Below are 68,401 nucleotides of genomic sequence, written 5' to 3'. Positions count from 1 at the left end.
AAACTAATTATTTACAAATACTGAAAATTGAAAGAAATAAAAATAAAAACTTGAGTACTAAATCATATTTCTAAAAATTTAAACAATTTAACATTAACTAACTTTGTTTTAATTCATCATGTCCTAATACTTGTTCGCAAACTAATTCATGTTATAACTGAAATTGACTACATGATTCGGATTAACTTATCGTTGACGAAAAACCTTATGAATAAGGAACTTAGTTAATTTTTGCCAAACTGATTCAATAACGCCATTTTTACGTTATTTCTTCTATTTTTTTTATTTAAACAGTTTTAATTAATAATCAGGCTTAAATATATTTCCTAATAATCTGGTAAAGGCGTTATTTAATATGTCGCTATAATATGCCTAGTTATGCCGATGACAGTGATTTACAGAATAATAATACATGAATAACCTAAATACAATACAAAAAATTAAATTAAACTAAATTAAAAATTTAACACTCCATTCTTCATTTCAGCTTACAAAATGCCAAAATTACAGTTGTGTACCTGATATTGTCAATATAAGAAGAAGAAAGTCAGCAACGTAATACGTAACACAGCAACAGCAACAATAACCAGCAATAACCAGTCAACGAAAATCCCAGTGACAGCTTTGAAAAATTCAAAATAAAATCCAGGAATGCCGAAAATAATGGACAGAAACCAAGGGAAATTTTCAGATTTTTGAAAGGCTAGTTAATCTTCAACCCTTAATTTCTACACCTGTATACCAGAATATTTATCAGGTGTGTACTACTTTCTCTTCTAATTTTCAACTTTTTTTTTTCTTTGTATGTTTTTCTTTTCTTGAGAGTTTCAATGTTTTTTTTTTCGGAATAAATGTTCAGCTTTTTTTTCAATCTCTCCTTTTTTTTCTATCTGTATTTCTTCTCCCCTTTTTATTCTCATTTCAAGACTTCTTATATATAATCCCCACACTTTAATCAATTAAAATCAATCCCTTTCTCTACCAAACCCATTATCTTCCCACTCATCCCCATTACATTAAATAAATATATCACACCACCCCATTTCATTTTGTCCCCCATGCTTCTTTTAAAATAATGCAAGATTCCCCTTTAAATTAAATCTTGTCCCCCCTTTATATTAAATAATAATATCACAACCCACCCCATTTCATTTTGTCCCCCATGCTTCAAATAAACAATTACAAATTGTACAATTCCTAAACTACCCCTTCCGACCTTACTGAAATTACCAAACTACCCCTAAACGTATTACAAATTTACCAAACTACCCATCAGCTATAACACATCAATTAATCAAACTTAACCAAAATATAGACAATATGATCAATTTTTAACAATGTTCAAACAACAATATGAACACGGATGAACATCATAACAACAATATCACATGAACATGATTTTAACAACATTTTAACAACAAATCACATGAACACAAATTGAACAACCAAGAACAACTAAAATTTGATTGAACAATATTTTAGCAACAAACAATCCTATTTTCGGATTCAACACCAACAACAAACAAAGTATGAAGATTTCTAAACTCAATCATATTGAACTTAAAATCAACTCTAACAACATTACAACAAACAATTCTTATATTAAACTTTAAACAAGATTATGAGAACAATTCAAGAAATAATCATAAATGGTAAACAAGAAATCAAACTATACAAAATTTGGATTCAAGATCATCCAAACAAAGTATGAACATGAATTAAATCTATATTAAACAACAAGCATGACGGATTCAAACGATTAAATCAATATATTTCCTTCAACACAACTAAAATTTTTTAGACAAATAACAAGATTTGTTGTTAGAAACTATTATGAACTTAAACTTGAACTTAACAATATTAACAATTTCTAAAAATACATAAACACATGAAACAAATTGAAGAAATAATCAATTAAATTTCAATTTGAATCTAACAAACATCAAACTAACAAATATTTATTCTAACAATAAAACAAACATGAAATAAACATGAAAAAAAACCACTAATTAACTTTTCATTTGAAATCTGAAAATTAATTCAATCAAAACATATGAACAAACTTGAAAATTATTTCAACGAAGAACAAACCAAACAAGAATTTAATCATTTATCGATTTTTGATCCGAAAAATACCAAACAAAATATGGACGATAAATGAGATTCAAAAAACCAACTAACCGGAAATGAAACGACGAACAACGACCAACCAACGACGAACTCGAACAATGATCGACGACATCGACCAAAACTCAATCAAGTATGCGGACTCGACTGGACTGAAGCAGCTGCAATGGGATTTGTTTGGATGACGAAGAAGAAAGCCGAAGAAGCTGGCCACGGCGAGCTGTAGCATCGCGGAGCAGCAGTGACAGCTGCCATGGTGTCGTCTGCAGGAAGAAGAAGCAGTGTCAAGTAGAAACGTGCAGCCATGGTGATGAGGCAGAAGCGGTCGCGGGCATGGCGAGTTTTCCGGCGACTTAGGGTGAGCTAGGACGAAGAAGAAACTGGCAGCAGCCATGGCGACATGAAGCTGGCAGCAGTGACGCAACCATGGTAGTAACAACAGTGGAGAAGAAGAATAAGAAGCGGTCGACGTAGTAGGGGAAGCCATGGATGAGCTTTGAGCTTGCCATGGATGACGAAGCTCGATGGAGGAAGGCAACTATGGAGTTGTTGGTGTGTGTGTGTGTGAGTGTGATGGGGTGGTCGTGGTGGAGGGTGGTCGACGTCGGTGAGGGAAGCCATTGATGGCTTGGGAGGGGAGCTTGAGGAAGAAGAAGGAGAAATGGGGGGGGCGGATGCTTAGGCATTTTTAGGGTTTTTTCTTTCTTTTTTTTTTGTTTTATTTTGTTTGTAAAATAATAGGGGTGTTGGGTTATGGACTGGGTCGACCCAGTTCGAAATGGACTGGGTCGTAGGGAAGGTTGGGCCATTTTTTGGGCCTGTGGCTTGAAATTGAAGAAGATGCCCAATTCCGACTTTCTTTATATTTTTGCTTTCTTTTCTTCTTTTATTTCTCTAAAACTAAATTATAAAAATACTTAAACTATTATTAAGAATTAAATTAAGTTATAAAAGCACAAATTAACTCCCAATAACAATTAATGCACAATTAAGTATTAATTAAGCATAAAATTGTATATTTGGACATTAAATGCTAAAAATGCAAACGATGCTTATTTTTGTAATTTTATAATTTTTGTAAAACAAATTTAATTACTAACAACTATAGAATTAAATCCTACATGCAAAATGCGACATATTTTTGTATTTTTTTATTAATTTATCAAATAAACACGCACAGACAAATACAAATAATTATTCAAAATATCACAAAATATCACAAAATTGCACACCAAAGAAAAATCATTTTATTTTTGGATTTTTTGGGAGTAATTCTCATATAGGGCAAAAATCACGTGCTTACAGCTGCCCCTCTTTGCCCGGATACACGAAGGGTTTTCGTGCAAAGATAAAGCGAGCGATTTTTGCCCATCCGAGTACTCCGTGTGAAGCATTTTTTGAAAAAGATTTGACCGAACCTTTGCTTCAAAGGTTTCCTACATATCCTGGGCTAAACAGGAATCAGGTCAATGTAGTTCGGGAAGTTTTTGGTAGCTGGGACTACCGTGAGACTGCGATGTTACTGCTGTTGCATGCTGTTATCACTGCTTACCGATCTCCTTGTTACACCGTGCTTAAAAGAAAACAAGAAGCTAGGCTAGACTAAAATTTGTTCTTGTTGCCTTGCTTTCTTGTCGGCTTGTGTTTCCTCCGGTGCTTTTCTTCCGATGCTTTTCTTCCTTTTGACACATGGACTTGAGTTTATGCTGGGACCTCTTGTTGCAACCTTCTGCTTCCCGGTGCTGGGGATTTTATTGTTTACTGCTGGGGATTCCTGTTGTAACCTTCCGCCTTCTGGTGGGGTTACTGATTCCAAACTCTGTAATACAAGACTAAAAAGTTGCTTCAATGCAAAATTATGAAATGTATGCCCGCATTATACTGGTGGGCGACCTAGAACAGAAAGTATTCCCGCATTTTACTGGTGGGCGACCTAGAACTGAATGTATTCCCGCATTTTACTGGTGGGCGACCTAGAACATAAAGTATTCCCGCATTTTACTGGTGGGCGACCTAGAACTGAAATGTATTCCCGCATTCTACTGGTGGGCGACCTAGAACTGAAATGTATTCCCGCATTTTACTGGTGGGCGACCTAGAACTGAAATGTATTCCCGCATTCTACTGGTGGGCGACCTAGAACTGAAATGTATTCCCGCATTCTACTGGTGGGCGACCTAGAACTGAAATGTATTCCCGCATTTTACTGGTGGGCGACCTAGAACTGAAATGTATTCCCGCATTTTACTGGTGGGCGACCTAGAACTGAAAGTAAAAGGACAGAAATGTATGCCTCTATTATATTCCCGCATTTTACTGGTGGGCGACCTAGAACAGAAAGTATTCCCGCATTCTACTGGTGGGCGACCTAGAACAGAAAGTATTCCCGCATTTTACTGGTGGGCGACCTAGAACTGAAATGTATTCCCGCATTTTACTGGTGGGCGACCTAGAACATGAAATGTATTCCCGCATTTTACTGGTGGGCGACCTAGAACTGAAATGTATTCCCGCATTTTACTGGTGGGCGACCTAGAACTGAAATGTATTCCCGCATTTTACTGGTGGGCGACCTAGAACAGAAAGTATTCCCGCATTTTACTGGTGGGCGACCTAGAACTGAAATGTATTCCCGCATTTTACTGGTGGGCGACCTAGAACATGAAATGTATTCCCGCATTTTACTGGTGGGCGACCTAGAACTGAAATGTATTCCCGCATTTTACTGGTGGGCGACCTAGAACTGAAATGTATTCCCGCATTTTACTGGTGGGCGACCTAGAACAGAAAGTATTCCCGCATTTTACTGGTGGGCGACCTAGAACTGAAAGTAAAAGGACAGAAATGTATGCCTCTGTTATATGGGCGGGCTCCCAACTTCAATGCTAACTTAGGAGGAAATGCGTCTCCTATGGGTAAAAGTAAACTTAGGAGGAAATGCGTCTCCTATGGGTAAACTAAACTTAGGAGGAAATGCGTCTCCTATGGGTAAAACTAAACTTAGGAGGAAATGCGTCTCCTATGGGTGAAACTAACTTAGGAAGTGCGTCTCCTATTGGCAGAACTAGACTTAGGAAGTGCGTCTCCTATTGGCAAAGGCGTGGAATGTATTCCCTTGTTATACAGGTGGGCGCCTAAAATATGCAATGGACAGACAAGAAAAGTATTCCTCTCGTTATTCAGGTGGGCGCCTGGCTTCAACAACAACTTTGAAAATAAAATCCTATTCGAGGGCGGATGAACCCAAAATATCCTATTCGAGGGCGGATGAACCCAAAATATCCTATTCGAGGGCGGATGAACCCAAAATATCCTATTCGAGGGCGGATGAACCCAAAATATCCTATTCGAGGGCGGATGAACCCACAATATCCTATTCGAGGGCGGATGAACCCACAATATCCTATTCGAGGGCGGATGAACCCAAAATATCCTATTCGAGGGCGGATGAACCCAAAATATCCTATTCGAGGGCGGATGAACCCAAAATATCCTATTCGAGGGCGGATGAACCCAAAATATCCTTAAGACTTGAAAATGTCTTACCTCGAATACTTGCTGGGGATAACACTGTTGGGGAATTATTTACTTACCTGTTGGGGGGTAAAATGTTATCAGCTGGGGATAACGCTGTCGAGGATAACACTGTTGGGGGATTCTGATTCTTTCAGAACTAGTGCTTCACTGAGCTCAAGTTTCATCCCTTTGCTGGGGAACAACTTCCTCCATAGAACTTATTATGTTGGGGGCAACACTGGTTCTAAGACCACTTCCCTTGAGACTGGCGTTATCTTTATTCTTTCCCGCATGGGTACCTGACTTCCAGAAAATTTTCTAAGCGGAAGGAAAATTTTCTGCCCCAGTTTGATAATATCCCTTGCGGCATGCATTTCTGGCATCAATGCCATTTCCTTTACCTGTTTCAAATCAAACAAAATTTGTTAGTTTAAAACATGGTGGTTGGTTGTGATACCCCTACTGGGATGGCTTTTCCCTTTCTCCTTCCTTGCTCTGCGTTCCACAGCTTGTTGGGGATGATATTATGTGCTGGGGATAATCCCTTCCTGCTGGGGATATCCGTCTTCTTTTGTGACATAACTCGGAAGCTGGCATTTCCCCGACCTTTTAGTCCTAGTATGAATTTCCCAAATCATGCTCATTGCTCTCCTTGATTTGCCCACTGGCTTTGGCCTTGAGGTTTATAACTTTGGTTTTGGCAAGGATATCCCTTTTGACACTCGTCAATCCTTTTGTCAATTCCCTTTTGCTGGGGATATTTTCTTGACACTGGCCTCGCGCTTGTTCCTCGCTGACTACACCATTTGGATGCACTAGTCAGATCTCATTTTGTATAATTGGGAAGCTGATGACATATTTTGAAGTCATTTCATACTTGTTCTGACCGGACAGACTCTATTGGGGAAAATTTTTTATGAAAGGAGAAAGATAAAAGATACAAAACAAAAGACAAAGGAAATGATGACTCTTTTACAAAAGAAACTATAAATAAAAACCTATCAAACGCAGATACCGACTCTAATGGCCATGACATGCGTATGTGGCCTATCCTCTACCGTCAATCATCTTTCAAGATCTTCAATTGGCGATTCCCCATTGGATTCTTAATCTTATTCGACTTGTAGTGCCCAAAGGGTTTTCACTATCAAGTCTCTCTCATTTTTTGTTCTTCTCTCAGCTTTCATCGCCTTATGGTGCCTGTGAAGGTTTTCACCGATATGACTCTCTCATTTGTATCACTTTCCAGCTGGGGATTTGGAGTGTTGCCGGTATGACTCTCTCTGCTGGAGATTAGAGTCCTTTCTGCTGTGGAACAGAATGTTATGTTCGCCGGTAAGACTCTCATTTGTCTGACTTGGCATCTTTTGAAGACTGGTCAGAAGGTCTTTCTTTGGACCGTAATGTGGGTTTTGGATAGGGCTAGAAAAAAAAGGTATTAAAGGCTCAAAAATGCATTAATTCTGGGTTATTAGTTACAACTTTCGGAACTAGATTTATTTACCACAAACGCAACTTTTGCCCCAGTTTCTTGCTTGGGGATATTTTACTTGATTGATTTATATTTTTTCAAAACTATGACCGAGCCGTGAAGCGCCTACGTATCCTCTTTGAGGAATCAGGTCAAACGTATACGTATCCTCTTTGAGGAATCAGGTCAAACGTAGTTCCCAATTCCTCTTTTTTCATTTGACTTTTTTTTTTTGTTACCATTTTTCTTTTCTTTTCTTTTTCGTTTTTTTTTTCATGTTTTCATGCCATGCTCGCGTTTTCTAGTCGTTTTTACTGATTCCGAACGAGGGGTATGAAAGAAAAATAAGTAAGGCTCAAAAAGGGGTAACGAAGGATAAAGTGTTTAGGTAGCAGAACAAAATGCCTTCGTCATTCCAGTCTTCAAAACATGCCAAATGCAAACAACACAACAAACAATAGATTTATAGTCTCTTCCGACGGTGCTGGGCTTGACAATTATGTTAAACATATGTTTGTTCATTTGTCACTTCTAAAGCACCGTTGGGCGACACTCTCATTCTCTTTTATTATGAACGACCCTCATGCCAATTTAGGCGAATCTTTATTTAACGGTTTTCTTTGTGTTTGCCCCAGTTCCACATGACTCGGGCTCCAAATAATCTCAAACCGTTCTTATTTCCTTTAAATGCTTTGATCACCTTCTCAGGGTTTTATGATTAACTTTTAAGACTAGGCCCAAACTGGGTGCGCATGTCATGTCCCTAGAATCGGCATTGAACAAAAATGATAAAAGGACTAAACAAAAAGATGACTGGAAATAATAAAAGACCGGATTTTGTATTAGACTACCGGTGAAATGGTTTAAATAACAAAACAAACAAAACAATCCAGAACAAAATCCTAAAACAAACTGGACAAGACAACATCCGACTTATAACCCTAATAATCCGAACAACAGAAATGACAACAAAATGAGCCACCACAAGCTTCTCTCTTGCTGACCAAGGAACAAAACGTCCTCCCACTTTATCAAAATTGGCATTTTAGCCACTGAGCTTTGCATCAATACTGCCGAGACCATTACCAGCTTCAATCTCATCAACCTCCGTCGGCAAGTTCTCGAGGGGGTTCGAGTGCTCCATGTCACTGTTATTAATCACAACCCGCCCTTCTCGGATCATTTTCTCTACTTCCCTTCTCCAACTATGACAGCTCTCAATGTTGTGCCCTATGACATTGGAGTGGTAGGCGCATCGCGCTGCCGGATCAAAGCTCCTTGCAAGTGGATTTGGAGTACATGCGGGGAGTGGTTCAATCGAGCCAGCATGCCTTAGCCTTTCAAACAGACTGGCATAAGATACCCCGATAGGGGTGAGAGCCTTTTCTCGTTTCAGCAACCTCTTCATTCTTGCATGTTGACAGGGCCGGAAACCTGATCCAGATGGCTTTTGGTAGGCTTGTATGGGTGGGTAAGCATTTCGTGGAGTCGGGTACCTGGGAAGTGAGGTATGGCTTTTGAGGTCACGGGGAAAGAAGTGGTGTTGGGGAGCGGAGAAACATTGAAGAGTGATGGAGCTACTCGGATAGCTGGGAAAGCTGCCATAAATGGGTTGGGATGGAGAGTATGGAGAATCTTCCATTATGGTGTTGGGTGCTTGGGAAATGACCGAGTTCAAGAGGCTTGGCGGTGGAGGGGGTGGTGCTTTTCCCGTTATCCATGCCTGATACATGTCTGCCACATGCTGTCTCAGCATTTTCACTTCTTCTACCAACCTGTTGTTCTGTTCGACCAATTGTTGTCGGTCATCAGTACCGATCCACTCGGTTCTGCGGTTCTGAGCCATTGTCCTTTGATTTTGCTTTGCAGGGAGGAGTTACCACAACCAACCACTTTCTATATATGGACACATCAAAGGGAAGCCATCACGTTAGTGTTAGGGCATTGGACAGACAATCATGTATCAGAGATACAATGTACCTAAGCAGTTAGACAATTGTGCCCCCCTGAAAATCTTCCACACTCTCTTTTATTTATTTATTATTATATTTTTTTATATTTTTTTTTATTTTGGTGGTGGTCGAATCTTATGGAGATTGCCTACGTATCATGACCCCGCATGAATCAGACCGAGCGTAGTTCGGACCCAATAAAAGATAAACAATGCTAAACATTTTTTTTTCAATTTTCATGTTAAAACAAACTGAGTTTCAAAGGTTTGAAGATGACCTACAAGCTGGAAAATCAAACAACCCACATATTCTAATTAAAAGATTTACAAATGGCCAATTTCTTTCCCCGTTTGACAAATGCAACCAAACGGTTATTTTTGCAAATGTGGCCCCTTCCAACTTTCACATGAATTTGAGGCCGGGGAGGATTATTTTATGACACTTTACACACTTGTCCATTCTTTTACGAAAATAACCTTTCGACAACTGACAGATACTCTAAGGTTATTTCGGCAAGAACGGTTCAAGACGCGGCCGAAGTTGGCTCGGGTTATTTTGACTAAAAAAAATCCAAACGGTATTCACCTGACCGCTGACTCTTTTTTTTTTTCAAATTATACTAAAAACCTGATGTTGCAAACACGACCCTTCAGCGCCTCGGGGACGAAGATTTATAGGGCTGTGTGGGTCAACTAGACCAAAATCCTAAACAGGACCCAAAAAAGTGGCTGTTTATGCAAAGTCAGCCTTCCGGCGTCCCTCTCGGGAACATTCGGCTATTTTTGACAAAACAGCATCACCCGACTTATTTATGACTCTTTTTATCATTTTTCGAATTAGAAAAGTCAATATTGCAAACACGGCCTTTCAACGCCTCGGGGACGAAGATTTTTAAGGCTGTGTGGGTCAACTGGTCAAAATCTTAAAAATGACCCAAAGGTGGCTGTTTATGCAAAGTCAGCCTCCCGGCGTCCCTTTCGGGAACATTCGGCTATGTCTTCATAAAACAGCGTCACCCGACTTCTCTATGACAAAATTAAAATTTTGACATGTTTTTTTTTTTTTTGGCTATTTTAGCAAAAGGGAAGGTTGGACACCACTAGACTTATTTATGACAAAATAAAAAATTTTGACACGTTTTTTATTTATTTTTTTGGTTTTTGACTATTTTAGCAAAAAGGGGGTTGGACCCGATGAGGGTTGCCTACGTATCTCACATCCGGTGAGAATCAAACCCGCGTAGTTCGGGCCTCGCGAATAAGTAAATGAACTAATATATTATTTTTTTTAATTGGAACTGTGAAAGAACTGCTTCAAAAGAAGAAAGGAAGTATATATATATATATATATATATTTTTTTTGATTGATTTCTTTTTGAAAGAAAGACTTGTAAAAATTCCTTTTCTTTTGATTTGAACTTTTAGAATTTCAAAAGTAAAAGGATTTTTTTTTTTTGAATTTTCATTTGTTTTTTTTCTTATTCTAAAGAAAAAAAATAAATATTTTTGGAATTTTACTTTTGATAAAAGAAATGCTTCTAAAAAATATTTTTTGAATTTTGAATTTTCTTTTCAATTTTGAAAGAAGTATCAAAATATTTTCGGATTTTTTTTTTAAAAAAAACATTTTTATTATTTTTGTTTTATCAACAATGGAAAATAAAGATATTTATATTATTTTTTGCAAGACATATCTTTTTTTGGAATTTTACTTTGAATTTTCTTGGCAAGACAAATACTCTTTGCAACAAATAAAGATATATATATTTTTTGGAAATAAAAAAAAACTTTTCAGATATATATATTTGCGAAAAATAATGAAAGATTTTTTTTTTTTTTTGCATTTTCATAAGCAAATAAATAATAAAAAAAACATTTTAAAAAGAAGACTCTTTTTCATTTTCATTTTCATGGCAAGACAAACTATATATTTTTTTTTATTTTTATTTTTTGAAAAACAAAACAGAACAACGACTCTTTTTTTTCTTTTCTTAACTTTTAATAAAACAAACTAATAAGACATTTTTTTTTTCATTTTCTCAAAAATTTCAGCAGAGTTTTGACAGTATTTGGGCATTTGTTTTCTTTTCAAAATAAACAATCAATTCTCTAACCGCTATTTCTTTTTTTTTCAAAATATTATTCCTGATATTCACAAGTCAGTCAACACACAAGTCCGTATCAAATTAATGCGCAAGTAGTAACAAGTAAGATGCATCAGGATGGTCATTTTCATTTTTGGTGCACCTGTCCTAGACAGACCCAACCCCTGTGTTGAGCCTCCAAAGTCAGATGCACGTGATGCAAACAAACGTTCCTACTAGGGATCCGGCATGTGGCTTTGTTATACTAGGTTCAGAACCTGGGTGTTTGTTCTAGACCTGGCTTACCCGAGCGGACAGCTCGAGCCGAGGGGGGTAGCGTACCGGGAATACAGAAGCTTCACCGGCTTAGCAACTTGTCCGAACCTCGTTCTAAATTGGGATTTGACACTATACAGAAAAGAAGTCGTACGAAGTACACCCTTCTTCATGATTTAGAAGACTGAGAGAGGAGATGGGTTTCGGCACAGTTTATACACAGTTCACGTAATATCAAAGCGGTAAAAGCAGCATTTAGCACATTAGGCTCAATCATGTAAAAATCAGATAAAACCAAATATAACAATTTATATGAGCTCGAATTTCTAACCCTGAACCACTGGTTCTGGGTTAAGTCCCCAGCAGAGTCGCCAGAGCTGTCACACCTCCTTTTTCCGGCACCGCGAGGTGCGTAGGGAGTTTTTTCCAATTAAAGGACAGTCGAAACGGGATTGGTTTAATTATTTCAGAGTCGCCACTTGGGAGATTTAGGGTGTCCCAAGTCACCAATTTTAATCCCGAATCGAGGAAAAGAATGACTCTATATTACAGTCTGCGTACCAGAAATCCGGATAAGGAATTCTGTTAACCCGGGAGAAGGTGTTAGGCATTCCCGAGTTCCGTGGTTCTAGCACGGTCGCTCAACTGTTATATTCGGCTTATTTATCTGATTTTTAATACAATTATGAACCATGTGCAAATTTTATCTTTTACCGCTTTATTATTATAATTATTATTTTTTAGGAATGTGAACATCGCTTAAAACATATCTTTGGATTGTGTCACATGAAATGCACCCACAATACGAAACATATTTTATTTGATGTTTTAGGATTTAGATTTGGGTCGCATGAAATGCGCATCCGAGTTTAAGAAGGTAAAATTAATTAAATCGCGCCTAAAGAGTCTAGCGCGTCATTATCTTTGGGGAAGGAAGTAAAATTCACTAAACAATCCATCCCAAATTCTAAGTAATTTTTTTTAAATAATTAAATAAATAAATGAGATTGGAGAATCCTGTAAATTTGTATTATTTACATCTATTTATTTTTAGCGAAATCCTTTAAGAATATCCTTTAATGACTACCTTTTTATTATTACTAAGTTTTTTTATAAATATAAAATCAATATCTACATTCTTGAAAATGACATATTAAATAGAAGAGAAAAACAAATATTAACAGAAAGTAATAAAATTATAATCATAAATACAACATGGAATTATCGAAAAGTAAAAAAAATAAAAAAAAACTAATTAATTATCCCATAGTTGGATTAAAATTCAAATTGTTAGTAAGACTATCTATTTATTTTTAGCGAAATCCTTTAAGAATATCCTTTAATGACTACCTTTTTATTATTACTAAGTTTTTTTATAAATATAAAATCAATATCTACATTCTTGAAAATGACATATTAAATAAAAGAGAAAAACAAATATTAACAGAAAGTAATAAAATTATAATCATAAATACAACATGGAATTATCGAAAAGTAAAAAAAAAAAAAAAAACTAATTATCCCATAGTTGGATTAAAATTCAAATTGTTAGTAAGACTTAAGCTTATTGAAACTAATTATTTACAAATACTGAAAATTGAAAGAAATAAAAATAAAAACTTGAGTACTAAATCATATTTCTAAAAATTTAAACAATTTAACATTAACTAACTTTGTTTTAATTCATCATGTCCTAATACTTGTTCGCAAACTAATTCATGTTATAACTGAAATTGACTACATGATTCGGATTAACTTATCGTTGACGAAAAACCTTATGAATAAGGAACTTAGTTAATTTTTGCCAAACTGATTCAATAACGCCATTTTTACGTTATTTCTTCTATTTTTTTATTTAAACAGTTTTAATTAATAATCAGGCTTAAATATATTTCCTAATAATCTGGTAAAGGCGTTATTTAATATGTCGCTATAATATGCCTAGTTATGCCGATGACAGTGATTTACAGAATAATAATACATGAATAACCTAAATACAATACAAAAAATTAAATTAAACTAAATTAAAAATTTAACACTCCATTCTTCATTTCAGCTTACAAAATGCCAAAATTACAGTTGTGTACCTGATATTGTCAATATAAGAAGAAGAAAGTCAGCAACGTAATACGTAACACAGCAACAGCAACAATAACCAGCAATAACCAGTCAACGAAAATCCCAGTGACAGCTTTGAAAAATTCAAAATAAAATCCAGGAATGCCGAAAATAATGGACAGAAACCAAGGGAAATTTTCAGATTTTTGAAAGGCTAGTTAATCTTCAACCCTTAATTTCTACACCTGTATACCAGAATATTTATCAGGTGTGTACTACTTTCTCTTCTAATTTTCAACTTTTTTTTTCTTTGTATGTTTTTCTTTTCTTGAGAGTTTCAATTTTTTTTTCGGAATAAATGTTCAGCTTTTTTTCAATCTCTCCTTTTTTTTCTGTCTGTATTTCTTCTCCCCTTTTTATTCTCATTTCAAGACTTCTTATATATAATCCCCACCCTTTAATCAATTAAAATCAATCCCTTTCTCTACCAAACCCATTATCTTCCCACTCATCCCCATTACATTAAATAAATATATCACACCACCCCATTATATTTTGTCCCCCATGCTTCTTTTAAAATAATGCAAGATTCCCCTTTAAATTAAATCTTGTCCCCCCTTTATATTAAATAGTAATATCACAACCCACCCCATTTCATTTTGTCCCCCATGCTTCAAAATAACAATTACAAATTGTACAATTCCTAAACTACCCCTTTCGACCTTACTGAAATTACCAAACTACCCCTAAACGTATTACAAATTTACCAAACTACCCATCAGCTATAACACATCAATTAATCAAACTTAACCAAAATATAGACAATATGATCAATTTTTAACAATGTTCAAACAACAATATGAACACGGATGAACATCATAACAACAATATCACATGAACATGATTTTAACAACATTTCAACAACAAATCACATGAACACAAATTGAACAACCAAGAACAACTAAAATTTGATTGAACAATATTTTAGCAACAAACAATCCTATTTTCGGATTCAACACCAACAACAAACAAAGTATGAAGATTTCTAAACTCAATCATATTGAACTTAAAATCAACTCTAACAACATTACAACAAACAATTCTTATATTAAACTTTAAACAAGATTATGAGAACAATTCAAGAAATAATCATAAATGGTAAACAAGAAATCAAACTATACAAAATTTGGATTCAAGATCATCCAAACAAAGTATGAACATGAATTAAATCTATATTAAACAACAAGCATGACGGATTCAAACGATTAAATCAATATATTTCCTTCAACACAACTAAAATTTTTTAGACAAATAACAAGATTTGTTGTTAGAAACTATTATGAACTTAAACTTGAACTTAACAATATTAACAATTTCTAAAAATACATAAACACATGAAACAAATTGAAGAAATAATCAATTAAATTTCAATTTGAATCTAACAAACATCAAACTAACAAATATTTATTCTAACAATAAAACAAACATGAAATAAACATGAAAAAAAAACCACTAATTAACTTTTCATTTGAAATCTGAAAATTAATTCAATCAAAACATATGAACAAACTTGAAAATTATTTCAACGAAGAACAAACCAAACAAGAATTTAATCATTTATCGATTTTTGATCCGAAAAATACCAAACAAAATATGGACGATAAATGAGATTCAAAAAACCAACTAACCGGAAATGAAACGACGAACAACGACCAACCAACGACAAACTCGAACAATGATCGACGACATCGACCAAAACTCAATCAAGTATGCGGACTCGACTGGACTGAAGCAGCTGCAATGGGATTTGTTTGGATGACGAAGAAGAAAGCCGAAGAAGCTGGCCACGGCGAGCTGTAGCATCGCGGAGCAGCAGTGACAGCTGCCATGGTGTCGTCTGCAGGAAGAAGAAGCAGTGTGAAGTAGAAACGTGCAGCCATGGTGATGAGGCAGAAGCGGTCGCGGGCATGGCGAGTTTTCCGGCGACTTAGGGTGAGCTAGGACGAAGAAGAAACTGGCAGCAGCCATGGCGACATGAAGCTGGCAGCAGTGACGCAACCATGGTAGTAACAACAGTGGAGAAGAAGAATAAGAAGCGGTCGACGTAGTAGGGGAAACCATGGATGAGCTTTGAGCTTGCCATGGATGACGAAGCTCGATGGAGGAAGGCAACTATGGAGTTGTTGGTGTGTGTGTGTGTGAGTGTGATGGGGTGGTCGTGGTGGAGGGTGGTCGACGTCGGTGAGGGAAGCCATTGATGGCTTGGGAGGGGAGCTTGAGGAAGAAGAAGGAGAAATGGGGGGGGGGATGCTTAGGCATTTTTAGGGTTTTTTCTTTCTTTTTTTTTGTTTTATTTTGTTTGTAAAATAATAGGGGTGTTGGGTTATGGACTGGGTCGACCCAGTTCGAAATGGACTGAGTCGTAGGGAAGGTTGAGCCATTTTTTGGGCCTGTGGCTTGAAATTGAAGAAGATGCCCAATTCCGACTTTCTTTATATTTTTGCTTTCTTTTCTTCTTTTATTTCTCTAAAACTAAATTATAAAAATACTTAAACTATTATTAAGAATTAAATTAAGTTATAAAAGCACAAATTAACTCCCAATAACAATTAATGCACAATTAAGTATTAATTAAGCATAAAATTGTATATTTGGACATTAAATGCTAAAAATGCAAACGATGCTTATTTTTGTAATTTTTTAATTTTTGTAAAACAAATTTAATTACTAACAACTATAGAATTAAATCCTACATGCAAAATGCGACATATTTTTGTATTTTTTTATTAATTTATCAAATAAACACGCACAGACAAATACAAATAATTATTCAAAATATCACAAAATATCACAAAATTGCACACCAAAGAAAAATCATTTTATTTTTGGATTTTTTGGGAGTAATTCTCATATAGGGCAAAAATCACGTGCTTACAAGTACGGCTCACTCGGATCGTACCCAAGGTTTTGTTATCTCTAATCCCACCTTTAAACCCTTCGTATTGATCGCCCATATACGTTAGGAGTGATGTTGTTCAACAACTACCTAAATATGCAATCTCTCCCGAGTAATACACACTAAATAGGCACAGTCGATTGAGAGCTCTTCAACCAACCACAATATAAACGTAGTTGAACAATTAGAGAAAAAGCTTCAGCAAATCTATATTAACGTAGCACGAAAATCATCCTCCAATACGTTCCATCAAAACCCTAGATAACAAATTAGCTATTCATAATAGTAGGCAAAACTACAAGACTATAATTCATAACCAATAATAGAAATACGAAGAAGGAAGTGAAAAACTCGTAGAAAAATATTCTGCCTTCGTCCTAGTGTGTTCTTGCCTCATTAGGTCGGATCTCAGGTCTTCCCGGCGGCTCCGTGCTCTCCCTAGGTCTAAAGTGTGTCAAAAGTCTATCCACCGTCCTTAAAATAACTTTTTACATGTATTTATACCAAGTAGGGTCGGACCAGACGAAAATACCTTCTCCCGTGCGAAATAAGACTCTGGCTCTGTAAAATTTACACAGGCACGCCGCATGGGGCGACGCGCCATGCAGTGTGTTTGTAGGGAAGTTCAAAGAGCTGATTCTGACAGGCTGCAGGAAATTTCCACAGGCGCGGTGCGCGCCGCGCTGCGCCACACCATGCGCTGGGGTAGTGGGAATTCGCAAAAATGCAAAACATGAAAGTTGTATCCCTCTCAAATAGCTTTCCAAAGACATATTATAGGGCCCAAACGGAGTTTTGAGCAAAACGTTATGTGAATTTTACTAGACAATGCGCCGTATGCCCCTCGATTCTCCGTTTCGTTCTTAACTATCATCCATTGATCCCCGAATACGATCCCGGCTTGATTCCTTGGGCTTTTACTCAGACTTCAAAGCTCCAAATCACTTGAATTCATTCCATAATATCTTCATAGCTTGGAATCACTCCTACAAAGCATAACATACACAATTAGTGCAAAACACTAGCGATTAAAGTTCAAACTCAATTAAAGTGCAGTACATTAGAGTGTAATAAGCGACTAAAATATGCAATTATAGTCTATCATCAGGTATCATGGTAAATTATACACTTCATTTATTATTTCTTAAGGGGCGTGAAAAGTCAAAAGGTACCAAGTAAAAGTGATCGGGGGGAGTAGTTGCTTTTCATTTTTAATGCTATCCTATATTTTGTAGCACTGCTTGGCAAAATTTTGAAGGGGAGCCTTGGCGTAACTGATAAAGTTGTTGTTATGTGGTCAGGATGTCACAGGTTCGAGCCGTGAAAATAGTCTTTTGTAGAAATGCGAGGTAATACAACGTACAATAGACCATTGTGATCCGGTTCTTCCCTGACGGGCATAGCGGGAGCTTAGAGCACCGAGCTGCTCTTTTTACTGCCCGACAAAATTTGAATTGAATCACCTCTTTTTTTTGGGGGGAGGGGGTGGGGGTGATGAGGGGTCAACAAAATAAAGCATACTTAAAAAATGTCCATTTTACTGGATAAGAGGCATAAATTTTACTGGATAGCTGGTAAAATGTGAAAAACAATAAAGAAAGAATAAGTGTAGGTGAGAATGGTCCATATTGTACTGCAGAAAAGTTTTGTATGGTCACCTCAACATGGAAATGGACCCCAAAAATATAACAAGTGGGTTCCTTTAGCACTGCTGCGCAGTGTAAAATTTAATAGGAAGAAGAAAGAAGGACAATGGAGGAGTAAATGTTAAACCATCTCTTTCTCTTAGGTGACTATTCACAAAGGTACATGAGGTAGGAGGAAAGACGTAAATATACAATATGTATAGCAGTATATTTATGTAGTATGAAGAATAAATCTTACATATATTCAGCTAAAACAATAAAATAAAATAAAAACAAGTAAAACAAAAATTATTTTTCAATATTATATGCGGGACAGGTGGAGGCAAGTCTATGCTAGATGAGTGCTAAAAACCTCATAGATCGAAACCATCAAATCAAAATTTTGGATCATCTATGATGGAGTAACCCCTATTGAATGAAAGAGGTACAGTGCATAGAAAAGTATGGAAAGGAATTAATGAATATCAACCAAATACTGGTAGTTGAAACCTTTAAATTGGAGTCCAATTATTGGACTAATAAAATGTACATCGCACATCGAATCAAACTACCACTTGTAGGTGCCAAAACGAGTAGCTTTGGTACAAGGCCGGCTTTACTTATTGGCGGGAGAAATTCAAAAATAGCCAGATTTACAACTGATCGTTCAAAAATAGTCCAGTTTCAAAAGTAATCAAAATTTAGTAAATTTTTATGTAAAGATAAATTTGAGCGAAAACACTGTTCAAAATCTGGAAAATACGCCAGTATATTATGCTGGAGTTCCAGCATAAGTATACTTGAACTCCAACATATTATACTGGAGAGGATAAGTATGCTGGAGTTCCAGCATAATATGATGGAGTTCAAACATAAGTACACTAGAACTCCAGCATAATATACTGGAGTTCCAACAAGTATATCGGTCCAGCATAATATACTGGAGTTTGGAGCACTGATGCTCCAGTCTCCAGTATATTATACTGGAGCCAGCAAAATATACCGGTCCAGCATAATATGCTGGAGTTCATACACACGTGCACCGAGCTCCAGTATATTATACTGAACCGATCTCTGTTGTAGCAAAATAATGGCTATTTTTCATTAACTTGGGAAACACTGTCTATTTTTGAATGATCAATCCGAAAATTGGCTATACCGTGCTATTTTTACCTTATCGGTAGTAGTAAGGCTTGGGTTATAGATATTTAACAAATAACATCTAGTGATTTTAATACAAAAGTAGAATTTTTCATATAAAAGAATTTTTTTTAGATATATAAATAAAGTAAGAATTTGACTTATTTATAAATGGGTAGATGAATAGTTTTTTCAATGTATCAATTTGAGTTGATTTGATAATTCCATTTTACCCTGCATTATAACGTGTAAAAAAAATTATTCTCTTTTCCTTAATTTGTCCAAGTTAATCTTTTTCTTCTCCAAAATCTTCTCATATTTTAGAAATTCCTATATATTTTTTATCTTTCAATCCATATATATTTTTTATCTTTCTCTTTGATATTCTTTCTCACCTCTTTTTCTAAAATTTACTTACTTCTATTGCTCTATAAAATCTTATTTAAGATCAACAATGTCTCAAGAAAAAAATTAAATGAATTGACTATATTATTAATTGAAAAGAAATAATTAGAGAAAATCGATTATAAAAAACATTTATTAACAACTTGTATCTCAAAAAGTTAGAAGATTAGAATTCAAATAATAATATGTATTATAACTTTACATTAAAAGTTTAGGCCTCAAATTAAATGTGGTTGAGCCGTCCCTGGTTTGGCAATACTAAATGCAAGCAAGTCTTGGACCTCTAGGTGTAGAATTATTAAGTCCAGTCTTCTCCAAACAAACATTATGAAGGATTTGTCGGATTTCAGAAAACTATCGGTTCGAGGCATATATTCTGCAACTTGGACCTTTCAAGTCTTAATTAGAAACCGTTGGTGAACACGATTTTTTTCCTTGTTTGGATGAGCGACCCGTTAAATTACTATTTTTTTCTGTTCATAATAAATGATCAATTTTTTATTTTTTATTTTAATCCAAAATAAGTGTTCATTTATATAATCAAGAAAAAGTTCAATTTATTTTTCTAAAATTACATTTATGTACGTATCCCTAAAAAGTCATTTTCTCCTCACATTTGAGAAGAGAAGTTAAGTACTACTATAACTATGGTGCAACATTTAATGAAGGGTAGTCTAGTCACACTAACTATTTTCGTGTAGAATTTAGTATTTACTTAATGGGGTTGTTTGGGCAAATAAATGTTAAACCAATTAATAACAAATTAATGGAGTTAATCTTAGTTGAGCTCAATAAATTCCAAACCAAAATAGGACGAGATTCTCGTATGGTGAGAAGAGCTTAGGAGTATTAATTAGTGGGTTCAATATACTAAGGTTGGCAGAATACGCAATATCATAAACGTGCAAAGAATGCAAGAAATGACAAATGACAATAATGTAAAGGAACTGTCACTCAATGATTGTGTGATTGAGTGTCTTTTCACGCTGACGACGTAAAAGGATATGCAGTTGATATGAACGTGGAACCTTTGAGATTTATGGATGAAGGTTGAATAACATATACTTGAGTAAAGTGAATAAGACAATCTTTCGTATATTCTTCTCTTAATTTTACAATGTGTTTCTCAGTTTTTAAAAAGGCAGATCTCCTAAGTGTTCACTATCTCCTCCTATTTATAAGGGACATTCCCCGAAAAATCTTAAAAAGTACAACGCAGAGAATATCCGAAGGAATATATTCTTTATGTCTCTCTCTAAGTTCAAGTTATCGTTATTACTTTATCTTAGCTGCCCGCTTTTGATCGTCGGCCTTTATCACAACGACCGTCGGTCGCTGTGTCGTGGTCGACACCGTCCTACGTCTTGTTTATCCTTTGCCAAATTTGGACCTATACAGGGATGCCTAAAGCAAATTCATCATTTATTGTGAACCGGAGTGAGTAATTTATTAGTAGTAAGTACTAAGGGGAAGCGTCCTCTACCTCGAACTCCGAGACATCCGTCCTGAAACTTCTAATTTTACCCTGAGTTTGTAGGGTAAGATTAGGCTGCCCATAAAGCACAACATTCACATTCGCCATGTATAAATCAAACAAGAAACAAGAAGAAGATAAAATAGGAGCCACAAACCGAAGCGTGACATTGTTTTGTGATCTGGTGGAGATACTAAAGTTGATTCCTTTTCCTATTCCTCAAACTACAAAACAAGCATATGAAAGCGAACAATTACCTAATTGTACTAAATTATTTTTCTTCTCTCTTTTTTTACTGAATCCCAAACAATAATAGGATAATGATGTGCACTAATATGATCGCAGCAGCGCCTTATTCTTTAATAAAAGCATCTAGCTAATCCCTCTATTTCTGCAGAAATCATTCTTCAATTCCTCCTTTTGCACTAGCCAATCCACCAAGATGTCTAATTCTAGTGTCAACCAATTTTGCTCAGACTCTCCAAATTTTTTGCGGCAACAGTGTCGGATCCTTACAAAATGCACAACTTTTGGAGAATTCAACACGCACCCTACATCAGTTTTGAAGAGTTCGAGCAACATAAGTGTTTACTCTGGGAAGCCAGTTCACATATTGTTTCTCCCTAGTGGTTTGGGAGTGGGTCAAATGGTTCCAATTTTTCAACTAGCTTCCATGTTAGCTTCACATAAATGTAAAATCACCTTCATCACAATGAAACTTGAAATCTCTACTACAAAATCGAGCATCGTCTCCAGCTTTTTCTCCGGTCACCCTGAAATCAAGCAACTAGATTTTCATATTTTTCCTCTGAAAACCTCAACTTCCAAGATTAATGATCCTTTCATCAAGCAAATTGATGCCATTAGTAACTCCCTTCACCAGCTCTGCCCTCTGATAGATTCTTTGAATGAACCAGTTTCTGCTATTGTCTCCGAGTTTATTATTGCATCTAGTCTTTCACAAGTTTCTTCTAATCTCAACATTCCCCTTTACATTATCTCAACTACATCAGCTAAATTTTACTCTACTGTAGCATACCTTCCAGTACTGTTGTCCAAAAATCCTACTGCATTTGAAAACGTTTCGAGCAATGTTGAGATCCCAGGTTTAGGATCAGTTCAAAAATCAAGCATCCCTCGTTCATGGCTGGATGATTCACCATCAAACTATGTCTTGAAAGCCTACTTGCTGCCAAATGCTCGAGCTCTCCCTCAAGTGACAGGTGTTTTTATGAACACCTTTGATTGGTTTGAACCAGAAACAATTGTTGCCCTCGATGAAGGAAGAGTCACAAGTTCTCTTCCACTTGTTTTTCCTGTTGGTCCTGTGAGAAATAACAAGCTAGGAGAAGACAATCAGTGTCCATGGTTAGATGAACAACCTGCTGAATCTGTTGTTTATGTTAATTTTGGAACTAGAGAGCCGATTTCTTCACAACAATTAAGAGAAATAAGAAAAGGACTAGAGATATGTGGATATAAGTTTCTCTGGGTGCTAAAAGAAGAGATTCTGGAGTTGTTTGGGAGTACAGTCCTGGAGGAGATGGAAAAGAAAGGGAAAATAGGGAAAGCAGGGGAGTATGAGGAAGCCATTATAGAACATCCAGCTGTTGGACTTTTCGTGAACCAGTGCGAATGGGATTCAGTGATGAATGCAGCTTGGTCAGGAGTACCAATGCTGGCATGGCCACAACATGGTGATCAAAAATTGAATGCAGAAGTTGTGGAGAAGTCGGGATTGGGGAGGTGGGTAAAAGAATGGGGTTGGGGCGAGGAAAATCTAGTAAACGGTGAGGAGATTGCAGAGATGGTGAAAAGCTTGATGGGAGATGTTGATATGAAGGTTAAGGCTATGAAAGTGAGGGATCAGGCCAGAAAGGCCAAGGAAATCGGAGGGAGCTCCGAGAAGAGGCTTAGGAAATTCATCGAAATGTTAAAAGCAGAAGAAAAATGATGCATCTGCACCATCAGAAGAAAAATGATGTATACCTTATGGTAAATGGAACTTGTATGTTGTTAAAGCCAAAATACTCATAGGATTTGACAGACCACAACAAATTGTCAAAACAAAATAAATCTTGTCCAGTTACCTCAAAACGTTAAAGAAGGAAAACGAAATATGGAGAGGGATTCTGGAGATAGTTTTGGAAGGAAAAATGGTGAGGAAACACCTTAGGGCATTCAGAGAGCATAATAAAACTACAGAAAATACAATTAGAAGAGCACACACAAAGAAAGCAAAAGATTTGTAGAATTATTCGCCCTTTGGCATAAATTCAAATGTTCCCATATGACTAAAACTGCACGGAACTACCATTTAGTTAGATAGTGTTCTTTGAAATGACATCAAAAGATATTCCATTCTGTTGAAGCCTGTCTTGGAGGTCTGTCGCGCCAAACACAATCCCAGGGGGGAAAACACCTCCCTTTGGAAGATTATCTCGTTCCTTGAGCAAAATGAGGGCACACTGGACAAGAATGATAGGAGTTGTCAAATAACCAATCTCAGGTCCCATTACTCTTGTAATTATCTCCGTATCAGGTTTCCTGTTTCCTTGTAATGCAAGACTGTCGTCACTAAACCCCTGTCCAACAAACCACATCTTAAAGGTAGCACTTGCCACTTCTTCTTCAGTTGGACCTTTTTTCCTGAACCATCCTAGACTGAACAATGAAGGGAATTTCAGGAGCAGCCATCTGCCGATACCAGTTTTACCAAAGAGACCAATGAAAACCCCAACTGTAATGAAACGAATAACTCCTAACAGAGATTTCGAAGCTATCTTCACACCAAAGTGAGCTGGCTTTATGGTTGACCAAAAAGCCTCCCTCCTCTCAATCTGTTCAGTGCTTTCATTAACACCAGGTAAACCACCAGGATTTTCAGCCAAACATGAAAGTGTTCTCCGCACTACAATTGCATCTGCTGATGGTAACTTTACAGCCCAAACACCAACTTCCTTTAGGTGGTCCAGCAATGGACCTTTAGGAGGACGAGGACCAGGAATCTGAGACAAACAGGAAAATAATGGAGAGTGAGAAAGATAAAATGTTTCGCAGATCTAATGTGTTATTTAATAGGGAAGGCATGAATGATGTTGTCCCCATAGCTGCGTGGTACATACGTATGTCCATGTGCAATGTAATATTTAGCAAATATTGCAGGTATCAAATATATAGAGTCCATTTAACAATGAATCTGTATTACATACTCAACATGTCATATACATCGATCATAGGTTTATGAATCCCCATCATCTACTCATTTATGCCACCAGAAATCAACCAAAAGGTTTATAAATCCCCATCATTCACATATTTATGCTATCCGTTGTTTATGAATCCTTACCATATACTCATCAACATCATCAAATATTAACTACAACATGCGTCCTACAGAAACAGTTAAATTGGGTTCTCAAAGTTCCAAATGTAAAATACATTTGTATAACATTCTGCAAATGAGGAAAACGACCTTAATATAATTGTCATTGGATTTTGACTAAAATTCACATGTTCGAACACATAATGGCCAATTGACTTCTAAACTGTAAAGGATCAATTGCTTCGTAACCTGCAGCATTTCTCTCTTAGAACAAAAGAATAGTGAAGATAAAAAGTTATGCAACGATTTGACATATGTTGTTGTTTCAAGCCTTCCCAGGGCAGAGAATATAATCGTTTCTAGGTCTCTGCATTATTTCCACTGCATTCAGATCTAATTCCACTAGTTTTTCTCATTATTCATGCAATCTTTTAAAAGACAAAATCATTTTTCAAATTAGCATCCTCTCTGCAGCCTATGTACCATCACTCCCAGCCACCTAATCGGCCCTCCACAAGACTAGATAGTAGTGCGGCATCAAATAGTTGTTGGCTGTGGCAAGTAGACTGATGGAACTACTTGTTGTAGATGTTTATCTGTGCGTGCCTCAATTAGAGGATAGAAAACAGAAAAGAAAACACGAAGCATGAAACTAGAGATTCTCATGGCAGTAGTCAAATTTTAATACCACTTACAGATTACAATCCAGCTGTTTTTCGGTCATAAGAACAGACAACAATCTACAATCCAACTTTATATTAATCCATCGTCCCATGATACAAGATTTAAGTGTCAACTGGTTAAAATCAAAGAGGGATTATTGCCTGCTAAAAGCACACTTCCGGTACAACTGTTTCCATTTCATTTGATTCATGCTATCTAGTCGACCATTTAAATTTACCTAAAATTTCCCCCTACAAAGAATGCAGTGGCGTACGCAAGATTTTTGTAAGCGGTGTCACAATTTAATCAATTTTATATAGGTGATGTCAATCGTTTGATACCATATAAATCATTCTTAATTAATTTCATGTCGAGAAAGAAGATGATAGAAGAAAGAACCAAAAAAAAAAAAAACACGAACAACTTAGAGCTAAGTCAAGTAATTTATTATTACTAAGATTATCCAAATAGGACTCTTGATCTATTGGATTAATGTTCTTTTAACATTGGATAAAAAAAGCTCTTTCAACGTCTTAGAGGACAATAGATCAAACCCCATCAACACATTTTTATTTGTAGACGAGGCAGAAAATTTTTGATATAAAGTGAAGCTGCTTAGTTTTGAACCCGTGACTTCTATCAAAAAAAGTGAATGGCTTGACCAGATGAGCTACCAAACTTCAGTGTCATGCGGTGTCACCTTACATTAATTTCATCATTTTTATTTTTCCATTTTAATTATATATACATATTTAGTAAAAAATTTCGATAAAGCGGTGTCACGTGACATCGCTTGGGCTAAGGTAATTCCGCCCCTGTGCAGAAGTTGCCAGAAACCCCTAAAGTATGGCAAGCCAGATCTAAATTTATGATTTAACACATAAATGTTGGTTATATTTTCTCACATGAGTACTGTAAGGTCTTTAAAAAGGGGTTCACACAAATCTTGAGCTACTCCACCCATAGCCTTAAGGTTTTGTGTTGGATGCTCAAATTCTTTCGCATGGTATCGAGTCAACATTTGATAAGTGCATTCACATGCTCGTAATCCCGCCTTCTAGTTCACAAAGAGGGTGTAAAGTTATATTTGTCCTACATGAGCAGTGCACTTTCAAAAAAGTTCATAAAAGTCTAGGACTACTGCACGCGTAGACTTAAAGCTTTTTGGGTTGGATGCATAAATTCTTTCCTATCAACTTCACTAACAATTTGTAAAGATCGTCATACACATCGGTTGACATTTGACTCGAGTGTATCAGTCATGTTATGTTGTTGACTAACAAGCCCTTCAATTTTCTATTACTATAATGCTTGGAAGTCCAAGGTGGTTAAATAAACTAAAATTTTACCTCTGTAACTAGATAACTAGCACAGATGACATCATTACATTGGATATTTTAGTAAGCAAATGAAATCATAAATCTTACCGCAGGACGAGGCCTCTTGGGCCTGGAGCGCCTGAGCTCCTGTAATTTGTCCGCGTTAGCCACACCAAGCACCGCTGACTCATACGTCGCGAAGTTTCCAACAATTCTCTTGTCCGATTCCAGACTAAGGTACGCCTCAACCTGATTAGGAACAGCCGGCGGCAGCCACTGTCTTGAATTGAACATCAAGCCCAACTCAGCAGGCACAGAATCAAACCCACAAGCCGAAACAATCAACGATCCCATATCCACAGCCTTATCATGGTACTTCACTTCCATCCTCTCCATAAACTCGGGCTCCCCACAAATATCCAAGTAATCGCAACCCGAATCAGCACAGGCCTCAACGACGGGCTCACCGTATAGACGAAATGGACCGACACAATTAAGAATGATCTTAGCCTGAGAAGCGAGGTGGCGGAGAGAAGATGGGTCGGTGGTGTCGGCGGTGAGGATAGGAATTTGGGGTGGTGGTTTTGGATGGGCTGCCCATTGGAGAGCCTGGAAAAGTTTGGAACTGTTACGGCCCGCTATAGCTAAGCTTTTTAAGGGGGAAGATGGAACGTTGAGGAATTTGAGAGCTTCTCTAATGACGTATTTGCCTGTAAAACCTGAAGCTCCTAAGATTATCACGTCGTAAGTCGGATTTGGACTGACATTTTGAGACATTTTCCGATCGGAAATCAACTAGTTGAATAGTCTGATTCGTTTTCGTCTTTGGGTTGCTAATCAGTGAAGAGATCACAGGGAAAGAGAGCGGACTTTTGAGATGAACAGAGGGGGACTAGAAACGCGTGCCTCTAACTGCCAAGATCCCGTGATTCTCTCTCCTGTGAATTGGCAGAATCTTCATTATGGTATCTATCTAAGTTTTAGCGACTTGTTTAAACATGGTTCTATGGTGTAGTGGTTAGCACTCTGGACTTTGAATCCAGCGACCTGGGTTCGACTCCCGGTAGGACCTTTTCTTTTTTTTTTTCTTTTTTTCTTTTTTCTTTCATTTTTCCCCTCCCTTTGTTCATTGTTTCTTTATCTTTTCCTGTTCATTTTACATCTTGTTTGGATAATTGTCACCTGTTGTATTGTATCATATTGTTACTTTAAATATAACATTTGTTTTGATTGTTACTTAAATTTTATTGTATCATATCATTAAATCTGTCGTTATGTAACGACGAAAAGTACCACTTTATGGAACGACCGATTTAGTGCGGTTGCATCGTTCTTTTTTTTTTTTTCTCATCTTGCTCTTTCATATTATTAAATAATTCTATTTTATTATTTACCTTACTTTTTCTTTATAATATTGCAAGTTTATTCTTCATATTATTGGTGCATGACATCATGAAATGACGGAAAATAATACAATTCATCCAAACATTGTATGCATCAAAACAATACTACAAAACGATACATAACAATTATCCAAACAAGCTGTTACTCTAAAAGCAGTGGCGTACGCAAGATTTTTCATAAGTGGTGTCACTATTTCTAGTAAAAGGGTTGTAACAGTCAAAAAATATTTTGTGGAGCCAAGGGAGTTCAAACCTAAGACCTCTTAGGTAATACTTGAAGCTAACAACCATTTAAACCGCTTGCCACCATGTAAATCCGCCACTGTCTAAAAGCGCACTCAAAGGTCCTGTTTTTAGAATTTGGTTACGTCCAATGTTAACCTATCTGATCAAACTTTTTAGAATTAATTAAATTCAACAATTTGCTATATGGATTGGATTCTTCTCAACCTACTACTTTGTTCTTTCTTCGATAATACATGAGAATTGATCATCATAACGCACTAATGAACTACATGAGGTAAAGCAAACGCGAACTAATCAAAGACCGTTTGAGCTCTTGCTTTTGCGAAAGATTCAAAAACCTCCAAAAAAAAAAAATTATCAGAAAACGAAAAGAAAGACGTTCGTTGCAATTTACCAAAGCCTGGAAGAAATTTGTAAAGGAAGAGGTAATTTTTTTTTTCTTCAATAAATGCATAGGTGGATTAGGCAAAAACACGGCGTCGGCCTAGCTTACTGTCTTTATAAAGAACTCAATGCAAATTTGCATTTAAAAGAGTAGAAGTCGTACAATATTAGAGAAAATTGTGATGACCCGCCATGTTATCATGCCATATAGGCGTCATTTGGCATATATTAATGTCATGTGGAAGCTTACATAAGAAGAAGGCTAGCATTTGTGAGAAGATTCTAGAGAAGTATGTACATTTCCTTAGGAAAAAACCTAAATCCTTATGGATTTGCTAGGAAAGTCCTTGGAATCTTTTAGGCTTGTAGAGAATTCTAGAGAAAACTCTTATCTTGTAAATATCAAGGACTTGTGTAATAATTAATATTTACACACTAGCCCCTAGGAGACTAGTATATAAAGAGGGCCATTCATTTGTAATTCACCAAGCAAACAATTAAAGTTCTCTCTAATACAAAGCTTCCTTTAACAATTCTCTTGTGTTCTTTCTTTCATTCTCTTGGCGATCTTGAGTGTAATAAGGCTGACTTGTCATAGCAAGAACGTGAGCAAGTTGTGCAAGATCGTGAGCGAGTTGTCAAGTGCCGCACGTGTACTTAGTTATCAACTAAGGATGTGACAACGTGGTATCAGAGCGAAAGTTTCAACTAAGGGAATAACGAACGATGGAGAAATTAACGCTGCCAATACCAAGCCATCGTCATCCAGGATGCTGCTGGCAAGAGCGGCCCGAGGACGTCTCGCTCGGTAAAGAGTGGGTGATGAAGATGAACGTGGGGATGGACGCCGTGGAGATCTTTGGCCAACGCTTGGGGAAGGTGGAAGGCACCCTTAACGTTCTTGAGGGCCATACTCTTAAAGAAATTGAGAGTATCCGAAATGACTTGGAGGGACGTACACAGACTGAGATGGAACTAAGGCAAACCATCACTGCCTTAGAGTGAAGACTCATGGAGGCTTCGAGTACTATCGATGCTATGAAGGCAAATATAGAGTCACTCGAGGAGCATGTCAATGTTGGTGTGACCGAGGCAGTCATCAATGTTGTAGTGACGAGGGAGGCCAAGATCGAGGCTCCCAAACCCCCGGTGTTCAAAGGTGTTCGTGATGCACAAGAAGTGAAAAACTTCTTTTGGCACTTGGAGAACTACTTCAGGCACGACAAAGTGAGGGGAGACCGTGGCAAAGGCAAGGAGATACAAGAACAATACTCCAAGACTCAAGATCCCAAAAGTCGAGTGGTCGTCAGGGCTACGCCGAGAAGAAGGCACATGCTGAGAAGAAGGGATGCTACATATGCGGAGGGCCGCATGGCTTCAGGAATTGTCCCGACCTCAAGAGCCTCAGTGCCATGGTCTGTGAATGGAAGGAGCAGCCACAAGGAGAGAGTTCGGGAACCACACAGTTGGGTATGATCAAATTATGTGGTGCTGTCACAAAGCAAGCTATCCAATCTACCGAGAATAGCAATCAGTACGTGGATCTCACCATCAACAACAAGCCCGCTCGTGCAATGGTGGATACTGGAGCAACTCATAATTTCATGACTGAGGTTGTCGCAAAGAGACTAGAATTGAAACTTTCTCCTACCAACTCTCGCGTCATGACCATGAATGCCGAGGTACAAAATGCTCGTGGGGTAGCTAATGAAGTTGGTGTCAAATTGGGAACTTGGAAAGGTATGACAAACTTTACCGTAACCACTATGGATATCTTTGACATTATACTGGGGCAATAGTTCTTTAGACATTGTCATACTTTGATCGACCCCTACCTCCAACGTCTCTTGGTTATGGAGCGAGAAGGAGCTTGCATGGTACCTACAGTGACTATGCCACACGGACAGATCCAAGCACATCTCTCAGCTATGCAAGTTTTCAAGGGGATCAAGAAGAGGGAGCCGACGTTCATGGCAACAATTGCAAGCCTAGAAGAAGACAAGAGTTTTCAAGAGACACTGTCGCCTTGCATAGAGAAGTTGCTTGAGGAAAACAAAGATGTCATGCCCGAGGAATTGCCTAAGCACTTGCCGCCTAGGGGAGAGGTGGATCACAAGATTGAGTTGGAGCCAGGGGCTAAGCCACCCGCATTTGCCCCATATCATATGGCATCGCCCGAGCTAGAGGAGCTCAAGAAACAATTGAAAGAATTGGTGGATACTAGTCACATTCGCCCATCAAAGGCACCTTTCGGCGCACCAGTATTGTTTCAGAAGAAGAAAGATGGATTCAACGACTCACATACATGGGTTAGCGGAAGGAAACTTCTCTTCGAAGTCTTTAGTTGTGACAAGACTTCTTGGGATGATGGAGCTCACCGTAGGAGGAGTAGCATCATGAGCTTTATCTTTGTTCTTTGAGGAATTAAGGTTTTTTAAAAAGAAGCCATTTTTATCAGAAAAGAAAGAAGAGTTTCTCTGAAGAAGAAGGTTGAAGAAATGTTGAAGACAAAGTACGAGTTGAATAAAGAGAGATTGAGAAAGTTTGGAGAAGTAGGAAGTGTAAATGAAGAAGTTTGATGCGTATAAGTAAAAGAATAGATGGCTAAAATCATGGCCATCATAACCGGGAAAAGTGATGTTAAATCGTGGGATGACGCGTGTTCGTGGCATTAAATGCGGAGAGACGCGCGTCTAATCAACCGTCAGAAACTTTTCAGATGGGGTCAGAGAATTTCCCGCCAAGAAAGGTATCTCTACCAACTTTCCGGTGACACAAAGTTACGCCACCGGAAAGCCGGGAGATTATCTGTATGGGGTAAATATGTTCATATTTAATGATCGCATGAGAAAGCAACACATGGAGTCGAAGACAGAATATAGTCGGACCCGAAGGCAATGATATCGCTTGTCATCGGAAAGAATGATATTCATAAATGTAAAATAAATGTCTGTCATCCGGTAGCATTCAATGGAAAATATTCTATAGCATTAAGTACATGATCCGTTACAAAGAATATGGCATTCAGTGTCCAACATTATATATTCTTCAATGGCTCTCATAATTGTCATTTAAGAGGAGCTTTATTCTAGGACCTTGTTCCCTAGATGTAACTATAAATAGTGAGCTCTATTATCATTGTAAGGGGACGAATTTTCAAACAAGCATACATCATATTCTATCAAAAGCTTAATAATATTTTACTTTCTTGCTTATTTATATTGTCTTTACTGCCTCCGGAAGCTCTGCGCCTCGGACTAAGATATCTGTCATTTTATTTCAATTTCAAGGCTAAGTCTTATATTTTTATCTTATTCATTTATTATTTTTGGATCAAATCGATTCACTTATCTATAAATTATGTATAAATTCAACCGTACCATTTTACCGGTAAACAATGCCTTTATCATTTTATGTGACACGGTTTAATGAGATAATAAATTTAGCATATTCATTTGACTTATTACTACCTCTTAATAAGAGGAAATACAAGCAACTCTTGGTCAATATGCCTGTTTTATCATGGGGTATTTTTGGTATTTTGCGTTTATCTATGTTTTACTGTTGTTGTACCTGTAGGATTTGTACGTACCTTTCCCTTCTGTCAAAATAGCATGGTCTAGCCAGTTTTCGGACTGGTAATTTAAAAATATCCAGCATTTGTAAAGTCAATGAAAAATAGCCATTACTTTGCTGCAACACAAAAAGTTCCAGCATAATATACTGGAGATTTGTGCACCTGTGTACGAACTTCTAGCATAATATGTTGCACCAGTACAGTATAATATGCTAGAAGTCCAGTATATTATACCAGTCCAGTATATTATACTAGAACTTTAGTACAATATACTGGAGTTCCAGTATATTATGCTGAAATAGTTTCCGGATTTTGAACATTATTTTTGTTCAAATTTATCTTTATATAAAAAATATCTAAATTTCGATTACGTTTAAAATTGTGGCTATTTTTCAACGACCAATTGTAAATCTAATTTCACCCTTCCCTTCTTGGTAGGGGTGTTCATGGTTCGGTTTGGATCGGTTTTTTCCTAAAATGAAACCAAACCAAGTAAGTCGGTTTTTCAAATATTAGAACCAAACCAAACCAATTATGTCGGTTTTTTCTCGATTCGGTTTATGTCGGTTTTTCGATTTTTTTGGTTATTTGTCGGTTTTTTCTTAAATATAAGACATACACTACCAAACACACATTTCGACGATCACATTTTCAACGTAACACTATCAAATCAATTGCCCTTTGAGAAATATATTATTTACCAAGATATATTGATGATAATTGAATCAAATAGTGATGAATAATTTAAGGACTCAATTAAAAATATTATTATTTTAAACATGAAATAGATTCTTACACTTAACAAAAGAAAACTACCAATTAAACTAGAATGTAAAGGTAAAGAACTATACTAAAAGTGCAAACGATTAATATTTACTATAAAAATTTTAAAACTTTGTATAAAAATATACGTATATATAGGTGTAATAATAAATTTAAAATAGCTACTCTTATATTCGGTTTGGTTCGATTTTTTTAATTAAAACCAAAACCAAACCAAATTTGATCGGTTTTTAAATTTTAAAATCAAAACCAAACCAAATCAAAAAGTATCGATTTTTTTTGTCGGTTTAATTTAGTTTTTCGTTTGGTTCGGGTTTTTGAATTTTTTTGAACACCCTTACTTCTTGGAAAAATGCACTGGACCACTAACGTTGATTTCCTTTCCGATTCCCAAGAAGTGCAACACAACCCCCTTTGGAAAAAGTGGGCTCAACTAAAATTCCATTGCACATATAGCCATTTGCAGCCTTTTGTTTTGCTAATTGGACTCACTGACACGTGGTTTTGGTATCTAAATGCACTATCTAACTTTGTATATCTAATTGTAGGTCTCGATTATTCATCCTGTCATTTAAATTAATAAATATGGAGTATAATAAAGTTTTCGGGCTCTATGTTGACTTCCTTGTGCGCTTTCTTCATGTTGATGTCATGTATTTTACTTCTTCCTCTCAAATAAAAGTTTACCTTTCTCTTTATTGTGGTAATTGTAAAAAAAAAAAATAAGTTCAAGATGGAAAATGAATTACTGAACTAAATATTGTTCAAAATTAGAAGCCACTATGTTTTTTATTCGAATTATTCTTTTTCTCCTGTTTGAGTCGTGTTAAAAGAACCTTTGAGAGGCACTTCCTTAAAACTAACTGTACAACATTATTGTTACAACCTAATATTGTACTCCAATAATTGAAAAAAATTGCCCTTGCAAAGTTTGCCAGAATTAGAAACTAGTAAAAAGTATCAATTTAAATGGAAAAAGATAAAGAAATTGTTTAATTTAACCAATGTCCTAGGTAAAACCCCCAATTATTGAATCAAGTCAATCTTAAAATAGAATTACTTGCATAGCTCTCCGACAAGAAACAAGAAATTTTATCGGGGTTTTTATTTTATTTTGCAAATTTAAGCTACCTATTTCGCCAAATTAAGAATACAAATTTTAATTTGAGATACCTCACACTCGCTATAATTCAATTCCAACAATATTACAGTGTGTGAAAATATATTAGTATCAAGTATTTGGCTTTTTAAAAAAATGGCAGTGTCAGATCATATGTCAACAAAAAAATGATGTGTTTAAATATGAGAACATATATGTAATAAAATTTCCGACCACTTAATTTATTTCATGTATGTTTTCAAAGTCAGTCATGGATTAAGTGAAAAAATAAATTAGGTTCATTTTACGAAATTATGGTGAAGAAGGAAAACTAAAGGAAAAAAAACAATAACCTTGCCAGTTTTATTCTCTGAGTGGAAGGAAATATTTTCTACTAAATATGTCAGAATCACTCTATACTTTTTTTTAAGGACCGTTCGGTTAATATAAGTTTAATGTTGCAAAAGTTGTATCATTATACTAAGGGGTCGTTTGGTAAGAGGTATAAGAAGGTATAGGGGTGGTATAAAAATGTAATACCATCTTAATACTTTGTTTGGTTAGCAAATTAGGTATAAGTTTTCCCAGTGTTAATTTTAACACCAGGATAACTTATACCTTATAGAGGGTGGGGTAATTAGCACCGATATAACTTATATCTTCTTCTTAGAAATTATGCAATTGTCATTCTTAATACAACATACCAAACAGTGAATAAACAACAATCTCATCATAACTAACCCCAGCATAACTTATACCGACATAAGCCGTATTCCAACCAAACGACCCCTAAGTTAGATATTATTTTATTTAATCTCAGATGAGATGTGAATTTATGTGAATAGGTCAACAATGAATGAATAAATATGCAAATGTATAAATGAAGAAAGTAAAAATTGCACGGGGCGCCCTATTTGGTCCCCCCAGTTAATCTATACCGATTTTTTTAAAAACTTTTAACTTGTACCCACTTTTTAAATAACTTCGGCTCATTTCTCCTCTCCCTTCTCCTCCTCAAAGTTATATCCGCCCTCAACCTCTTTTTGAAGTCCGTGACTAAAGGTCCTTGCTTGATTGAATGGTGGCAATAGATGATCTGTTAAATGACGAAGCAACAGATCCTATTTGATAATGCATGGCATTAGCAACAGCATATTGGTTTATGTAAATTGTTAAAAAGTTTCTTGCTTTATCAAATATCTATTAATAGTTCCTTTGGATGGTTTAGTTGTTGAACTAATCATCTAAATAATTGGTCCGATTAGAGAGTTATAAGATGAGGTATCCTTGCTATTGAATGCTTTATGTGACAGTAAAGCAGCTATTTTCATGTTTTCGTGACAGTATCATTATGAAGGGAAGAAGACTCTAGAGCTGAAGTTCGCCAGTTACAAAACAAAAACTTCAGCTCTAGAGCTGAAGTTCGTCAGTTACAAAACAAAAACTTCAGCTCTAGAGCTAAAGTTCGCCAGTTACAAAAACAAAAACTTCAGCACACTTGCTACTTCAGTCCCATCTACTAGAATGCTGAAGTTTTGCGTGATTGTCTTTGCTACTTCAGCCCCGTATGCTGAAGTTATGCGAAAAAGTGGGTACACTTACAATTTTTTTTGCAAAGCGGGCACAAGTTAAAATGTGACCCAAAAAACGAGTATAGATGCAAATGCCTCCCGCCAACGGGGGAAACTCTTTACTAGTATATTGTATAATTGGCGGGCAAAAAAAAAAATTAAGTAATAGATAGTATAAAGGAAAAAATTTTGTACCTGTATTAAAATTTGATTTTGTTGCAAATATTTGATTAATATAAAATTTTGCGAAAGTTATGTGACATTATACTATTACAATAATAGAGTCATACATTTTGGAACATCTCGAAATTAAGATAGTGTCATACATGTTGGGAGAGATGGAGTAATTTTTAAGTTAAATCAAAACAACACTATTAATTGGCAGGTATGCCAGAGTCATCGATGAAAAATGTGATTAATATTATTTAGAAAATGTTGGGGGTCGTTAGATCATTAATTGACAAAAGTGATGGTTTAAGATACAATTAGTGACATAGACAGAAAAAAGAAAATTGGTTCCTAATATATAAGTTTTTTCTAATTTTGGTTCTTGTGTTTTATGCTTGAGCATATCTATAATCAAGTTTGCATCTTTCGTGCAGACTGTGAACTAAGTTGTTATTGTCTATAAATTCGAGATCATTGAAGGAATCCATAAACTTTAAATTCTGAATTCGCCTATAAATTCAAGCATGTCTTTTGCTGACCTGTATTCGTGTTAATATATATAATAAACCCAATAAGCTGCTTTTTCTTGAATTCATAAATCATAAACTCAAAATCTTCGCTCCACCTCTTTGCTAGACCGGTTGAAATGTATCTTTTCATGTGACCATCTATAGAACGGAAAGTACGTTCAAAAAAGCATGAAGTTTCAATCTTTCATTTCAGGCAATCAGGAAAAATATAACATCTTCTAAACCTCACGTAACAAATAAAAAACATGAATTTAGGAAAAAGAAGAATATGAAAGGAGATTCCACCCAACATGGCCACCAACCTGCATTTCATTTCAAATTAGATTAATCACTTTAAGGGGAAAAAAAAGTAGCATTATTAATAAGCTCTTACAAGAGTGTAATGGAAGCAGGGAAAGTGACATTTAAGTTTTACACAGAAATGTACAAAAATAAGCTCTAATGGTGTCATGAGATCCCTTTAGGGAAGCTGCAAGAACCTTGGTGCTCATTCCACACCACAAACCCCCTCCTCAACATTATTTTGAGATAACTGAAAAATCCTCGAGGGCCGGTTAGAACAGAATTGAAACTCAAAACCCTTTTCTACTAAAATATCAGGCTCGCTCTTTGTCTGGGGTTTGAACCGTGATGTGCACTTAATCCACACATTAACATTGCTTCATAAGAAGAGCAAGATTACCGTTTAGATATCTCTGCCTTGGCAAGCGCCTCGTTCTTTTTCCCCAACCGGTTAGGCTTTTTTCCTCAAGCCCCAGCTCACCAGAACAAGGCTGGTTTACTGGAGGTGGGCAATCTGCAGGAATTGTTGGGGAGGGATCGGCATTTGCTAAACGCTTCCTTCCCCTACCACTCTTGCCAGTTTTCCTATGTGACATGGTCGACTGCCAAGAGGATCCACTTGCTTTAAACAGTTCTTCGAATTTCAAAATATCCTTGTTCACCTCATACCTAGATAGGGAAATAAGACCAGGAAGAACGTCCCTCTGAAAATCTTTCCGTTGCCTTCCCCTTTTTCCTTGCCCTCTTCGAGGCCGTTTTGGTAAGGTAATGGCAACTGTTTCTTCGTTGTTTTGGCTCTCCAATGTCGGCATTTTATAGGAATACTCTTCTTCCTTCATATCTTCCAGCTTCAGTGTCATAAACTCAAAGTAATCAAAGCCAATGGGAATGGATTCCTCATCAAACTCAGATGCTGTACCTGAGCAAATCTCTGTAGCAATGGATTCTTGTTGAACACAACAGTGAGAGGAGACCAACTCAGCAAACCATTTGAGGGAGTCGCTAGTTTCAGTTTGCAACGCATCATTCATTTCTCCATTTGCACCGGACATTGAGATGGAGATTATAGACTCAGCAGCAAGCCTCATGGCGGCTTCATTCGATTTATTAGATTCTTCTAATGTATGTTTAGATTCCCCACATTCCGCTTCATATTCAAGAATTGCTGGAGCCTCTAAATCTATCTCAGTGGTTGCAATCCTCACCACAGCCCGAGGAAGAGAAGGTGCAGATGGAGCCTCTTCTTCATCTAAAGACAAGTTCAAATCAATTTGATGCCTTAGACTAGAAATGCAACCATTTAGTCCCTTTTCTTGAAGAAAATCCTTGGCTTCCACCTGACTTCTAGAAACAATCTCGTCTCCTGAAATTTTCGTGGCAGTAACATTGTCAACATTAGGAAAAGCGGTGTTTGAGAGCCCACTTTCTGCATGCGAGTCCGTGGGGGCACTGAAAATTGGAACACCAAAAATTGTCCTTATTTTAGTGCTGTCACTAACTTCAAAAATAGATCTCGATGATATGGATCCCTGCCTCTGATCTATAATTTGAGAGGAATTGACAGCTGTGTCTTCTTGTCTGAAAAACAGCTGAGAATTATTCTGCAAGGAGTCCAGATTTAAGTGATAACAATTTTCCCTCCCTTTAGTGTGCTCTACGCCTTTTTGTGATTTCACCACTAACCAAGGCAATGTCTCTCGGGAATTTTCCTGCTTCCTTTGACAATCTCCAGATACCGGCGCTTTTCCAGACGCTTCAGTTCGAGACACACAGGAAGTTTCCCTGTCAATCCTCATATGCATGTTGTTTTGACAAGACGCAACGTTTCGCAGGAGTTTAGTATAACTCTGAGAAAGTGGTGGAGATTTATGAGTGGCATTCTGGACATTGGAACAGCTAGCAGATTGCATTTGATTTTCTTCATGAATTTCTACACCAAAAATTGTTTTCTTCCTCTGGTGTTCTGTCTTGGTTTCCTTAAAGAGAGAGTGCCTGAAAAGTTGATGACCTTGCGGTGACTGAAAAGCTTTAGGTAAAATTTCAGCAGTTTCAAGTCTTCCAGAAGATTCGTTATCACGTTGCTTTTTCTCTGAAACAAGAAGTAGCAATGAGATCAAAATATGTGGCAATAGAAAGATATTAACATCAAACACAGCAGTTCAAATAAAAACTAAAATTGCTGCATTCTCACTTATCAACAGAACTTTTCTGCCCTTTAAACGAGGCATACTCACTTATCAACAAATCTTTTCTGCCCTTTAAATCAGGTAGTCGACACACTGCATATAAGGCATATAATGGCGTTTGAGTGGGATAAGATGGATAACATTCTGAAGTACATGGAAGTAAGCAAAAAAATAGGTCTGGCAACTGTATATCACAGGATTGCCTAAACTACTACTCCATTTGTTCCAATTATTTAACACCTCTTCGGTATTTTGGGACCAAAAATGTTTTGACACCATTCCATTAGTAATGTTGCTCTATACAATTTTCACAACTTTTGCTAATTTGAACATCGATGTGAAGTTTTTTCTGCGAAGATAAATTCTCAACCATTATTGAATATTTTGTTCCACTACCACTCATGTAATGTATACGTCAAATTAATACTTAAAATTCCTTGTCTAGTCAAACTACTATATAAAATGAGAAATGGAAAGTAAAAACCAACCGTGACAATTAATACGTTTCACGGCTGCCTACTAATAAAGTTGAAAAGTGAAAAGAAGGGTTTACATCATGAAAGTAATCTTACCAGCATTTAGTTTAGAAGTTAACTGCTCTTCTCCATTTTTGTGAGGCGGGTGGTTGAGGAAAATTCCACCAATCCTTTCCTTGAGTGACTTCGGAGAGAATTTCCCCCCGTCATAGATGTCATCATCGAGGCAAGTAATGCTATTTATATTGATATCCGGCACCAACGGAGAAGCTTCTTCAAGTGGTAAAGGTTTATTCAAGTCAGCTAGTTCATCAGTTCCTTTTAAGGAACTAGCTCTGTTAAGATCAGCATCAGAATGAAATTCTAAAGCGCTGGCAATAGGTGTCTTTGCATCTCTACTTCGGGGCATCTTATTAGTTCCCTCAACAGGGTTCCCTTGAATGCAGGGCAATACCCATTCGTTATTTACGCTCCTATCAACTACAAATCTAGAGTCAAACATTTTCCTTTGGAACAAACTGCTACTAGGCTGGTGAGATTCACATTCCTTTGAACTTTTAGTGAGCTGGGAGGAGAAATGACTCGACCTACTATCGTTCTCCATAAAATCAAAAGAAGATTGATTCTTAGCAGTGTCTGTGGCCGATAGCTGACCAGCTATAGAATCCAATGAAGGAAAATGAGACGATGAAGGAATTGACTGGAATGTCTTCATTGGATGGTTAAGCATTTCTTTCCTTTGATGTTCATTCATTAGATCCCTTTGTCTTCTATAAAGCCGGTGGAGTTCTTGGAGCTGCATCAGTAAACCACATTACAGCATATAAAATGTTGAAAAAATGATCTCTTTATGTTAGCCCTTCATAGAAAATGAAACAATTTGAGCGAGAACATGATTAAGAGTCTGAATACCTGATGCCTGAAAACTATCTCATGCTTCAAAATTGTCTGCCTCACTTTTTCTTTGTCACATTCAAAATATCCATCAATAGGTTGCGGCGACAAAAACGAGTCAGTGCACTGATTTCTTTTCCTTGACTTGTTTTCATGATTTACGAGCCATGGGATGTTAGTTCCGTTGCTATTTAGATCACTCATGGAGCAAAATCCTGGCAAATATGTCTTGCATTGTATTTTAGTTCCCATTCCTGCACTCATACAAGGAGTGGAAAAAATATGATTCGAGTAATAAAATGATTAAACACCAAGAAAAACACTAAAGAACTCTAAATTAGACCATAAAAATCAAGAACATATTTTCCGGAGAGATTATGACAGTGACAAGCTCAATAAAGAAAGCAGACAATCCAATTTAGTTCAGTTCAATGAGCCAGTATACTTGCTTGAAAAAATTCCCAATTTTATCAGCACTTATCTGCATTATAAAAAAAGACATCTCGGTGCACGAAACATCCCGCATTGATGCAGGATCCACAGAAGGACGCCCCCCCCAAGGGGGTGTGATATAGACAGCTCACCCTAATGCAAGCATGATTCTACGGCTCAAACCTGTGATCTATATGTCACACAAGACAACTTTACCATTGTTGCAAGACAATTTTTTTGCATTGTATTGATAATATTTCTAGCTAATGTAACAAGGGTTCTATCACCGCAAAGTATATCAATAAGAAGTAAAAAATTGACAGGAAAAAGAGGGGTTAAAAAGGAAAGAGTTTTAACAGTGTACACATTTTTTACACCAGGTTGAGATGTCCTATAAGGTAACTGTCTATAGTAATTCTAATACGGTAACCTAAAAAATAGAGTAAATAACAATAAAATTACTAAATTTTCAAGTCAATTTCTGGAAATGAGGACAACGCAATCTATGGCCTATCTTGACTTTGGTCAAACAAATTAATTCCTTATATTTCATGAAAAAAAAAATTCCTTGTTCAATTTTACTCAACAAATGTATGAAATATTAGCAGAAAATTTCCACTCCAAATTTTCCAATTCTCTTATATTTTCTTCCTTTTTAGTAATCAAAACATATAGAACAAATCCAACTGGAAGCTCAAAACAGCAAAAAGAAAATAAAAAATTAAACAACATAGAAGAACTGACAGAAGTAAAGAATTACCTCAAAAATTTTCTGCTAATTCCTCCCAACAACCTTTGTGCTGTCACTGATCGAGAAACCTTAAAACAAAAACATCATATCCACAACCAAGAATTCAATTTAAAAAAAAAAAAACATATGAAAAAACAAGTACCCTTCGACTGATCAATAGAAGAAAGCTACATGTAAGAGAGATCCCAGATAAGATTAAGATCTCTCTATTCCTCTCTCTCTCTTTCTTTTTCTCTCTCTACAGAAAAATGAAGTCTTTGCAATGACTTAAAAAATGTCAACATGTGGTCTATTTGTTATTCTCATATACTTTTTCTTTCACCTTCAATCATTTCTTTACCCAATTGGCTGGCTATATTTGATAGTTATATAACAGCGTATCTAATCTGAAAGAATAATAATATTAAAAGATTTTCTGGGCTTTTGAGGAAGTGAATGAAAGACACATAGGTATTTGTAGCACATTTTCTAGATTCTCTGTGCCCCTCCCCCTTTACTCACTTCCGTGCTTGTTGGGGTACCTTTTTTTTTTTTCTCGCCCAGTGTCCCGCACCCCATTGGGGCTGACTAAATTTAGATTCGCGCCGAAAAGTTTTATATTTGGGGTAAAGCGCTCACATACAAAGGTAGACTTCATATCCAAGTCTCGAATCCAAGATATTTGGTTAAAGATAAAGGAATACTTACCACTACACCACAGACGTGGTTGGTTATCCCTCTCTATTATTTTACAAGTGAGTATTTCTTTATACTGACCCCTAATTCAGGTTAGTAATATTATTATTGGGATTTAACTCATGTACACTTAACAATATAATTTTTTCCTATTATTAGTGTATTTTAACCTGCAACAACATGCAACTTATCTTATATTTCACACTACTATAGTCTATACCCTTATTTTGATGGGAGCCTTAGAGCAATGTTAAAGTTGTCTTCGAGTGATCTATATATTGCGGGTTCGAATTGTGGAAACAGTTATTTATTCTTACATTAGGTTAGATTGTCTACATCATATAACCCTTGGGGTGTGGCCCTCTCCGAACCCTGCGTGAACGCGAGATGTCTTGCAACAGACTGCCCTTCAGCAGGGGCGGACGTAAGGTAAAATTATTGGGTTCAATTGAACCCAAAACTATTGACGTTGGGTATAAAATTATATGCAAAAATTCGTTAAAGTTGAAATAAATAGTAAATCTGAACTCATAGCTTTAAAAATATATTAAAAATCTTAAAGTTGAACTCATAGACTTTGAATCTTGGATATGCTCCTGCCCTTTAGACTACCTTAGTTCTATATTCACATTTAGGTTTTCTATGCTATGTAATCATTATTCTTTACTTTCAAAAATAACTAATACTAAGGACACAATAGAAAAATATAATTAATATTTTCTTTATTTTTTTAAAATAATAAATATTTTGAATCACTTATTTTTGGTACCATAACAACTAAAATGGAGTATAATTTTAGAAGGTGAGAAAGGACATCTTTAGGCCATCTCCAACCTTACCTCAATTCTCTGTAATGGGGGCAATTTTTGGAGTAATTTTGTCCCCAAAATAGGGGATGAATAGTGTTCCCTCAAATATGGGGTACACTATTCATTTCCCCCATTACTATTTATCACTTTTTTATTATTATTTTATTATTTAATCTTTTAATTTATCTCTTTATATATACCTAATTATGTTTATGTAATGTCTTTATAATATTAATTTTACATCTTAACTTTGGTGTATAATTTTGATAAATTAATTTTTGTGCATTTATTATTTTTATGTAAAATAGTAGGTTAATTTTCTTATAAGTTATAATTGTACAAAAAATATATAATTATCTCAAAAAATGAATGGTGCAAATATAAAATATTAGATGTTGCTAAAATTGAAAGGTGCGAATATAAAATATTAGATGTTGCAATGATTTCACTTTTATTTGAATTATTAGTTAATCTATAATAATTGCTTACAAATTATATTATTTAAAATTTTATAAAATTATTTTAATGGAAATTACAAATAATTAAAAATAAAAGATGAAATTTGTTTAATTGAAATTAAAAAATGAAATTAAAATGAAAGATAATAATATAATATATAAAAGATGAAAGAATATAAAAAAGTTTGGGAATAAAATAAGAGAATAACTGGAATAAGTTATTTTAAAAATGGGGAAATCATCATTTTAGGAACTAAAAACGAGGCAAATGTGGGAGATGCCCAACTTACGATAGAAAGGTCTTCAACTCTAAAAGCTTCTTTAACTGACCTCATCCATTATCTTGAAAGAAAAAATCTAAGTATCTGATTAATAATCACGCGCAGGAGCAGTGCATGGATAATGCGCTTTCTGTTTAAGACTGACGGAAAGTACAAAGCGTACGACACGACTCAGTTGAAACTTGAAACTATGGAGGCCGAGAGTTAGCTGACATGTGGAACTGTGGCGCGTGGCTGAAGATACTCTTTGTCGTGAATTGAGTTAAGTTTTGAACTCAACTTACTCCGTCCTTCGGAAATTTTAGTGGGCGTTTGGACATAGAAATTGTAAAATTCTAAAAAAAAAGTGAAAAAACAAAAAAATTAAGTGAAAATAATATTTAAAAATTAGAGTTGTATTTGGACGTGAATATAATTTTGGGTTATTTTTGAAGTTTTGTGTGCGATGTGAGTTAAAATTTTGAAAAATAACTTTTTGGAGTTATTCAAATTGTCGAAAAATTTCAAAATTCATCTTCAAGCGAAAATGGAAAATTTTATGGCCAAATACTGATTTCGAAAAAAAAATAAAAGTTTTTCAAAATGAAGTGAAAAAGTTCTTATGCCCAAACGGGCTCTAATAAATTGCTCGATCTTTTTTTTTTGGTAATAAAAAGGTATATATATCTTGAAATTATAAAATGGTAGGAAAAAACTGTATAGCTTTTCAAATAGCAAGACTGTCATATAACATGAATTTTTGGTCTATAACTCAAAACAATAAATCTCAAGTTTGAAAGACAATCCAAAATTTCAACTTAATAAATTCAAAGATCAATGTTTTTTTAAAAATATGAGTTTAAAACTTATACTCATATGGACGGTTAGTCGGTTACACAATATGGGCCTACGCGTCGTCTGTCTCCGCTCATTTTTGCTGATTATTCAACGTTTAAAAGATTTTAAAGCTATTCTAGTGTTCAAACTTTTTTAATTCCAACGTATCCTATAGTAAATATCTAATTTTGGGTATTTCCTACTTCCAAGCCACTATATACGCTATTTATTATCTTTTTCTCTCATTTTTCAGATTTTTCTCTCACATAATTACTGTATTTGATGTAAACTTCTCACTCCACATTCTATCTCTCTCTAATTTGATACACGTCATTCTCAGATCAAAATTCTCACCTATATTCATAAGTTTCTTCTCTGAAAGACCAAAATTCTCCACAATTCCTCCCACAATTTCTTCTTCACACTTCCCAGCAAATTCCTCCAACTCCCCATTTTTATTTTTGGCTGTAACTTTAATAGGAAAGGAAAAGAAAAAAGACAATCTTAGAAGACTTCTACAATAGCAAGACCCAGAAAAACCCACAAGTTCAACCAAATTAGTCTGACCACAAAAGGAGGGGCAGTCAAAGATAATGCAAAGCACAGAAGTTGAAGAACTAGTCCATCGCTGGTAGAGAGACGAATCCTCGAAAACAATACGCAACGTCTTGCCATGATTTTTGCTCGGCTACTGTACATGATACGTGGGAACAATGAAATTCAGGGTTTTTGCTCGACGGCGGATTCGCCGGAAATTAGGGTTAACAAAGACGACGGAGTTTAAGGCTGATCAACTTGAATTTCTGTTAATATATTTCAATATATTTTCAATGTATCACGTTGTATTGTCATATATTTCATTGTATTCATTGTCTTTTTATTCATTGTAATTCAATGTATCTCGTTGTATTCCATGTATTTCATTATATTTACTGTCTTTTTTTTAATTGTATTTCAATGTATCCTGATGTATTCTATGTATTTCATTGTATTCACTGTCTCGCTATATGCCATGAATGTATTCATATGTTTTTTTTTTAATTAATATAATTTATGTATTCAGAAGTATTATAGAATTTTTCTGAAGATTGCGATGTTTTTGGGGTATTTTTCGGTTGAGAATCTTTTTTATAATTGAAAATACAAATTTTGTTATAATTGAGTTTGTTGAGTTATATTAGGAGTCTATTATGTTAATTGATTCACTTTCCGTTTAAAAACAGTGTAATCTCATGTTTCACGCGCGTGAATACAGTCGAATACAATAATTTGTCCAGCTGTAATCCTACGTTTCACGCTATGAATATAGTCGAATACACTCGAATATAACAACTGAATAGCTGGACTTTCCTGATTCACGCCTATTTTTGCTACTGTATTCATGAATACAGTAGCTTAAATACATCTAATAGATCTCATAACAACAAAAAACGTATCTACGATTCGTAATATAGCAAATGGTATCTATAGGTAGTTAATTACCACTAAAAGATAGTACTTTATGAAAATTTCTCTCGTTTAAATGGCACAGTTACACTAAGAGAGGCGGCTTAACCCCCAAGCCAATAAAGTTGTCGCTTTAGGCCTCACAAAACTAGTGGCCCTAAATAATGCTCTTTTTATATGTAATTTAAATATTAATTGTATTTATTAAATAGTGATAAGAAATTTTTTCAACCATCTTTTGCTACCTTGTCACCAATCGTTGATAACATAGTTTTATATTTTATGTTGTCTTTTATCAGAGTTACTTGAGAAAATTCAAATGAAAGTGAAAGGCAATTAAATTTGCAGTTACTTTCTAGTTGTTCTTACTACAACTTGAATAAATTTTATTTATGATTCTAACTTTGTAAGATATTTTCTTTCAAGATCTCTGTTGGCACGCTTCAAGCTAATTACATCATAAAATATATATCACCTTTGTAAATACAAAAATCTACTTGATTGTTACTTTGGGAGGCAATGTTGTATAGTAAGTTATGTTGACGGTCATGGGAAAAGAATAAATTCAAAATTAAACTTAAGAAAATCTTATCAAAAATTAGTAATATTTCAACAAAGATTAAAGGAGTTGGTTACACCGTCAAGATGAAATTGCATCTCAAAAAGTAAAAATGAAAGAAAAAAACTTCAACAACAATATCTAAAATTATTAAATAAGTTTAAGGCCTCTTATAACGTCTTGGCTTTAGGCCTCCAATACTATTGAGCCGCCTCTACTATTAAGGTGTAGACATGTAAACTTTGAACTAGTTTTAATTCAAATCTCATCAACAGAAGGGCCTCATAGGAATTTGTTGAAATGCATTGTTCGTTATCCTAATTAATTCTGCTAAGCTTTCATCTATCTCCTATCAATTGTCATGTAATGTATATCCCACCAACAGATAAAACAAGTGAAATGAGAGCCAAAACTTTCCAAACTTCATCCATTTGTCTGCATGTTAACCTGATCCATGTCTGTTTGTTGACATGATTCTGCTTTGCCAAACAGAAAATTCCAAATTATTATGCTAAATCAAGTCCTTTTTCTTTTCCATCACTTTATTCCACATTCGTTTAAAACCATTAATTCAATCTTTTTTCAATACTAAATTCACATGAAATGAAAGTCGTAATTAATACTACCTCTTGCCCATTTTAATTGATTTTTTTGAACTTTTTTTTCTATGGTCCATAATATTTAATTTTTTATATATCAAGAAAGAATTATTTTCTTTTTTTTAAAATTGTCTTTGGATTAAAGATCTTAGAAATATTTATTATATTTTCAATGAACAAATTAAAATAATATGGTCAATTTTATTATTAATTAATACTAAAATATAAATTCCTTAACGTGTGTGAAACAATCAAAAAATCAATTAAAAATCAATTAAGGTGGATGGGAGGGAATAAGTTATTCTTGAAGATCACAAGACTCTTCCAAACTTATCACCAAAAAGGAAATAAGAAGTGTTAAACAAGGGTCCCGTCATTAAAAGTTGTTGTGGGAATTTACTCTATAATTTACATGACCAACTGTCATTTGATTTCCAAATTGACACAGAAAAAGTTGCAGTTTAACACTCCTATTCATTTTATGTTGCATTATTTCCTTTTTGTTATGCTCCAAATATCTATCTATTTATGTATATAAAATAATTTAACTTTAATTTTTCATTTTACTTTTACTATCTCTTCACATAAATACTGCTAACACATACTCCAATACTATCTACTCCAAGGGCAATACAAGAAAAAATAATTAATTCGTTTTTGAAATCTGAAAAAATTACTTATTTTGGACCACAAAAAAAAGGTCAAAAAATCACTTATTTTGGACCGGAGGAGTATGTATTTTTGTTTTATAAGGATGATAGAAGAAGATTCCTGAAGTCGTTTTTGGAGTGTGATATTAGAATTGATAGGCCAACAAACTGTAGAATCCTAAGAATGAATAATGAGGCAATTAAAAATTAATAGAGTGCTTTAACTCTTTCAATAAATTCACATCTACCTTTCGGCAATCAATAAGTAACATGCTCGCACACCCACCTATGGTTAGTCTCGTGTTGATATTTTTCCTTTTACACACGCTCTTCGTTATTCTTGCACCTTTATTTTAGACATCCATTTCATAATTAGTAATTTCCTAAAAAGGGAAAACTAGAACAAGATCTTTTGTTTTTTTTTTGTCCTTCAATAATTGAGGTTCAAAACCTCTATCCATGAGTAGACTCAGAAAAATACATATTGGGATAACGATCTCGCTGTTTATTTTTCCTTTTACTTATGGATGGAGTGGATGGGCATAAGGATATCGTGAACATGCTTTAGAGAATTTATAATATCCAAAATTTTAAATTTTAATCAAAATATCGTAAAAATAGTACGGGCTGGCCAGTTTTCGGACTGGTCACTCAAAAATAGCCAACGTTTGTCAAGTCATTGAAAAATAACCACTATTTTGCTGCAACAGAGACCAGTCTAGCACAATATACTGGAGTTCGGTGCACTTGCGTATGAACTTCCAACATATTATGCTGGAACTCCAACACACGGAAAGTTCCAGCATAATATACTGGAAATTCGAGCACTTGTGTATGAACTTCCAGCATATTATACTGGATCGGTATACTTTGCTGGAACTCTAGTATATTATGCTGGAGTTCTAGTGTACTTATGCTGGAGTTCAAGTATACTGCTAGAACTCCAGCATAATATACTGGTGTATTTTTCGGGTTTTGAACAATGTTTTCGCTCAGATTTATCTTTACATGAAAACTGGCTAAATTTTGATTACTTTTGAAAGCATGACTATTTTTGAATGACCACTTATAAATCTGGCTATTTTTGAATTTCTCCCCAAAATATCTCATGGTAGCTGGGCTTTGTCAATGGTTAAGCTATATATTTATGGGAAATTGCTCTCATTGGCACAAAGAAATAGCAAGTGCAGCAATACTTGGCACCCGCAGACTTAAAATTCTAAATTCACCTTCTTTATATACACACCCTACCCCAACTGCAGGCTGCTGCTTTCTAATAACCAGCTCTAATTCATCCCTATGTTGATCTCCCTCCCAGTCATGTTGCACAACAATACCCAGACCACTAACTTAAATCTTATGGTCCATGCAGCGCAGGAAATTTTTATGAAAATAGGTTCGCAATTACGAGCAATATGCACATGACTTTCCTGATAGTCAAGGAAAAAATCCAACAAGAAGTTGATTGGTACAAATTTACCTGCACCGGATGTTTATTAGTTTGGTGTTACCCCCCGATGCAAGTAAGTTTTTACCGACATTATTATTGTATTGGAAAAAAACTGAGTTTATATTAAAGATGATGTGGCATGACACATGGATTAGTTAAATGGTCAAAGCGCAGCAATTGACTAAGAGGCACGGATGGAGACAGCCACGGGAAGAAGAATTTAAATAGGCACGAGACGACGTATAGATACGAGTCTCGTACCAATTTAAATTATTTACAGCCAACGGATTAGAAGGCATTGAAGGCAAAGATCTGATGACAGAAAGGAGTCCAAATTCATTATTAAATACTTGATACGTTACAAAATTGGTATTTAATAGGAATGATTGTATAACGGCTTATTTAATGTCATTTATTACTCATGATTATATCATTAAAGCTGAGGCTTCATTCCTTTACCTAGAATTATCTATAAAAGGAAGAAGTATCATCATTTGTAAGGACACAGAATACTATTGAGAATTTATTGAAATACACATCTATTTGCTTTTTTACCATCGTTCTCAAAAGTATTTTATTTTTGTCTCCTGATTATCAGTAACCCGAATTTCTTTTTAGCTTTGACCAAAGACTCAGATTTTTGGTTAAACAAATTGGTTCCGTTACCGGGAATCTGATAATCTTTCCTTTTAAGCTATATCTTATCTATTGTCGTCACCATGTCAAACAACAACGCCGACAACAATAGTAATAACACATTGGGAAACCATGAGAATCAAATACATCAAAATCAAGATGACGTGGTTCCCTCTCCTCTAAATTCACCACGTCAATCTCGTGAAGGCACTCCTGTTACTGAATCCCGTGCTGATCAACAAGAGCAATCTGAACATTTTGAAGGAGTTACAACTGAAGCTTTGCAAAAGCTAATTGATGCACAGGTCGGCAAAGCTCTTCAGGCACTTGTTAGTCGATTGCCTGCTGCGCCACCTACACCAACTCCTAATAATAATACATTGGAGAACCCCCGTTCTGGTCTTGATAATTCTGGAAACGGAGCAACCCCCAGTGAACCACAAGAAGGGGGACCAGGTAATTTAAATAATTCGTATTTGCAAAATTTAGTACTAACCTTGCAGAAACAGCTTAAGGAACAAAATGAGCGTATTGAACAAATCCCTGGAGTTCCGCCTGTAATAAAAGGAGTAGACATGGACAAATACTCACAACAACCATGGAAGCCTAGTGCTGCTCCCCTTCCAATTCCGAAAAAGTTCAAAATGCCTGACATCCCGAAATATGATGGTACTACAGACCCACGTGACCACGTGACTGCATTTACAACCGGCGTAAAAGGCAATGACTTGACCAAACAAGAAATTGAATCAGTATTGGTCAAGAAATTTGGAGAAACACTCACCAAGGGTGCATTAACCTGGTATTCTCTTTTATCTGAAAATTCTATTAATTTTTTTGCTGAGCTTGCAGATTCTTTTATTAAAGCACATTCGGGAGCACAAAAGGTTGAGAAAAGGATGGAAGATATTTTCAAAATCAAACAAGGGGATTCGGAGTTGCTTAGAAACTTCGTTGATAGATTCCAGCGTGAAAGAATGACTCTACCTCGTGTGCCTGACAATTGGGCTGCTATAGCTTTTGCAAGTAATTTAAATGACAAAAGTTCTGAAGCCACGAGACGACTCAAAGAAAGTCTTCGAGAATTTCCTGCAACCACATGGAATGATGTTTACAACAGGTATAGCACGAAGCTGCGAATCGAAGAAGATACCGTACCTAAGCTTCATCATGAAGAAAGGGGCGGTACCCGAAGGTCAGAAACCGAAAAAAGATCAGGTAAAAACAGGTACGATCCATATATGGGACCTGCAGGAAAAGACCCACGGTCGAAACAAGATAGCCAACAATATGATCAAAAATCGAGGAACCGGGATTCTGGCTCTTCTTCAAAGTTCAGGAATGATCGGAACAGACAAGAATCACGAGATGATGACAGAAGTTTAAAGGCACAATTCGGTGGATATAATTTTAATGTCTCTACCTCCGAGCTCGTAGCTGTTTTAAGAAGCATGGGAGATAAGGTACGGTGGCCAAAAGAGATGAGGTCAAATCCAAGTAAACGCAATCCGGATCATTGGTGCGAATTTCACAACGTTTACGGGCACAAAACTTCAGAATGTAGATTCTTGCAGAGTGAAGTGGATCATTTATTGAAGCAAGGGTACCTCACTGAGTTATTTAGTGAGAAAGAAAAACAAGCTTATATGAAAAACAGACAAGAGCCACCACAACCTCCTTCACCCAAGAGGACAGTGAATGTCATAAGCGGGGGAGAAGATATTCACGGCGTAACCTACACAGCCTCCAACAAGGTTTCTAAGGTAACGATTACACACGGGAAACGGGTGCGGCAGGTCCTTGAAAATGAAAGTATTTCGTTCGATGACGCAGATACCGAAGGAGTGACAACTCCACATAATGACGCACTGGTAATATCTTTACTTGTACATGATACTAATGTAAAACGAGTTTTGATTGATCCAGGGAGTTCTGTAAATATTATATTACTAAGGGTACTACGAGAAATGCAAGCTGAAGACAAAATGATACCCAAGGCGCACACCTTGTCAGGCTTCGACAATTCAAGTGTAGTAACAAAAGGTGAGGTATTTCTAACAACTTTTGCTATGGGTGTTGTGAAGGAAACTAAATTTCAGGTAGTTGATATGGAAATGGCCTACAATATGATCATGGGGAGACCATGGATACACGATATGGACGCTGTCCCATCAACTCTACATCAGGTTATTAAATTCCCATCACCATGGGGAATTTGCCAAATTCGTGGGGATCAGCAGATGGCTAAAAGTGTCAACGCTGTAACAAGTACGAGCGCCGAAAATAAAGAAAAGTTGCAATTACAGGAAACAGTTGAAGGTAAAAAAGATCAAACTTCAACTGAACAGGAAAAGACGGATTTGGACTCAAGACCTGACACAATACAAGAACCTGAAGAAAATGAAAGCATCAAAACTTCTTTCATCACAGACAGGGGGACTTATTGTTATAAAGTAATGCCCTTTGGTCTCAAAAATGCTGGGGCAACCTATCAAAGGTTGGTCACCAAAATGTTCCAAGAACATTTAGGGAAAACAATGGAGGTATATATAGACGATATGCTCGTCAAAACCCAGCAATCTCATGATCATATTTCTCATCTATCTATTACTTTTGAAATTTTGCGAAAATTTAATATGAAACTCAACCCAGAAAAATGTGCATTTGGAGTTGCATCAGGTAAGTTTTTGGGTTTTCTTGTTTCTAACCGTGGTATTGAAGTGAATCCTTCTCAGATCAAAGCAATAGAAGAAATCCCTGATATCCTTACTAATAAAAAGGAAGTACAAAGATTAACGGGAAGAATTGCAGCTTTGGGGAGATTTATTTCCAAATCCTCAGAAAGGTGTTTTAAGTTTTTCTCTGCACTTAAAAAGCAAGATCATTTTGAATGGAATGAAGATTGTCAACAAGCCCTTAGAAATTTGAAAGCTTATTTGTCAAAACCACCGTTGTTGGCAAAACCGAAGGTGGGGGAAAAACTTCTCATTTATCTGGCCGTATCTGAAGTCGCAGTAAGTGCTGTTTTAGTCCGCGAGGACCAAGGTAAACAATCTCCTATTTATTATGTAAGTAAGTCCTTATTGGAAGCTGAGACACGATACCCACAGCTAGAAAAATTAGCATTAGCTTTGATCATGGCATCTAGAAAGTTAAGACCTTATTTTCAATGTCATCCCATTGTTGTAGTTACTGCTTTTCCGCTTCGAAATATTTTGCATAAACACGAACTTTCAGGAAGATTAGCAAAATGGGCTATAGAACTAAGTGAGTATGAAGTTATTTATCAACCCAGGACCGCTATAAAGTCTCAAGTACTAGCTGATTTCGTGGCTGATTTTAGCCAGGGGATGCATTTAGAAGCAGAAAAAGAATTACTAGTTTTTAATGGTGCGAACCCGGGGACTTGGGTTTTATACACTGACGGTTCATCTAATGTAAAAGGGGCAGGCCTAGGAATAGTCCTCATACCACCTGCGGGTGAGACCATTAGACAGGCTATAAAATGTCATTCTATAACTAACAATGAAGCAGAGTATGAGGCTGTAATTGCAGGTTTAGAATTGGCACGAGAACTCGGCATAACACAGATTATAATCAAGAGTGATTCTCAACTCGTGGTTAATCAGATGTTGGGGACTTATACAGCCAGAGAGTCACGAATGCAAGAATACCTCGCAAAGGTACGGGAGTTAATAAAGCAATTCCAAACTTGGAAAGTAGTGCAGATCCCAAGAGATGAGAATGTAGAGGCAGATGCTTTAGCAAACCTTGCATCCGCAGCAGACGTGGCAAACAATACAGATGCTTCAGTCATACATCTATTTCATTCCGTTCTTGAATCTGATAAAAACGAGGTAAATTTTAATCATCTAACATGGGATTGGAGAAATGAAATTGTTGCCTTTTTACAGCACGGAACCGTGCCTAATGACAAAGGAAAGGCTTACGCGCTTCGCAAAAAAGCTGCACGATATTGTTTATATCAAGGAAATCTTTATCGAAAGATGTTCGGCGGACCACTAGCAAGGTGTCTCGGACCCTCTCAAACCGAATATGTCATGAGAGAAGTACATGAAGGACATTGTGGGAATCACGCAGGAGGACGGTCACTGGTAAGAACGTTAATTCGCACAGGATATTATTGGCCTAAGATGGAAGAAGAGGCAACCAGTTTCGTGTCCAAATGTGATAAATGTCAAAGGTACGACAATAATATGCACAGACCAGCTGAGTTACTACATCCTGTTTTAGCCCCATGGCCCTTTATGAAATGAGGAATGGATATCGTAGGTCCACTTCCACAAGCAAAAGGTCAGGTAAAATTTCTACTTGTACTTACAGATTATTTCACTAAATGGGTAGAAGCAGGGGCATTTAAATAGGTACGAGAAAAAGAAGTTAAAGACTTCATATGGCGAAATATAATATGCCGCTTTGGAGTACCAAAGGAGATCGTGTGTGACAATGGACCACAATTCATTGGAGCTCAAGTTACAGAATTTCTTCGAAGTTGGCAGATCAAAAGAATAACGTCTACGCCATATCATCCAGTGGGGAATGGACAAGCAGAATCAACTAACAAAGTTATTATCAATAACTTGAAAAAGAGGTTACAAGATTCAAAAGGTAATTGGCCTGAGGTGTTACCTGGAGTATTATGGGCTTATCGTACAACGACCAAAACAGGCACTGGAGAAACACCATTTTCAATGGTTTATGGTACGGAAGCCTTAATTCCAGTTGAAATAGGTGAGCCAAGCACACGATACGATCAGGCAACGGAGGAATCTAATAATGAAGAGATGCGGGTTAGCCTAGATTTACTTGAAGGAAGAAGAGAAGCTGCTTTGATAAGGATGGCAGCACAAAAGCAAGTAATAGAACGATATTACAATAGGAAAGCACGCCTCAGATTTTTCAAAATTGGGGACTTCGTGCTTAAAAAGGTGTTCCAATCTGCAAAAGCTGCTAACTCAGGAAAGCTAAGTCCAACATGGGAAGGACCATACAAAGTCCGTGGCATTGCGGGAAAAGGAGCATACCAGTTGGAAACAATGGATGGTAAAGTTTTACCCTCACATTGGAATGCTGTCCACTTAAAAAGATACTACTTTTGAGAAAGTACTTACGGTCAGGTATCATCATGTTAAAATTTCTCTCTTGGTTTATTAATATTTTACTAACGATTTTAGATGCTAGGCAAAATATCCTAACTCGTGCCAAATGATGAGTCACAACCTGCAAGGCAAAATGGAGTATTCTTAAATTCCTAGCCCAGGGTTACAATTAATCTGATGGAAATACACACGAGTTAGGCGGTCTTCATCTATAATCGCACCTTCGGGTCCCGCATATCTTTCTGTTTCAGGAAAAAGGGCTAAAGTAAAAGAAATAAACAAGTGTTCGAGGCTTCATACTTCACCGCTCAAACACTTGGGGGACAACAATATTGTACACAATACGTGTAGAAATGCAGATACGAATATCGAACGATAGAAGTCAAGTGTTGATAAAACTTCAGCATTCATGAGAATAACAGAGTCATCTCTCAAACTCATAAACAAAGTCACCTCTCAAACCCTTCTTAATATGTAAAGATAGGGTCATGACTATGTACTGAAACAGGTTATGAAGAAAAACCTTGTTTATTTTATGTTATTTACAAATCTGTTACAAGAAAAACAGTTACGAGAAAGTTGTAGATGTATTGTAATACATGTAACAGTCAAACACTTGTTAAAAGTTTATGAATAAAAACTTGCCAAAGTTGTTTCATACAAAACGTGTGTTTTCCTATTTCTTTCATCGTATTATAACACCATTATGAAGTTGAGACGTCTTCTTCATTAAGTGTCGATAAAATAAAAGGGCCCTCTTTTATAAGCCTCATGTTAATAAGTCATGAGAAGAATCATAAAGCATTTTCAAAGGATAAAAATGCTAAACTACTCTATAAGTCCTAAATAAGTAAGGAAAAGGCAAGAATAGAACACATTGAAGTACTAACGAAACTTCTTAATATAATTAAAAAGACTAAGTAGAAACTTAGTCAATAAAGGTTTATACAAGTGCCCCATTATGATAACTGGGGACTTTCACCAAAAAATCCCTTAAAAACTAAGGGATAAAACCATCATCCAATTGAAGGGGTTAGCACATCCGAAGTTGCAATATTAATTTCACTTTCAGCCACAGGCACGGTGGCAACTTCTGAAGAAGCAGCAACATGAACGGTTTCAGCTGAAGCAGGAATTGTAATCCCAATTGCTGCAGTAGTCACTTCTTCATTTAAAAGTTCTTCTGTTCCAGGAACTTCAAGTGCAGGAGAAGGAGTATCAGTAGACTGTTGGCTTTTCTCGATGGTATCTACGACTTTGGCCAGTTCAGACTGCAAGTCAAAACCTTCTTGAGCAGCTTCCGTCAAAGCATCACGACGAGATTTCAGGAAAGCCCAACTCACCTCTATGTTAAAATTTTCCTCTAGAAGTCCATATTCCTTTTCCCACATAGCAAGATCGTTTTTTAAGATTTGATATTCAGCTAAATGGGAATCAAGGGAAGCTTCAAGAGAAGCATGAGAACTCTTCAAGGCATGAATCTCGTCAGAAGAAGTCTGTAAGTCAGCCTGAGCTTGAGTCAAGCTTTGCACTAACTCTCCTGCATATTCTTCCTTCCTAGCCAAAAGTGCCTTCAGCTCCCTAACTTCTTCACTAGCCCTGGATAATTGTTCTGACAAAGAGCATTCCAAAAGCTCTTTGTCTCTTTTCAATTGGCTTGAAGAGGCTTTGACAGTTGCCAGTTCAGAAGTTAAACCACGGTTTTGCTGCTCCAGGAGATTTTTATCTTCTTGCAACTCCTCTATGGTCCCTTGAGCATTCTCGAACTGCTCCTTCCAATTGGTTGCTTCAAGCTGGGCTCCCCTAGCTATTTCTTCGGCCTCGTGGACAGTCTTTTCAGACTCACGGGCTTTTCTTTCCAGTAGGGAAATTCTTCCCATTAATTCCGTGCCAATAAGGTTAGCCTACAGAGATAACTCATAGAAATGAGAGATTGAAGATAATTAAAAAAAAACTTGTTGGTAAAAATACCTTCAAAGTAGAACGAACTACGTCATTCATCAGAGTTAAGCATCTATGGCTCTCCATCTTCTTCTTTTCGATATCTCCAATTAGAGGTTCGAGCCAAACATCGGCTCTACCGGTCTTCCTCAAGAGGCTATGATTGGCAGGAACCTCCAAAGTAACACTTCTCATAGTCATACTTCCACTGCTAGAACCTATCTCTGTATGATGAACAGAGGGAAGAGGAGAAATGGAAGGAATGGAAGGAAAAAATGTAGAAACCAACGCAGGAGCGGAAGCAGGTGCGGTAGAAACAGCCAAGGGAACGGATATAAGAGCGGTAGAAACTGGCAAAAGAACGGAAGTCGTCAAAACTAGTAAAGAAATACTTACAGTTGGCAGAGGAATGGAGGAAATAGGAACAAATGAGGAAAGAGGAGCTTCATCAAAAACAGGGCCGAGCTCGCCACTCCCGAAACCACTGTAAAAAAGATGCTGAATTGACTCATTATTATCTCTTGGTTCGGCGTCCTCGTCAGAATGAATCAAAACAGGCTCGGTGGTGGAGGTTCGAGCAGGAGTGTTTTCAATTTCATCATCAATGATTATTCTTCTTCAGAACTTTCCTTTGTAGCTTTCCTTTTAGGCAGCAAGGCTCGAGCCTTATCCAAATCAAGAGCAGCATTCGCAGACATGCGAATGGCCATAGCTACTTCAGCCGTCATTCCTCTAATGCCAAATCCTGATTAAAGGATGGATATACATGATTAAAGTTGAGGAAAAAGTGCTTAACATGTAAAAAAAATTCATATAAAAAGGGGGATACCATGTGTTTTGACCTTCCAGCCATGTAAGGAAGAAATTGATTTCCAAGTTCTCTGCTCCCTAGAAGCAATCTTCAAAAGTGAGTCTACCCAACCACGGAAGTTGGGAATAGGTTCCACATCTCCCATGGTTGCTACAAAAAACCAAGAAGGGACGAGGTTAAAAACAAACTTTCTTTTGAAATTCTCAAAAGTAGGTACGGTAAATAAAAGAAAACCTTCGTTCAAAATTCCACTTCTCAGGGAAGGGAATATTTGTTTCGCCAATCAAGTCCACCGTACGAATAGCAACATAACGGATATACCATCCACGATCTTTGTCATCCTCAGGATTTACCAAAACTTTTTTGCTCCTTGCAGTTAAGGTAAAAACCCTATGGCGTATTAAGTTAGGATGGTATAGATGAATGAGGTGAGAAAAGGTGAAATTGACATTGGCCTTGGAGGATAAATATCTCAAACAAGCCACTGTTCTCCACACTAATGGACCGATTTGGGCCAAACAAATTGTAAAGAAACGACAAAAATCGAGAATAACTGGGTCAATCGGAGGATTAAAACCTAAAGTGAAGGGGTAAGTGTAAACAGAAGAATACCCACTTCTAAAAGAGGAAATTCTTTGATTTGGGGAAGGAATTGACATTCGGAGACTATCCTTCCAGTTACAATCTCTTCTTATGGTGGGGATTGTAAGCTCGGTTACTATTGTTGGGTAAGTATCGGCTCTTTCTAAATTTTTAATTTGTTTTTGAAGAGACGTTTTGTCACTTTCAAAAGACAAATCGCTGGGAACTATATCATCAACTGAGGGTTCTTGAGAAGAATCAAGAATTTCCCTACTTTTAGAAGAAGGGGCTTTTGGGATAGAACTCCTTGAAGAAGAACCAGAGGAGCCGCCTCGCGTAGATTCTAACCCTGTTCGAAGCCTACCTCCTCCGCCTCTTCTGTGTCTAACAGGGGCGTTGGGGAATTGATCTAGAATTGGAACTTTTTTACGGTTAGGGTTTGAAGAAGACATTGTTAAGAAGGAAGTATGTGCTGAAGATTTGTGAAGAAGACAAAGGAAGAAAAAGTTATGTGTAAAATGGGAACCGTCAACTTTAGAAGTGTAATGATGAAAAGCCTATAATAAAGGCAGCTATCACTTCGTAAATAGTGAGAATGAAGAAGTCTCGAAAAAGGGTATGAATAGCGGAATCAATTAGAAAATGACACATGGGCAGAACATTAAATGGAAAAGACTGCTGAGGCGTTAATATTGTCATGAGCATTAATTGTGGCAAAAATTCCTTTTACATGAAGATCCACTTCCCAATTATTTAATTGATAAAAAAAAGGAAAGTGGGGGGACTATCTGTATTGGGAAAACACTAAGTTTATATTAAAGATGATGTGGCATGACACATGGATTAGTTAAATGGTCAAAGCGCAGCAATTGACTAAGAGGCACGGATGGAGACAACCACGGGAAAAAGAATTTAAATAGGCACGAGACGACGTATAGATACGAGTCTCGTACCAATTTAAATTATTTACAACCAACGGATTAGAAGGCATTGAAGGCAAAGATCTGATGACAGAAAGGAGTCCAAATTCATTATTAAATACTTGATACGTTACAAAATTGGTATTTAATAGGAATGATTGTATAACGGCTTATTTAATGTCATTTATTACTCATGATTATATCATTAAAGCTGAGGCTTCATTCCTTTACCTAGAATTATCTATAAAAGGAAGAAGTATCATCATTTGTAAGGACACGGAATACTATTGAGAATTTATTGAAATACACATCTATTTGCTTTTTTACCATCGTTCTCAAAAGTATTTTATTTTTGTCTCCTGATTATCAGTAACCCGAATTTCTTTTTAGCTTTGACCAAAGACTCAGATTTTTGGTTAAACAATTATGCATGATGGGAGGCAATATTGTATCATTGAAGAAGAACAGCAATTTGTATGTAAACGGGGGTACCTTATCATGGGATCACAAATCCTGCTGAAATGGCTTGTCTAGTTATTTCGCCCCTCAAACCAAGCAAACCACAGATAATAGATAGCACAGAAGTTTGCCAAATTGAAAAAAAAAAAACATTTCCTAGTGTGCAAATATTATAGACTGAAAAGCTGGAAGCTTTTGAAGGCCGGGCTAAGAACTGCGAAGGCAAGAACATTAGTTGCAAGAGATTCCAACACTATGTGAGCTTATCTTCAGCTGCTTTTTGAAGCTAGTACCTTTTTTATCAGCTAGACGATTTTCTACAATGATATCATATTACAGCTGTTGCACCTGCTCTTCCAGGTTTTCCCAAAGAGCTCCTGTCTTTTTAATCTTAATGAGGTTGCCACAGGACATTGGTATATATACACCACGAAGGCTTAAGCTCGAGCCTAACCAGTTGCATTCCTTAGCTGATTGAATGATTTGAAAGACTGATATTTTCAGATTGATTTGCCTTTGCCAGAAGAGGAAAGCAGCTCTTTCTTGCCATATCACCTTAATTGCATATACAAAAGGACTTCCCCATGGGATGGACAATCTTCTCTTGATGATCATTTGCCAAATATTGAAGTAGCATAATTCCCCAATATCATCTCAAAGATGAAGCTCCAATCTCCATTTGGTAGGCGCCGTTCCCTAACTCTATTTTAAGCAGGTGCTAATTACAGATGGACATTTATCACTCTTTCCATGAGACATCAGTGAAAGGAGAGAATTAAGCAGCAACATGGTCCAAATAACTTAGATCAAGATCAACCATAATTGTCTCTGTTTTTGGAGCATCTTCCTGCTTCAACGGAAATTTGATCCGTTTTAACTACAGTAAATTTTCCCTGGCATTGCACATCTAGCACAGGGATAAGACAGTAACAGATTAACTATTAAGAAGTTGAGGACTAAATAACTTGCTGAACTTTTTCCTGAAATATTGGAGATATCCAAAGACTAAATCTGTATTTGAAGTACAGCTTCATTATAACAGACTACAGAACTATGCTTGTTCTCAACTCATCATTATCTAAAACGTATTTTCCACTAAGCTAGGTATATTATGCACAACATTGACAATGAGAAGTGTTCTTCAGTATCATGTACTAACTTGTTGATTTGGGCAGGATATTGGAGAGAAGAACGTACAACAAATCTCACCTTTATTTCAAGTGCCGTTGCTGCTTTGTGAGAGATTGATCTCAGAACTCATACTCATCATGGCAGTTTGTGCCATTACATAATAGTTTTCTGGGGAAAATATTTACAAGTGTTGATTTACTGCATCAATCTCAGATATCTGGTCCGATATAAGATGACTCATCTCTGTTCATGAAACTAATCATTCATCACAAAAACCCACTGGAACAGGACGGAGTAATTTAAGATGCTGACTTAATCCGTCTATCATATGATAAATCTTGTCTGATTTGACATGAGATTTGTCCATCACTGTGAACTCATGGTATTCATCATTCAATGCTAATAAGCTAGCACCAGATTGCTTTGGCCTGCCAATGCTCTTCATCATCAACCTTATGTTAGCAACATTATTCCAGTCTCCTGCCACAGCATAAATATTTGACAGTGCAGACAGTTTTCCAGCATTTGCCGGCTCTAATTTAACTAGGAGGTTAAGCACGTCATCTGCAAGTTCAACAGCTTTATGCATCCTGCAAGCCCCTAAAAGGGAACCCCAAATTTTAATGTTCGGTTCAAGTGGCATTTTTCGTGCAAGATCAAAAGCTTCTTTAATATAGCCACCACGACCTAAAAGATCAATAAGACAACCATAATGTTCTATTTCAGGTATTACCCCATAATCTTTCTCCATAGAATAGAAATAAATTATTCCCTCATCCACCAAACCAGTATGATTGCACGCACACAAGATACCAACTAATGTCACTTTATCAGGCACAAATCCTTCTTGCTTCATCCTAAAGAAAAGCTCAAGTGCCTTCTTTCCACGTCCATGCATAGCCAACCCATGTATCATCGCATTCCAAGAAACCAAATCTCTCTTTTTCAGCCCATTAAAGACATTATAAGCCTTATGCAAGCAACCGCACTTGGCATACATATCAATCAAGGCATTACAAACCAGAGTACTAAACTTGTACGTACTCCTCTCGACGGAATCATGCACTCTTTTACCCAAACTAAGCATGCCCGATTCTGCACAGGCAGCTAGAATGCTAACAATAGCCGCAACATCAAGCTTCAAACCTGCCTCCTCCATTCGCATATACAACCCAATTGCCTCCTTTACAAGGCCTTTTTCAGCATATCCTGATACCATTATTGTCCACGAGACAAGATTTTTGGAAGGCATCTTATCAAACAACATCCGAGCCATCTCCAAATCCCCCACTTTACAATAACCCGAGACCATCGTGGACCAAGAGACAACATCCCTCAACGGCATCTTTTTAAACAATTCAAACGCCACAATCATTTCCCCAGCCTTAGTATATCCATCTAACATAGTATTCCAACTAACCCTGTCTCTTTGAGGCATTTCATCGAACAGCTTTCGCGCTTCGCTCAAATCACCCACTTTCAACAACGCACTAATCATAGAATTCCAAGAAACAACATCTCTCTCCTTCATACCTCGAAACAACTGACCTGCAGTTCGTACACCAACTATCCCACACTTAGAATATGCATCAATCAAAGAGTTAGGCACATAAATATCATCCTCAAACCCCCATTTCACAACATGAGCATGAATCATACTCACAACACTCAACCAACACTTCCCCGAACAGCCCTTTAACAGAAACGAAAAGGTAAAATTATCAGGAAAAATACCAGCACACTGCATATCAACGAAAGTAGCAAAAGCTTGAGATGAGTTAAAGTTGTGAATATGAGCTCTGATTAAAGCATTGTACAAATGCACATTAGGGTAAGGTACTTGACTAAAGACTTTTAAAGCAGAACCCATTTGGCGACAAAGAGAAAAAGCTGTAATTAGTTTGGGAGCAATGAAAGGGTCTTGTTGAAGATTGGATTTGTATACAATTGCTTGCATTTGCTTCAGTTGGTTAATGTCTCTGCATTTGTCTAAATCCCATAATTTCTGCTCGAAATGTCTTCGCCTTGAGACCCAAGTAGGAGCTCGGATTGGTGTTGGCATCTGCATCTTACAAATGGGAAAAAGTGTTTGAAATACGAGTTTGGATCTTTAGCTCTTTGATGGAGAGTTTGTAGAATTTTTGCCGACCTTTAAAGCCTCATTCATCCAAAGACCTGCGCCAGTCGGATAAGGTTTTATTATCCGTTAATACTAATCATTCGCTGTGTCTGCTTCCGGTAAAAATAGCACGCTAGCCAGTTTTTGGACTGGTCATTAAAAAATAATCAGCTTTTATAAAGTCATTGAAAAATAGTCAATATTTTACTGCAACACAGAAAGTTCCAGCATAATATACTGGAGATCGGTGCACTTGTATATGTACTTCCAACATATTATGCTAGAATTCCAACATGCGGATAGTTCCAATATAATCGGTACTTCAATCTCCAGTATATTATGTTGGACCGATATATTATACTAGAACTCTAGTACTGGAGTATTTTTACGAATTTTGAACAATGTTTTCGTTCAAATTTATCTTTACATGAAAAGTGACTAAATTTCGATTACTTTTGAAACTGTGGCTATTTTCGAATGACCACTTATAAAGGGATCTTTACATAAATAGCCGGCCATATTCATTATTTACTTTTTATAATCATATACATAGATTGTACAATAAATATACACATTATATACATACAATATACAAATTATACATATATTATACATCCACCAACTATTTTTAATTTAAGCGGTTGGGTGGGAGACTATTTGGGTTAGCACGGGCCCAACGTAGTGCTTGTGATGTAATAGCTTATAAGGAAATTCAAATTAATGCGAACTAAAGCTAACTCAAATGGACCTACAGAGATTAGTGTTCCCCTTTTTTATTTTATTATTTTTATTAAAGGTGAGCATTTTCAAGTCTGTAGTTAAGTTTTGAATAGAGATAGTACATCTATATTTTACAAGATAAGGTTTAGTACCTATAAATTGAGCATTGGAGTAAACATAATAAACAATATCGTATCCAAGCGATTAGTTCGCATAAACAATGTTCTTTAAAAAAACAAATTCCTTTCAGATGCCTTTTCACCTTCTAGGCTCTATCGGGCAAAGGACATTCCTACGACCATCGGGTATGACAGGTTTTGAGACAACACTATCAAGATGGACTAATTTTCCTTTCAGCTCTATTTGCATGGAGCCAACTCATCTTGCACATCCAACTAAAAGATATATGCTCTGATGTATATATATATATATATGCTCTGATGGCGCCTGCAAACATGGATGTTTTAAATTATCAATCATTAGATCAGTACAACAATGAGTTAAAACTTTCATCATACAAAGAAACATCTTACTTATGAAGCGTGATAAGTTTCTCCACAAAGTACACAAATGAAACAACTTTTACAATCAGGCGCCTACCTGGAGAACAAGTGAATACAGTTCAAGTTTTTACAATCAGGCGCCCACATAGAGAACAAGGGAATACAGTTCAAGTTTTGGCAATCAGGCGCCCACCTGGAGAACAAAGGAATACAATTCAAGTTTGGAAATCAGGCGCCCACCTGGAGAACGAGGGAATACAATTCATGTTTTGGCAATCAGGCGCCCACCTGAAAAATAAAGGAATACAGTTCAGCCGCCTGGAGAACAAGTGAATACATTTCACGTTTTTGCAATCAGATACCCACCAGGAGAACAAGGGAATATAATTCATGTTTTGGCAATCAGGCGCCCACTTGCAGAACAAGGGAATACAGTTCAAGTTTTGGCAATTAGGCGCCCGCCTGGAGAACAAGGGAATGCAGTTCAAGTTTTGGCAATCAGTAGCCTACTTGGAGAACAATGGAATACAGTTTAAATTTTGGCAATCAGGCACCCACCTGGAGAACAAGGGAATACAGTTCAAGTTTTTGGCAAGTTTAAATTTTTGTAAAATTTTTTAAAAAATTTTTGTGGAAATTTTTAAAAAATTAAAAAGTAAAATAAGGTTGGAATTAAAAAATAAATATAAAGGTATCTGAAAATTTTAAAAATTTAAAGTAATTGAAAGTAGCATTTTTAAAAGAAAAAGAAAAGATAGTGGTTTGTTTTTTTAAAGAAAAGTTAAATAAAGTGAGATTCTCTTTTAAAAAAATAAAAAGTGGGATTTTAAATAAGATAAAGTAATTAAAGTTGGAATTTTAAAAATAAAAGTAAATAAAGGTGGGATTTCTTTTTCTAAAAAAATAAAAGCAATTTGTAAGTGGGATTTCTTTTAATTAAAAAAATAAAAAAATAAATCTGAAAATTTCGAAAATTTTGCTATAAATAGAAGAGAAAATTTAGGAAGAAGGGGTGGAAAAAAAGAGGAAAAACTAGATAGAGAGAAGAAACAAAGAGGGGGCGGAAAGAGTAGTATACACTCGATATACACTCTGGATACATAGAATATACAGGGACAGGATTCATTTTGGAGAGAGTAAAAAAGATAGAACCAAATTTTCTGAAATATTGAGAGCGGAAGAACACCATAGAGAGTTCAAATCTAGAAAGAAAAAACAAAGAGAGATTTCCGCACTATTTTTCTTCTCCATTTTTACTAGTTTTCTCCGTGTTGCTGGGATTTCTGGATTGAGGTGTTGAAGCTACTGTGTTGGGCTTTCTGCTGCTGTATGTTGCTGTGTTACATACTACTTTGCTGACCTTCTTCTTCTTGTATTGACAATACCAGGTACACAAACGATACACTGGTTCATCTTGTAAGCTACTCGAAACATGAATGCAAAAAATGAGAAAGATTTGAAGTTGTAGTTTAATGTAGTCTTTTTTTTCTTTTACTGTCTGTATGTAGAACATTCTATGCACTACCCATGTAAACTCTTTAAACGACTCACTTTCGAAACTTAACTATAATAACTCGAAAGTATGTAAATAAAGTAGGACATTTTCTTCATTTATTTTAGAGAAAAATGAAAAATAAAAAATACAACCTCACGTCACCAGCTCACCTCCCTATAGTGAGCAACCAGTGAAATAGCCATTGATGTGGCTGCTGCCCGGCTCCCTCCATCGCGTCTAGCCCCAAAGACCAAACAGTCCACCAGCCTCATCGTCTCATACTGTCATCCACCAGCGAACACCACCGGAAAACCACGACCACTGCTGTCTTACCATCCCCAGTCCAGCGACGCCTCCAGCCAGCGACACACCCAGCCATACCCACGTCGCCATAACCAACCAAACGACCACCCTGTGTCGTCTCCTATTCGGTCGAGCAACAGCTATAACCGGCGTCACACTGCCTTATCGTCCACCAAACCTCCAGCTCAACCTCACGTCAGCCATCGCCCAAACAACCAACAGCCCGTCAAGGTCGTCGAGAGAGATAAGGTGAGCATCGAGGTCGTTGACAATCTTGGTTCGAGTTTTCCGTTTCCGTTGAGGTCGTCATTTTTTCGTCGAGGTCTGGTACGTTGAGGTCGAAGAAAGGTCCGTTTCTGTCCCTCTCTTTTATTGATCCATAGATATATTACACGATTCCGTGAGTTTTGGAACCTACTGTGATTCTAATGTTGGACATTGACTGTATTTTGTTTAAGTTGGGTTTTAATGGTTGAACTATGTGTTGAAGGCTTTATTCAGCATATTTCAAAAAAAAAAATGAAAACATCACAAGTTTGAGGTCCAGTTTTACTCTCTCTTTGTTCTGTTCTTGCATGATTACATTTTTAGTTGGAGTGGTACTTGAATCTTGAATGAATACATGATATTGCTTTAGTTGTAAAATTTCCATCTTTTGATTCTTTGTTTCGGGCTTTTCCTTTAGCATGCTTCTAAACTTCTGTGATTGAATGATGAAGCGTGAATTTAGGTTGTGAATGAATTATGAAACTGTTAATTCTCATGAACGAATGAGCCTTGATCATTATTTTATTTAATTATTTTTTGGTCATTATAAACACTCGTAGTTGCTTTGTGCACGTAGTTAAGCCATCATCGTGATTATTGGTACACTCCCCGTGACATGGTTACAATGCCTAAAATTTCGGGGAGTGCATTTCATGCAACCCAACTACAATGACTTTGGAATAATAAAATCCTTATGAAATCAAAGTGCGCCATTGTTTGAATTTTCCATGGCCCATCGCAAAAAATAGAAAATGTAGTCGTGATAAGATTATCCTTTTAAAAAATAATGAGACGAGCCTCGTCCAATAAAAAAATACAAATTGTGGGGCCCTCAATAATTGGTCCTAATAAATACTTAGAATTTGGGATGGACTGTTTAGTGAATTTCACTATCTTCCCCAAAGATAATAACGCGTTAGCCTCTTTAGACGCGATTTAATTAAATTACTTTCTTAAACTTGGGTGTACATTTATGTGACCCAAATCCAAATCTCAGCGGAGTCGAAATGTATCTCTAATCACGAGTACATTGATTGTGACGTGGTTCGAGATGCATGTCCATGACGTTGCAAATTCCTTTTAAAAAATAAGAAGGAGATGAGCCTCGCCGAATAAAAATTGCGGGGCCCTCAGTAAATATTTGCTTTAAAATTGCTTAGACTTCGGGATGGACCGTTTAGCAAAATTCCACGGCCCTACCCAAAGAAAATGATACGCTAGTCGCTTTAGGCGCGTCTTTAATAATTTAATTTTCTTAAACTCGGGTGCACATTTATGTGACTCAAATCCAAATCTCAACGGAGTCAAAGTGTGTTAATGACCACGGGTACATTGATTGTGACGCGGTTTGAGATACATTTTCACAACGTTGCAATTCCTTGTAAAAATAATAATAATAATTATGAAAGCGGTAAAAAGTTAAAATTTGCACATAAGTTCATATTTATATAAAATCAGATAATCAAGCCGAATATGACAGTTGAGCGACCGTGCTAGAACCACGGAACTCGGGAATGCCTAACACCTTCTCCCGGGTTAACAGAATTCCTTATCCGGATTTCTGGTGCGCAGACTGTAAAATGGAGTCATTCTTTTCCTCGATTCGGGATTAAATTGGTGACTTGGGACACCCTAAATCTCCCAAGTGGCGACTCTGAAATAAACAAACAAATCCCATTTCGATTGTCCTTTAATTGGAAAAACTCCTTCGTACCCTCGCGGGGGCGGAAAAAGGAGGTGTGACAGCGTTGTCGGCCGAAAAGATGATTTCACCATAGAAAGTTCTGGCAAGGTTCCCTGGTTGGGAAACATAGATCCTTTTTTGGTTCATGAGGAAATGCAAGTTCGTGAGGTTCGGGCATCTAGTCCAAAATGCATGTCATGTCAGTTTAAAGCCAGCATGCACCTCAGATAAGTCCTTCTTTTCCCCGAAAGGGACGCTTCTCTTTTAAATTCGTTTCTCCGCTCTTTGTTTACCTTTCCTTGAATACCTTTCGGTTTAACCCTAAATTCCAAAATGTGTTAGAAAGAAAAGGTGGCAGGACCAGTTTCACAGAGCTCCGTCTAGCAAGAAGTAAAGAAAATACCCAGCCCCAGTGGTGCGTCAGTCCAATCCCGACTGATCATGATGTTGATTACCTCCAAAGTAAAGGCACTAAAAAAAATCCCCAATGAGATTTGCCCCAGTAAAAATCCCCAAGCAGAATGAGATGGAAGAACTAAAGCCTTACACGGGCGAATCATCATGAGATCCTGAAATTCGAGTCTTATCAGTTTGAAAGGGGGTTGCCTTTGAAGCCAATCAATGGCGAAGTTTCTCAACAGAAATGAGGCAGGGACCAAGCAATTGGAATGATCGAGGCCACCGAACCAACCACCGTTTTCAAACTGACAATTGTTCTTTGTTTGGAAAATTGATATAGGTGCAATCCAAAGCAATCGTGCAAGAAGCAGGTGCAACCAAAAGGGAAAAGAAATG

General features: G+C 36.5%; 4 protein-coding genes and 1 non-coding gene across 5 annotated transcripts; 2 read left to right on the top strand and 3 right to left on the bottom strand.

Moving 5' to 3' along the window:
• Window positions 1–21,729: 21,729 nt before the first annotated feature.
• Window positions 21,730–23,135, top strand: LOC104241134 (UDP-glycosyltransferase 13-like). The gene has a single exon (XM_009796051.2). It carries the CDS (start codon window positions 21,730–21,732, stop codon window positions 23,035–23,037), a length of 1,308 nt encoding a protein of 435 aa, XP_009794353.2. The 3' UTR covers window positions 23,038–23,135.
• A 90-nt stretch (window positions 23,136–23,225) lies between these two features.
• LOC104241133 (probable mitochondrial saccharopine dehydrogenase-like oxidoreductase At5g39410) lies at window positions 23,226–27,292 on the bottom strand. Its single transcript, XM_009796049.2, has 2 exons — window positions 26,499–27,292; window positions 23,226–24,091 (listed from the first exon to the last, which is right to left on the bottom strand). Exons 1-2 carry the CDS (start codon window positions 27,165–27,167, stop codon window positions 23,405–23,407), a joined length of 1,356 nt encoding a protein of 451 aa, XP_009794351.1. The 5' UTR covers window positions 27,168–27,292; the 3' UTR covers window positions 23,226–23,404.
• Window positions 27,293–27,390: 98 nt separating this feature from the next.
• Window positions 27,391–27,462, top strand: TRNAQ-UUG (transfer RNA glutamine (anticodon UUG)). Its single transcript has one exon. It is a non-coding gene; the product is annotated as a tRNA-Gln (tRNA).
• Window positions 27,463–36,430: 8,968 nt separating this feature from the next.
• On the bottom strand, window positions 36,431–41,607 carry LOC104241132 (uncharacterized). Its single transcript, XM_009796047.2, has 4 exons — window positions 41,182–41,607; window positions 40,008–40,243; window positions 39,192–39,891; window positions 36,431–38,522 (listed from the first exon to the last, which is right to left on the bottom strand). Exons 2-4 carry the CDS (start codon window positions 40,239–40,241, stop codon window positions 36,802–36,804), a joined length of 2,655 nt encoding a protein of 884 aa, XP_009794349.1. The 5' UTR covers window positions 40,242–40,243; window positions 41,182–41,607; the 3' UTR covers window positions 36,431–36,801.
• A 17,832-nt stretch (window positions 41,608–59,439) lies between these two features.
• LOC104230218 (pentatricopeptide repeat-containing protein At3g29230) lies at window positions 59,440–62,703 on the bottom strand. Its single transcript, XM_070167692.1, has one exon. The coding sequence runs from the start codon at window positions 62,581–62,583 to the stop codon at window positions 60,775–60,777; it is 1,809 nt and encodes a 602-aa protein (XP_070023793.1). The 5' UTR covers window positions 62,584–62,703; the 3' UTR covers window positions 59,440–60,774.
• Window positions 62,704–68,401: the final 5,698 nt, after the last annotated feature.

This window comes from Nicotiana sylvestris, chromosome 2, assembly GCF_000393655.2.
Source record: "Nicotiana sylvestris chromosome 2, ASM39365v2, whole genome shotgun sequence".
Classification (NCBI taxonomy): domain Eukaryota; kingdom Viridiplantae; phylum Streptophyta; class Magnoliopsida; order Solanales; family Solanaceae; genus Nicotiana; species Nicotiana sylvestris.
Note: the sequence above shows the minus strand (reverse complement) of the source record. Positions and strands in the feature narration are given on the sequence as shown.

Excerpts from the sequence above, each read along its gene's own strand:
- LOC104241132 (XM_009796047.2), bottom strand. The coding sequence starts at position 40,241 with ATGGGAACTAAAATACAATGCAAGACATATTTGCCAGGATTTTGCTCC. Across the intron at positions 39,892-40,007 it reads AGATAGTTTTCAGGCATCAG|CTCCAAGAACTCCACCGGCT; the intron begins GTATTCAGACTC and ends TTACTGATGCAG. Across the intron at positions 38,523-39,191 it reads AACTTCTAAACTAAATGCTG|AGAAAAAGCAACGTGATAAC; the intron begins GTAAGATTACTT and ends TTCTTGTTTCAG.
- LOC104230218 (XM_070167692.1), bottom strand. The coding sequence starts at position 62,583 with ATGCAGATGCCAACACCAATCCGAGCTCCTACTTGGGTCTCAAGGCGA.
- LOC104241133 (XM_009796049.2), bottom strand. The coding sequence starts at position 27,167 with ATGTCTCAAAATGTCAGTCCAAATCCGACTTACGACGTGATAATCTTA. Across the intron at positions 24,092-26,498 it reads CCAAGAGGCCTCGTCCTGCG|ATTCCTGGTCCTCGTCCTCC; the intron begins GTAAGATTTATG and ends TGTTTGTCTCAG.
- LOC104241134 (XM_009796051.2), top strand. The coding sequence starts at position 21,730 with ATGGTTCCAATTTTTCAACTAGCTTCCATGTTAGCTTCACATAAATGT.